The 71639-nt window shown below is 43.1% G+C and overlaps 5 protein-coding genes and 1 non-coding gene across 7 annotated transcripts in view; 3 read left to right on the forward strand and 3 right to left on the reverse strand.

Annotated features, from left to right (window-relative positions):
• The window catches only part of LOC115197652 (ETS domain-containing protein Elk-3), a 13524-nt gene extending 1787 nt beyond the window's left edge, over positions 1 to 11737 (reverse strand). Inside the window, exons 1-4 of the mRNA XM_029759387.1 lie at positions 11484 to 11737; positions 4420 to 4628; positions 2771 to 3667; positions 95 to 217 (exon numbers count right to left, since the gene is read on the reverse strand). Of these exons, the coding sequence (XP_029615247.1) occupies positions 95 to 217; positions 2771 to 3667; positions 4420 to 4626 (1227 nt within the window). The 5' untranslated portion in view covers positions 4627 to 4628; positions 11484 to 11737. The remainder of the gene's footprint in view (positions 1 to 94; positions 218 to 2770; positions 3668 to 4419; positions 4629 to 11483) is intronic.
• Positions 11738 to 14933: 3196 nt separating this feature from the next.
• On the forward strand, positions 14934 to 42645 carry hal (histidine ammonia-lyase). The gene is made up of 20 exons (XM_029759390.1): positions 14934 to 15180; positions 15384 to 15444; positions 15753 to 15780; positions 15871 to 15945; positions 16247 to 16319; positions 17168 to 17234; positions 17326 to 17363; positions 17997 to 18122; positions 26702 to 26841; positions 27148 to 27195; positions 27562 to 27709; positions 28174 to 28269; positions 28426 to 28484; positions 28592 to 28672; positions 28800 to 28865; positions 31587 to 31752; positions 36864 to 36998; positions 40451 to 40559; positions 42032 to 42101; positions 42240 to 42645. The coding sequence occupies exons 1-20, from the start codon at positions 14934 to 14936 to the stop codon at positions 42369 to 42371; spliced, it is 1965 nt and encodes a 654-aa protein (XP_029615250.1). The 3' UTR covers positions 42372 to 42645.
• A 287-nt stretch (positions 42646 to 42932) lies between these two features.
• Positions 42933 to 51033, forward strand: LOC115197653 (coiled-coil domain-containing protein 38-like). 2 transcript variants are annotated; one of them, XM_029759389.1, is made up of 16 exons: positions 42933 to 44310; positions 44397 to 44465; positions 44567 to 44632; positions 45025 to 45116; positions 45377 to 45539; positions 45813 to 45880; positions 46095 to 46258; positions 46759 to 46839; positions 47333 to 47511; positions 47715 to 47796; positions 47922 to 48015; positions 48328 to 48479; positions 48855 to 48990; positions 49775 to 49977; positions 50417 to 50510; positions 50788 to 51033. In XM_029759389.1, the coding sequence occupies exons 1-16, from the start codon at positions 44268 to 44270 to the stop codon at positions 50893 to 50895; spliced, it is 1794 nt and encodes a 597-aa protein (XP_029615249.1). In that variant the 5' UTR covers positions 42933 to 44267; the 3' UTR covers positions 50896 to 51033. The 2 variants fall into 2 exon arrangements, with proteins under 2 accessions (XP_029615249.1, XP_029615248.1); XM_029759388.1 differs by having other exon boundaries at positions 42933 to 43262.
• Positions 46890 to 46978, reverse strand: trnay-gua (transfer RNA tyrosine (anticodon GUA)). Its single transcript is given in 2 exon segments — positions 46890 to 46925; positions 46942 to 46978. It is a non-coding gene; the product is annotated as a tRNA-Tyr (tRNA).
• A 1644-nt stretch (positions 51034 to 52677) lies between the features above and the next one.
• Positions 52678 to 58337, reverse strand: LOC115197655 (small nuclear ribonucleoprotein F). The gene is made up of 4 exons (XM_029759391.1): positions 58230 to 58337; positions 55102 to 55227; positions 54776 to 54840; positions 52678 to 52948 (listed from the first exon to the last, which is right to left on the reverse strand). The coding sequence occupies exons 1-4, from the start codon at positions 58230 to 58232 to the stop codon at positions 52879 to 52881; spliced, it is 264 nt and encodes an 87-aa protein (XP_029615251.1). The 5' UTR covers positions 58233 to 58337; the 3' UTR covers positions 52678 to 52878.
• Positions 58338 to 68769: 10432 nt separating this feature from the next.
• Positions 68770 to 71639, forward strand: part of LOC115196628 (netrin-4-like) — a 58199-nt gene continuing 55329 nt past the window's right edge. Inside the window, exons 1-2 of the mRNA XM_029757474.1 lie at positions 68770 to 68799; positions 68993 to 69017. The gene's annotated coding sequence lies outside the window, so the exon portion shown is untranslated. The remainder of the gene's footprint in view (positions 68800 to 68992; positions 69018 to 71639) is intronic.

The raw sequence follows: 71639 nt of genomic DNA on the forward strand, positions 1-71639 counted from the left end.
GAACTCCCTCCTCAACTACCCATCTTGGGGAGTAAACAAAAAAACACAGTCCATTCAGCACTTCTGTCTTTCACTCCCTCCCTCCAGGTTTTACCTGAAACAGTGATCCGTGTCCTTGTAGTCGGGCCGGGCTCAGAGGGGCTGCGGGACTTAGGCTGCTCCAAAAGTGAACGCCTGATAACAGAGAGCTGTGGCCCAGCAGCAGACCAGATGGAGTCTAGGGAGGGAAAATGAAAAGGGTAGAGAGAGAGAGTGGGGGGGGGGGGGGGCAGAGAGAGAAAGAGGGGGGTCAGAGAGAAAGATGGAGAGAGAGGGGGAGGGCAGAGAGAGTAAAGAGTATTTGAGTTTTGTATCTCAACTTGGTGTTCTTATGAACAACTCAAACAAAGTCTGGTTCCTCCTTTCCATACAAGGGTGAGGTAGGTTGGAGAGGTAGGGTGGTGAGGTAGGGTGGTTAGGTAGGGTGGTGAGGTAGGGTGGAGAGGTAGGTTGGAGAGGTAGGGTGGTTAGGTAGGTTGGAGAGGTAGGGTGGAGAGGTAGGTTGGAGAGGTAGGGTGGAGAGGTAGGGTGGTGAGGTAGGGTGGAGAGGTAGGTTGGAGAGGGTAGGGTGGAGAGGTAGGGTGGTGAGGTAGGGTGGAGAGGTAGGTTGGAGAGGTAGGGTGGTTAGGTAGGGTGGTGAGGTAGGGTGGAGAGGTAGGGTGGAGAGGTAGGGTGGTGAGGTAGGGTGGAGAGGTAGGTTGGAGAGGTAGGTTGGAGAGGTAGGGTGGAGAGGTAGGTTGGAGAGGTAGGGTGGTGAGGTAGGGTGGAGAGGTAGAGTGGAGAGGTAGGGTGGTGAGGTAGGTTGGAGAGGTAGGGTGGAGAGGTAGGGTGGAGAGGTAGGGTGGTGAGGTAGGGTGGAGAGGTAGGGTGGTGAGGTAGGGTGGAGAGGTAGGGTGGTGAGGTAGGGTGGAGAGGTAGGTTGGAGAGGTAGGGTGGTGAGGTAGGGTGGTGAGGTAGGGTGGAGAGGTAGGGTGGTGAGGTAGAGTGGTGAGGTAGGGTGGTGAGGTAGGGTGGAGAGGTAGAGTGGAGAGGTAGAGTGGAGAGGTAGAGTGGAGAGGTAGGGTGGTGAGGTAGGGTGGTGAAGTAGGGTGAATGTTGTTAAGGTTTCACTCCTAGGTAATCATATCCCGTTGAACACCTGTAGGGGCTAGAGAGCAACATGTGAAATGAATTTATCTCCCCCTCTGTCTCTCCCTTATCAACTCCAGATGGAGATGTAAGCCAGTGTTGTGGAGGGACCCAGCCCTGCATGACTGGTCTGCCTGCCTTTTCCTTCATATTAATGGAATGATTGGAGCATATGGTATCACTTAGCCTCCCCACCTCATACCATCTCTCCCTCTCTCCCTCTCCCTCTCTCATACCATCTCTCTCTCTCCTCTCCCTCTCTCTCCTCTCTCTCTCTCTCCCTCTCATACCACCTCTCTCTCTCCTCTCCCTCTCCCTCTCTCTCCTCTCTCCCTCTCCCTCTCTCATACCATCTCTCTCTCTCTCCTCTCTCTCTCCTCTCTCTCTCTCTCTCTCTCATACCATCTCTCTTTCGCTCTCTCTCTCATACCATCTCTCTCTCTCTCTCATACCATCTCTCTCTCTCTCATACCCTCTCTCTCTCTCTCTCTCTCTCTCTCTCTCTCTCTCTCTCTCTCTCTCTCTCTCTCATACCATCTCTCTTTCTCTCTCTCTCTCATACCATCTCTCTCTCTCATACCATCTCTCTCTCTCTCATACCATCTCTCTCTCTCTCTCATACCATCTCTCTCTCTCTCTCTCTCTCTCATACCCTCTCTCTCTCTCTCTCTCTCTCTCTCTCTCTCATACCATCTCTCTCTCTCTCTCATGCCATCTCTCTCTCTCATACCCTCTCTCTCTCTCTCATACCATCTCTCTCTCATACCCTCTCTCTCTCTCTCTCTCTCTCTCTCTCATACCATCTTTCTCTCTCTCTCTCTCATGCCATCTCTCTCTCATACCCTCTCTCTCTCTCTCATACCATCTCTCTCTCTCATACCCTCTCTCTCTCTCATACCATCTCTCTCTCTCATACCCCCCCCTCTCTCTCTCTCTCTCTCTGACTAGGACAGGATATGTGTAAATCTCTTGTTTTTCCTCTGGTCTTCCTTTGCACCGCTATAAACAGTGTTTCAGTTGTTGTTTCTGTATAATCTGTACCACTGTCCGTGGAGAAGTCTTCTTTCTGATGATGAAAATGTGGTTCAGCGAAGCCTCATGATTTTTTTACATGACAAAAAAACACACAAACTAAAATACACACTGGAAAATCTGTATTTGGATGTGAATTTTTGAATACTGCTTGAGTTTGGATCGTGTGCTCCGTAACATAGTATTGTAAAAAGACCCATATCATCTAGAAGACTGGGTCCGATGTGGCTGAGCGGTCTGGGCCTGCTGTAGCTGGGCTTTGGGGACACAGAAGTAATGGCCTGGAACTCTAGATAGACTCCAGCCTCCATCTCCCCCCGTAACCAGGCAGGCCTCAGTACAGATGGGAAGGAAAGAAAAATCACTCCAACACTATTCTCTATCTTAGAGAAGATTAACTAGCATCACTCACGAGTGAGATGTGAGTGGGCAAGTCTTCAACAGCAACCTAATATGGAGTGGAATCAGTTTACCTGACTTTATAATGTTGGAAATAGGGTTTATTAATGATGCTAGTGTTAAGTATTCCCTGGTGCTGTATCATGTCAAATAGCAGTATAGTTCACCATACCTGTGCAGTGAAGAAGGTGTGGGTGAGGGATCCAGACGGTAGAGCGGGGCTATTGAGGGCTATCGAGCCGATATCACTTCCTGTCAAGAGCAGGGAGGGGGCGGAGATCTCTAGGGCTTTGGGCTTATTGGTTTTGGGTGGGAGTCCATGACAACTGTCTCCATGACTACTACCACTAACCCTACTACCACCACTGGTCCTCTTCTCCGGAGGCTTCAGGGCCTGCTCTCTCTCTCTATGCCCAGAAGAGAGATTCAAAGGCTGGGCTCCCTGGTCAGAGTCCTCCCCCTCCTCCTCCTCTTCAGCCTCTGGGCTCCAGCATCCTCGGCCTGGCCCTGGCTGGGGGTTAGGGCTGTGGTGGGAGGAGGAGGGCGGAGAGTGGCGCTGGTGTTGGTGTTGGGTGTAATGGTGGAGAGGGGAGGGTTTGGATGGCCTGTGGGTGCTGAAGGATTGTGATGAAGGCTCAGGCTTGATGAGGGACAGTGAGGGGGGAGTCCTCTCGGTGGTACCCGTCCCAAATCGGATGACTCCGGAGCGGGCCTCGTCCTGCTGTCTCTCCCTCAGGGCCCGGAGCAACTCCTCTGAAGGAGAATGGAGGGCGTTGATGCTGAAGGAAGAGTAGAGGCCAGAGCAGAAGTACTTGTTATGACACGCAGCCTGCTGGGCCGCCGCAGCCGCCCCTAACACTGCCCCCAGGGCCCTCCTCTGCTGCTGCGCCTCCTCCTCCTCTTCCTCCTCCTCCTCTACATCCAGGTCCTGGATGTCCTGGTCCTCGTGGAGCGTAACCCGACCAGAAGCCAAGCCCATCTCTACTGCTGCTGGGTCCATCTTTAAGATTTCCGGGAATGAGACAAACTTGTAGACAAACTTCTGTCCGATCACCTTCTTGATAATGTTCTGGGGCACATACAACATCATATTGAGATTAGTGTGCAGGTTGAACCGAATTTTTTTTTTGTGAATTCCCTAATATTTTATTCATATATATAATTACAGACAAAAGATTGAATACACATTTATGAGCTGATAAGAAGACCACATACATTTTTATTTTCTATTGTCAATAAATAACAGAACTCTAAATTATCAGTGTTGACGCAACCATTTTGATTTCAACATTTCATTCATAGAAAAATGAATTGCTACCAAAGCCATCTAAAATGATAACAAAATGTCTGAAATTCTACAGTGTGTGGGTATGTGATGCATCATCGTCTCTGGGCTATGCTGTTTGTTAGGTGAAACAAGAGGAAGTGGAACTATCTGCCAGTGGGGATCTTCGGGTTGAAAAAGAAGAACAATAAACAGCATGAAGTTACCATGAAATGTCACATCGACCGAAATGTCAAATAAACAGTGCAGAAATAATTGTGGTTGGGAGTATTCTAATACAAGAGGGCTGTACCTTGAATGAAGTAACATCAAAACCAAATGTCAAACAAACAAGAGAGCTGTACCTTGAGTGAAGTGACATCAAAACCAAATGTCAAACAAACAAGAGGGCTGTACCTTGTCATAGTAGTATCTCAGAGCTCAGCTTGTCGTAGTTCATATTAGTCTCATTTATTTGTAGTAGCATGTCTGGGTGAGTAATTGTATGTTGTGGTAGTAGTGTTTAGTTTACTGTTTGTGTAGTGTAAATGTAGTACCTTGTCATAGTAGTATCTCAGAGCTCTGCTCAGCTTGTCATAGTTCATGTTGGTCTTGTTCTTGCGGAGCCCCCACAGCTTGGCCACCTCCTCTGACTTGAGCAGTTTAAACTCCCCTTCAGTGGACGTCCAGCAGATCAGGTGCTTGTGACTCTGGTCCAATAACAGCTGTAACAGGAACTGCCACAGCGTAATAGCACTGTCCATACCTAGAGGGTCATAGACCATTGATGGCATCAACATGGAACCAGTGCAGTGGTGTAAAGTACAGAAGTAAAAACAATTTAAAGTACTACTTAACTAGTTTATTTTTGTGTCTATACTTTACTATTTATATTTTTGAAAACTTTTACTTCACTAGATTCCTAAAGAAATTATCGTACTTTTTACTCCATATATTTTCCCCTGACACCCAGAAGTACTCGTTACATTTTGAATACTTAGTAGGACAGGAAAATGGTCTAATTCACACACTTATCAAGAGAACATCCCTGGTCATCCCTACTGCCTCTGATCTGGTGGTCTCACTAAACAGAGAACATCCCTGGTCATCCCTACTGCCTCTGATCTGATGGTCTCACTAAACAGAGAACATCCCTGGTCATCTCTACTGCCTCTGATCTGGAAGACTCACTAAACAGAGAACATCCCTGGTCATCCCTACTGCCTCTGATCTGGTGGTCTCACTAAACAGAGAACATCCCTGGTCATCTCTACTGCCTCTGATCTGGAGGACTCACTAAACAGAGAACATCCCTGGTCATCCCTACTGCCTCTGATCTGGCGGACTCACTAAACAGAGAACATCCCTGGTCGTCCCTACTGCCTCTGATCTGGAGGACTCACTAAACAGAGAACATCCCTGGTCGTCCCTACTGCCTCTGATCTGGAGGACTCACTAAACAGAGAACATCCCTGGTCGTCCCTACTGCCTCTGATCTGGAGGACTCACTAAACAGAGAACATCCCTGGTCGTCCCTACTGCCTCTGATCTGGAGGACTCACTAAACAGAGAACATCCCTGGTCGTCCCTACTGCCTCTGATTTGGAGGACTCACTAAACAGAGAACATCCCTGGTCGTCCCTACTGCCTCTGATCTGGTGGACTCACTAAACAGAGAACATCCCTGGTCGTCCCTACTGCCTCTGATCTGGTGGACTCACTAAACAGAGAACATCCCTGGCCATCCCTACTGCCTCTGATCTGGAGGACTCACTAAACAGAGAACATCCCTGGTCGTCCCTACTGCCTCTGATCTGGAGGACTCACTAAACAGAGAACATCCCTGGTCGTCCCTACTGCCTCTGATCTGGAGGACTCACTAAACAGAGAACATCCCTGGTCATCCCTACTGCCTTTGATCTGGAGGACTCACTAAACAGAGAACATCCCTGGTCATCCCTACTGCCTCTGATCTGGAGGACTCACTAAACAGAGAACATCCCTGGTCATCCCTACTGCCTCTGATCTGGCGGACTCACTAAACAGAGAACATCCCTGGTCATCCCTACTGCCTCTGATCTGGCGGACTCACTAAACAGAGAACATCCCTGGTCATCCCTACTGCCTCTGATCTGGAGGACTCACTAAACAGAGAACATCCCTGGTCATCCCTACTGCCTCTGATCTGGAGGACTCACTAAACAGAGAACATCCCTGGTCATCCCTACTGCCTCTGATCTGGAGGACTCACTAAACAGAGAACATCCCTGGTCATCCCTACTGCCTCTGATCTGGCGGACTCACTAAACAGAGAACATCCCTGGTCATCCCTACTGCCTCTGATCTGGAGGACTCACTAAACAGAGAACATCCCTGGTCATCCCTACTGCCTCTGATCTGGAGGACTCACTAACAGAGAACATCCCTGGTCATCCCTACTGCCTCTGATCTGGAGGACTCACTAAACAGAGAACATCCCTGGTCATCCCTACTGCCTCTGATCTGGAGGACTCACTAAACAGAGAACATCCCTGGTCATCCCTACTGCCTCTGATCTGGAGGACTCACTAAACAGAGAACATCCCTGGTCATCCCTACTGCCTCTGATCTGGAGGACTCACTAAACAGAGAAATCCCTGGTCATCTCTACTGCCTCTGATCTGGAGGACTCACTAAACAGAGAACATCCCTGGTCATCCCTACTGCCTCTGATCTGGAGGACTCACTAAACAGAGAACATCCCTGGTCATCCCTACTGCCTCTGATCTGGAGGACTCACTAAACAGAGAAATCCCTGGTCATCTCTACTGCCTCTGATCTGGAGGACTCACTAAACAGAGAACATCCCTGGTCATCCCTACTGCCTCTGATCTGGCGGACTCAGTAAACAGAGAACATCCCTGGTCATCCCTACTGCCTCTGATCTGGCGGACTCACTAAACAGAGAACATCCCTGGTCATCCCTACTGCCTCTGATCTGTCAGACTCACTGAACACAAATATTTTGTTTATAAATGATACCTGGGTGTGCCGCTGGCTATCCATAAATAAAATTAAAAAACAAGAAAATCGTGCCATCTGGTTTGCTTAATATAAGGAATTTGAAATGATTTATACTTTAATATTTGAGCAATTACATTTACTTTTAATAATTAAGTATATTTAAAACCAAATACCTTTGAACTTTTACTCAAGTAGTATTTTACTGGGTGACTTTCACTTTTACTTGAGTTATTTTCTATTACGGTATCTTCACTTTTACTCTAGTGTGAAAATTGGGCACTTTTTCCACCACTGAACCAGGGTTGTTGTACTGTCCAGGAGCAGGCTGGAGGATGGACAACAGGCCAGCCGCCGGAGGGTGGCCCTGGGCTGTTCCTAGCCTGTTGCTGTAGTAGCTGTAGTAGCCTCCACTGTGATGTGTGAAGACGAGTCACAGTGTGAAATAGAACAGTGCAGACTAGTATGTGTAATGTAAAGTAACAGAGGAGATGGGGGGGGGGGGGGGGGGGTAAAGTAGGAACAACAGCTCAAGCCAGAAGTATGCTGCGGTCCAACCTGGCTGAGGCTACAGGAAGTATGACGAGCCGAGAGAGAGAGCGAGAGAGGGGAAGACGGGGAGGAGCGACCAGGGTGGGTTTTGTCCTTTAATGGAGGAATGTGCAGTCCTATGAGTTCCTGTCTGCCTGGTTAATCACAGTCTACACGCTAGCACACAGGCTGACTAGTCTTGTCTAAAGTAGTACACTTCATAGGGAATAGTCTTGTCTAAAGTAGTGCACTTCATAGGGAATAACCTGGGAAACTGTTCTCTGGTTCTGGTTTAATATGAGACACTCGGACAAACTCAATGATCGGTGTTCTGATGAGGAAAGTGAAATATTATTGACCCTGATCAATGAATGCATTATCAAACCTACACAAACCACGTACACACACACACACACACACACACACACACACACACACACACACACACACACACACACACACGGACACACGCTTACGTAGTACACACACACACACACGTACACACCTAGACACATACACACAAACATACACACACATCGTCAGAACACATTTCCGGCACAAAGTATCCCTAGAGTTTTCTATCTGCTAATGTCAAACCACAAAACTGTCAAAGTCAGGACTTCCTCCTATTCTCCTGTCAAGGACACATTGGTAGGGAGAGGGGGGATCCAACACTATGGGGCGCATTTCCCCAATCCTGTCCCACTTCCGACTCGCTGCCTGCCTGGGTCATGGGATCAAGTGAAACTGTCCCTCTCACACTCCACCCCTTGGACATATACTGGGACAAATGACTGCTTTGAGAGGGCATTCTATGTTTAGGGTTCCTAGTGGCCGGGGGACTTTAATGCAGGGAAACTTAAATCAGCTTTACGTAATTTCTATCAGCATGTTAAATGTGCAACCAGAAGGAAAACAAATTCTACAACACCTTTACTCCACACACAGAGACGCGTACAAAGCTCCCCCTCACCCTCCATTTGGCAAATCTGACCACAATTCTATCCTCCTGATTCCTGCTTACAAGCAAAAATTAAAGCAGGAAGCACCAGTGACTCGGTCTATAAAAAAAAGTGGTCAGAAGAAGCAGATGCAAAACTACAGGACTGTTTTGCTAGCACAGACTGGAATATGTTCCGGGATTCTTCCTGGAAGAATCAAGGACGTCGTCCCCACAGTGACTGTACGTACATAACCCAACCAGAAACCATGGGTTACAGGCAACATTCGCACTGAGCTAAACCCGGAAGCTGCGCTCCGACAAACCATCAAACAGGCAAGCATCAATACAGGACTAAGATTGAATCATACTACACCAGCTCCGACGCTCGTCAGATGTGGCAGGGCATGCAAACTATTACAGACTACAAAGGGAAGCACAGCCAAGAGCTGCCCAATGACATGAGCCAACCAGACGAGTTAAATGACTTCTATGCTCTCTTCGAGGCAAGTAACACTGAAACATGCATGAGAGCATCAGCTGTTCCGAACGACTGTGTGATCACGCTCTCCGCAGCCGATGTAAGACCTTCAAACAGGTCAACATTCACAAGGCCGCAGGGCCAGATGGATTACCAGGATGTGTACTCTGAGCATGTGCTGACCAACTGGCAAGTGTCTTCACTAACATTTTCAACCTCTCCCTGTCTGAGTCTATAATACCAACATGTTTCAAGCAGACCACCATAGTCTCTGTGCCCAAGAACACTAAGGTAACTTGCCTAAATGACTACCGACCCGTAGCACTCACTTCTGTAGCCATGAAATACTTTCAAAAGCTCGTCATGGCTCACATCAACACAATTATCCCAGAAACCCTACACCCACTCCAATTTGCATACCGCACCAACAGATCCACAGATGACGCAATCTCTATTGCACTCCACACTGCCCTTTCACACCTGGACAAAAGGAACACCTATGTGAGAATGCTATTCATTGACTACTCCTCAGCATTCAACACCATAGTGCCCTCAAAGCTCATCACTAAGCTAAGGACCCTGGGACCAAACACCTCCCTCTGCAACTGGATCCTGGACATCCTGATGGGCCACCCCTAGGTGGTAAGAGTAGGTAACAACACATCCGCCACACTGATCCTCAACACAGGGGCCCCTCAGGGGCTCAGTCCCTTCCTGTACTCCCTGTTCACTCATGACTGCACGACCAGGCATGACTCCAACACCATCATCAAGTTTGCAGACGACACAACAGTGGTAGGCCTGATCACAGACAACAATGAGACAGCCTATAGGGAGGAGGTCAGAGACCTGACAGTGTGGTGGAAGGACAACAACTTCTCCCTCAACGTGATCAAGACAAAGGAGATGATTGTGGACTACAGAGAAACGACGGGGCTGTAGTGGATCAGGCTGAGAGCTTCAAGTTCCTTGGCATCCACATCACCAACAAACTAACATGGTGCAAGCACACCAAGACAGTTGTGAAGAGGGCACGACAAAGCCTATTCCCCCTCAGGAGACTGAAAAGATTTGGCATGGGTCCCCAGATCCTCAAAAGGTTTTACAGATGCACCATCGAGAGCATCCTGACGGGTTGCATCCCTGCCTGGTATGGCAACTGCTCGGCCTCCGACCGCAAGGCACTACAGAGGGTAGTGCGTACGGCCCAGTACATCACTGGGGCCTAGCTTCCTGACATCCAGGTCCTTTATACCAGGCGGTGTCAGAGGAAGACCCTAAAAATTGTCAAAGACTCCAGCCACCCTAGTCATAGAGTGTTCTCTCTGCTACCGCATGGAAAGCGGTACCGGAGCGCCAAGTCTAGGACCAAGAGGCTTCTAAATAGCTTCTACTCCCAAGCCATAAGACTCTTGAACAGCTAATCAAATGACTACCCAGATTATTTGCATTGCCCCCCCCTCCCCTTCTACGCTGCTGGCACTCTCTGTTATTATCTATGCATAGCCACTTTAATAACTACCTACATGTACATAATTACCTCGACACCGGTGCCCCCGCACATTGACTCTGTACTGGTACCCCCTGTATATAACCCCACTATTGTTATTTACTGCTGCTCTTTAATTTCTTGTTATTCTTATCTCGTTATTTTTTTTGTTTTTTTCTTAAAACTGCATTGTTGGTTAAGGGCTTGTAAGTAAGCATTTCACTGTAAGGTCTACACCTGTTGTATTCGACGCATGTGACAAATAAAATTTGATTTGATTTGATTTAATTAAGTTCAACTTTCCACGTCACCTCAGCAATCATTTAAACACAGTTTTGTGCGAAAACATTTGTCACCTTTGTAATATGAACCATGATCTTCCTGGTTATTCAGAGTTCACACAAAGCCATCCAGTGTTTTGGGGAACTGAAACTCCTAATGTGATTAGGTGCTGTGTGTGGAGACAACTTAACCATGACTAAATCTGCTCTCTTCCTGTTCACATTCACAGTCCGTCGCTCGCTGGAAAATCCAACCACCGATTGCGAGTGAACCCCATAGTCGTTACATACGGCCAGCTTCAGAAAGCCCAAGCGGTGTTTTGAGTTGAATCTAGGTAGCTCTGTATAATACCCATCTTCTTTTTTATGATATATTTATGTAACTGTCTGTCTCATTCTCTTACTTTTGAATAGAATAGTATGACTAAAACATAATTCACACGGGAGATTAGACAGAGTTGAAATAGACACACTCCAATACTGTCTATTTATTTTTCTGTCTCACTGACAAAGTTTGAAGATGTTTTTACTACCAGACAGATGCAAACCGGAAGCTCGTAGAAATGTTGTGTAGTCTACTCCAGACCAGACAAACTAGAAACTCTCTTGCTGAAAGATCCTATTCTATTCCTCTGTTACACTGAGTTTACAGTAAAACATGTGAATAAACAGCAACAATACATCTAGCTTTATGAATTTATGAATTTTGGTATAGACTAGAAACAAAACTACCTGTCCACCTGTGGTCTACTCACACATATAATCTACCATAATTGAGATCAGTTTACCTAATTCATCAACCTACCTTTCAAAATCCATGTTGACTTTTCACTATCAAAGAAACAATGAAAAACCATAATAACATAACATAAAAACACATTCACTTGTTTTTACATTACCTGCGATCTCTTGTTTGCCTTTCCTTCCACTCCTTGAAAACGTTTATGATGAAATTTGTATGACCCCTTGTTTTTCCATTCTGACTGACTGCCGTCTAGCTTGGCTACATGGCTCTGCTGGACTGAAATAGGATCCTGGCTTCTTTTTCTCTTTCTGAGCAGGAAGTTGGAGCAGGCAGACAGAGAGCCGGCTGGCTTCCTCTTCCCTACGATTCCCCAGGCGTTTTGCCTGTCTATGTAAACACGCCTTTCCTCCTCCCTCTCTCTCTCTCTCTCTCTCTCTCTCTCCTCCTCTCTCTCCCTCTCTCTCTCTCTCTCTCTCTCTCTCTCTCTCTCTCTCTCTCTCCTCTCTCCTCTCTCTCTCTCTCTCTCTCTCTCTCTCTCTCTCTCTCTCTCTCTCTCTCTCTCTCTCTCTCTCTCTCTCTCTCTCTCTCTCTCTCTCTCTACGTGCCGATGGCCAACGTTGCTCTCGATTATAACACACATGGTAATATTGTAACTCTCCAACATACTCAACAGTTAAGCTGACATCAAATAGAATACAATTGTATTTGTCTCATGTTTCGTAAACAACAAGTGTAGACTAACAGTAGCTATGTTTCCACTAAGTTCAGTTGTTTTTCTGTGGACATTTAGAAAGTTTGGATAGAAAAATGTGTTTCCATTAAACTGTGTTGTGTCGATTAAAAACAGCTGTAAAAACTGAAAGTGTCCAATAAAAATGCAGTGGTTGAAGTGTTTCCATTACCCATTTAGACAAATGACACATTAATAATTTGGCCAACCCGTATGCCCTCCCATCTATCTATTTCATGTCTCAGGAAGTATGGGTGCTGAGGGTGCTGCAGCACGCCCTGAAAAATCTGAATAAAAAAATGTATTGAAAAAAAAAATTAGCACAAAAGTGGTGCACAGAGCCTTTAATAGTTCTGCATTAGTGGATGATATAGCAGTCTGCAGCACCAGCACAGACAATACGATTTGTACGTGGTGACATATGCCCTGCGTACCTTCAAAAATGATTCTGCAATCATCATTCATTTAACAACAAAAAAAACACCATTTACCAAATAATTTCTCGCATTAAATAAAGTTCAACAAAATAAAAATTCACTCCTATCAAACAGATAAAAAATGTTGTCGATTTTTAGAAAGTTTCTCCTATAGCTGCTGTTTCCATTACACATGTCGCAAGGATTTTTGTTGTTGTTGCAACATTGCTTTTGTCTATTAAACCTTGTTCAATGGAAATCTAGTGAAATGCTTACGGGCCCTTCCAACAATACAGAGAGGAAAAAAGAGAAATAATAGAAAAAGAATAACACGAGGAATAAATAAGTAACACAATGAGTAACGATAACTTGGCTATATGGCTATATTAGTACCAAGTCGATGTGCAGCGCTAAGTGGTGATTGAGATAGATATGTATATATAGGTAGGGATAGAGTGACTAGGCAACAGGATAGATAAACAGTCGCTGCAGCGTGTGTGACGAGTCAAAAGAGTTAGTGCAAAAAGGGTCAATGCAGATAGTCCGGGTGAGCTTAACTATTTAACTAACTATTTCGCAATCTTATGGCTTTGGGGGCAGAAGCTGTTCAGAGTCCTGGTGGTTCCAGATTTGGTGCATCTGTACCGCTTGCCAAGTCAATGACTTGGGTGACTGGAGTGTTTTTAGAGCCTTCCTTTGACACCGCCTGGTATTGAGGTCCTGGATGGCAGGGAGCTCGGCCTCAGTGATGTACTGGGCCGTACGCACTACCCTCTGTAGCGGTACATAATCATAGAACATAGAACATATAGTATAGAACATAGAACATGCAGTATAGAACATACTGTATAGAACATAGAACATACAGTATAGAACATACAGTATAGAACATAGAACACAGAACATACAGTATAGAGCATAGAACATACAGTATAGAACATAGAACATATAGTATAGAACATAGAACATACAGTATAGAACATACAGTATAGAACATAGAACATAGAACACAGAGAGAGCCAGAGAGAGAAAGAGAGAGTTATTTAGCCAAAATAGGATAGTATCTAGTATCTGCTCGTCGCACATCTCATTCCAAAATCATGGGCATTAATATGGAGTTGGTCCCCCCTTTGCTGCTAGAACAGCCTTCAGTCTTCTGGGAAGGCTTTCCGCTAGATGTTGGAACATTGCTGCGGGAACTTGCTTCCATTCAGCCACAAGAGCATTAGTGAAGTCGGGTACTGATGTTGGGCGATTAGGCTTGGCTCGGCGTTCCAATTTATCGCAAAGGTGTTCGATGGGGTTGAGGTCAGGGCTCTGTGCAGGCCAGTCAAGTTCTTCAATACCGATCTCGACAAACTATTTCTGTATGGACCTTGCCTTGTGCACGAGGGCATTGTCATGCTGAAACAGGAAAGGGCCTTCCCAACCTGTTACCACAAAGTTGGAAGCACAGAATCGTCTAGAATGTCATTGTAGTGTAGCGTTAATATTTCCCTTCACTGGAACTAAGGGGCCTAACCCAAACCATGAAAAACAGCCCCAGACCATTATTCCTCCTCCACCAGTTGGCACTATGCATTCGGACAGGTAGCGTTCTCCTGGCATCCGCCAAACCCAGATTTGTCTGTCAGACTGCCAGATGGTGAAGGGTGATTCATCACTCCAGAGAACGCATTTCCACTGCTCCGGAATCCAATGTCGGCGATCTTTACACCACTCCAGCCGACGCTTGGCATTGCGCATGGTATTGCGCATGTTGATCTTAGGCTTGCGTGGTGCTGTTCGGCCATGGAAACCCATTTCATGAAGCTCCCGACAAACAGTTCTTGTGCTGACTTTTCTTCCAGAGGCAGTTTGGAACTCAGTAGTGAGTGTTGCAACTGAGGACAGACGGTTTTTCCACGCTTCAGCACTCGGAGGTCCCGTTCTGTGAGCTTGTGTGGCCTACCACTTTGCGGCTGAGACGTTATTGCTCCTAGACATTTCCACTTCACAATAACAGCACTTACAGTTGACCGGGGCAGCTCTAGCAGGGCAGAAATTTGACAAACTGACTTGTTGGAAAGGTGGCATCCTATGACTGTGCCATATTGAAAGCAACTGAGCTCTTCAGTAAGGCCGTTCTACTGCCAATGTTTGTCCATGGAGAATGCATGGCTGTGTGCTCGATTTTATACACCTGTCAGGGTGTGGCTGAAATAGCCAAATCCATTCATTTTAAGGGGTGTCCACATACTCTTGTATATGGACTGTAGGACCTACACGCACCAAGGTTTCCATGAATCCAGTAAATTCCACTGCACCTTGGAACAAGCTAAACAATGAGGCGTGGTTCCCGTGCGCACCCCTGATTGGCTGTTGCCTGTTTGGCCCCTGAACTTGGTACCTTGGATAGCGAAAGACGCTCGAGAGTCATTTTAGTACACTACACTAACCTAATCCTAACTGACGCGCCATGCCTCGCTATACGGTTCACATTCGGGACGAGTGGCTGGCTGTTCCCTGCCGCGACCCGACCTACACCATCCAGTGGCTGGGCTACGAGGCGCTCAAACGCTACACCAAGAACAAGCCCGACAACGGAGGCATCAACGCGGTGAAAGACATTCGGTTTGTCGCGAGGAGGTGCCAGGGGCAGGGGCTGTTGGACGGTGATGACACCATAGAGGATGTCCTCGAGGACAATGACTTCGTCGAAATTGGTAATTAGTCTATATTCAATTGATTTTATTTTGTACCACTTAGAAGGTAGACAGAATAACTTATTTTCTCCCTTGGAAAACTTAAGGAAACATGGCAACGTCGACAATAGAATAGGATTTGAGTGCGCAATACAATAGAAAGCCTATGTGTTTTTTTTGGTAGAATGTCTATTAATATATTGATTTATATTATCTATTTGTAGCCATCGAAGGGGATACCATGTCTCCAGACTTCATTCCATACCAGCCTGGAGTTTCACACCTGTATCCTTCTTGTGTCACATTGAACTGCTCATGTCAATGTTGGAATGGAATGTATTAATTAACCAGATACGCATTTGGATTATGAGTATAATTTCACTACAAATGTGTGTCATAAAATTGTTCTAAATCTCATATTAGCTAGCCATAAATGGAAGATAGGTAGTCATTATACCCATATCAGAATATGTCTTAGTAACCTGCTCATGCCAGGTGAGTACTTAAGTTATTGATTGAGACATTATGCTGTAGTCATTTGAGGGTTAATATAGCGTAATTTCTGGTCCATATCCCTAACCATTATCAAACAGGACAGCTGCATACAGAGAATCCGACGATGTGAGTATTACTGGCGTATAACACTGCCTTACACGCTGTTTAATTCATATCTAATCAGTTCATAAGCAACACGTGCTTTCTTCTCTTCAGAACCTTTTCCTAGATGGCAACAGTCTGACTTCGACAGACCTGGTGAATTTAGGACGGGGTCTGTACAAGATTAAGGTCATTATTTATTTCATATTTTTCCCTGGTTATTATATATATATATATATATATATATATATGTATAAATTCATTTTGGGGCATTTCTTGGAAAAAGTAAGTTGTCTGTATTTGCCCTTTTGTAACTGTTTAAAAACAACAACAACAACATATAAACAGTTGATCACCAAAAACAGATTTAAGGTAATGATCAACAAGCTTGTAGTCTAGTTATGGTATCATGTCCATGATGTGCTGATCATATCATTACCCAATCCTTCTCTTCCTGTCCTCTCCTTTCCTCCTGTACCTAACCTTTCAGCTGACCTCAGAAGCAGAGAACGGAGTAGTGAAATCCAGAGAGCTTCTGGACACCATCGTCAAGGAGAACAAAGGTTAGAAAAGTTAGAATCCTTAGACTCCCAAGTTAGAATCCAAGTTAGAATCCTTAGAATCTGAGTTAGAATCCAAGTTAGAATCCTTAGAATCCGAGTTAGAATCCTTAGACTCCAAGTTAGAATCCAAGTTAGAATCCTTAGAATCTGAGTTAGAATCCTTAGAATCCGAGTTAGAATCCAAGTTAGAATCCTTAGAATCCAAGTTAGAATCCAAGTTAGAATCCAAGTTAGAATCCAAGTTAGAATCATTAGAATCCGAGTTAGAATCCAAGTTAGAATCTTTAGAATCCGAGTTAGAATCCAAGTTAGAATCCTTAGAATCCGAATTAGAATCCAAGTTAGAATCCTAGTTAGAATCCAAGTTAGAATCCTAGTTAGAATCCAAGTTAGAATCCTTAGAATCCGAGTTAGAATCCTTAGAATCCGAGTTAGAATCCTAGTTAGAATCCAAGTTAGAATCCTTACAATCCGAGTTAGAATCCAAGTTAGAATCCTAGTTAGAATCCAATTTAGAATCCTTAGAATCCAAGTTAGAATCCTGTCATGATGATTATAGAACTATTCATGTACCCATAACAGAAGGTCAATCGAAAAAGAAACAATAACACTGAATAACAGTATAACACACATATGTAAAATTGGTTATAGAATAGCAAATATTATCTGTGAACCATACTGTTGACAATCCACCCCTATATAATGAAATTTGCACTAATTTTAACATAATATGCAATAGACTGTGATGGTAAACACCTGAGTAAAGTTATCCTGGGTGCGAGAGTGCAACAAATTGTTCACTGTCATCAGAGAATTGACCTACATGCAACCGTCTTTCGTCTCTCTAGTTGTCTATGGAATCACTACAGGGTTTGGTAAATTTGCCCGGACTGTCATTCCTGTCCACAAGCTCAAGTACAGTACTTTATCTTTTTTCTCTGAATATTGTCTGATAAGATTGATGCATTGTTTGCTTACAGTGTGTCCATGTGTTGTATTCCCTTAGGGAGCTACAGGAAAATCTGGTGAGATCACACTCTGCAGGTTAGTGACCTAACGTATAACCAAGCTACAGGTACTAATATCTAACTGGCCCATGTGTTCCACTACCTAAAGCATATACCTAAAAAAACGGATTTTAATTCATGCAAGTCTGTCTTTTTGTAATACTTGTATATTCGCTATGAATATATCCATTATTTTATATTCACTGGTCTTGTTTTGTGGCTCATTGTGACGATCGTCAAAAGGAGTAGACCATGGTGCAGCATGTTGAGTGCTCATGATAAATATTTATTTTAACTCCGAACACTAAAGCAAAATAACAAACAAACGGAAAACAAACGTCACGTTCTGCGGGCTTTACAGAGCTGTGCAAAAACAAGATCCCACATCCCAGGTGGAAAAAAAAACCTACTTAAGTATGATCTCCAATTAGAGACAACGAGGACCAGCTGCCTCTAATTGGAGATCATCCCAAACAAACCAACATAGAAATACAAAAACTACAACCTAACAACATAGAAATAGAAAACATAGAATAAACCCCCCTGTCACGCCCTGACCTACTCTACCATAGAAAATAACAGCTTACCACGGTCAGGACGTGACACTCATATTATACCATAGATAGGACCGCATTCATTTGAAACTTTCCCATTACGCTCTGGTGTTTAGGTGTGGGCAACCCACTGAGCCCAGAAAGGACCAGGATGTTGTTGGCTCTGAGGATCAATGTCCTGGCTAAAGGATACAGTGGAATCTCCCTGGAAACCCTGCACAGAATGATCCAAGCCTTCAACGGTAAACTCTTTAACCCTGAATTTCACCTCAGCTTCACCTCAGGTATAGCCTACATTCCATTGATTCCATTGGTACTATTGGTTCTGTTGGTTCCATTAGTTATTTTGATTCCATTGGTACAGCTGGTTCCATTAGTTATTTTGGTTCCATTGGTTCTGTTGGTTCCATTAGTTATTTTGATTCCATTGGTACAGCTGGTTCCATTAGTTATTTTGGTTCCATTGGTTCTGTTGGTTCCATTAGTTATTTTGATTCCATTGGTACAGCTGGTTGCATTAGTTATTTTGGTTCCATTGGTTCCGTTGATTCCATTAGTTATTTTGGTTCCATTGGTTCCATTGATTCCATTAGTTATTTTGGTTCCATTGGTTCCGTTGATTCCATTAGTTATTTTGGTTCCATTTAGTTTAGTTTATTAGGATCCCCTTTAGCTACTACACATGTAGCAGCTACGCTTCCTGGGGTCCACTTAAAACGTGTAAATACATAACAAAGTACATAACAGTAATAGACAAGAACAACATAAGATAACATTACATTTAAAATAAAATGTTTTAATAAAATACGAGTTAAACTGTATATAGGAAAGACACCAAGAAACAACACAAATACTATTTACACATGATTCATATTCTTATATACAGTACAGTTAAATTAGATCTTTAGAAAAAGGAGAGACGCTGTGATACATTGTTTTTTTTAAATCTGTTTTTAAAGCTAAGCTTTCTTTTTGGCTTTGTAACCTCTAGTGGCAGAGCATTCCACGATGCGTTCCATTCTCTATAAATGTAACGAGTGCACTGAGAGCTGAGAGCAAGTCCCGGGAGTGAGTGTTTTAAAACCTGTTGTGGATAGGGGGCAGTATTTTCACTGCCGGATGAAAAAAACGTACCCGATTTAAACTGGTTACTACTCTTGCCCAGAAATGAGAATATGCATATTATTAGTAGATTTGGATAGAAAACACTCTGAAGTTTCTAAAACTGTTTGAATGGTGTCTGTGAGTATAACAGAACTCATATGGCAGGCAAAAACCTGAGAAGATTCCAAGCAGGAAGTGGCCTGTCTGTAAATTTGTAGTTCTTCTTTTGGTTCTCTATCGAAACTACAGTATCTGAGCTGTTACGAAGCACTTTCTAAGGCTTCCATTGGCTCTCTAAAGCCTTCAGAAAGCGGATTGAGGCGTCTCCTGTCTCTGGGCAGAGTATACTAGCACAGTTTGTCAGTGGTCTGCCTGGTGACAAAGAGATTTGATATGCGCGGTCCCGCGACCATGCTGTTTTTTCTTTTCATCTTTGAATGAATACACTATTGTCCCAATCCCCACACAAACATCCCCTTGGAAACCAGGGTCAGCCCGAACAACTGTGGTCCAGAGAGCTGAACTGAAGAAGAGTTGATCCAACACAGCCCAGTGACATGCCAAATATATATATATATGGAATATTATCGCTATTTTATGAGAAAAATACCATACAAATTGATTTTAAACAGCGTTTGACATGCTTCTAAGTACGGTAAAGGAACATTTTGAATTTTTTTGTCTCGAAATGCGCTCGCGTGTTACCCTTTGGATAGTGACCTAAACGCATGAACAAAATGGAGGTATTTGGACATAACTATGGATTATTTGGAACAAAAACAACATTTGTTGTTGAAGTAGCAGTCCTGGGAGTGCGTTCTGACGAAGATCAGCAAAGGTAATACCATTTTTCTAATAGTAATTCTGAGTTTAGTGAGCCCCGAACTTGGCGGGTGTCAAAATAGCTAGCCGTGATGGCTGAGCTATGTACTCAGAATATTGCAAAATGTGCTTTCGCCGAAAAGCTATTTTAAAATCTGACATAGCGATTGCATAAAGGAGTTCTGTATCTATAATTCTTAAAATAATTGTTATGTATTTTGTCAACGTTTATGATGAGTAATTTAGTAAATTCACCGGAAGTTTTGGGTGGGAATGCATGTTCTGAACATCACATGCTAATGTAAAAAGCTGTTTTTGGATATAAATATGAACTTGATTGAACAAAACATGCATGTATTGTATAACATAATGTCCTAGGAGTGTCATCTAATGAAGATCATCAAAGGTTAGTGCTTCATTTAGCTGTGTTTTGGGTTTATGTGACATATATGCTTGCTTGGAAAATGGCTGTGTGATTATTTTTGGCTGTGTCTAATGTTTTGCTTTCGCTGTAAAGCCTTTTTGAAATCGGACAATGTGGTTAGATTAACGAGAGTCTTGTCTTTAAAATGGTGTAAAATAGTCGTATGTTTGAAAAATTGAAATTATAGCATTTTTGAGGTTTTTGTATTTCTCGCCACGCTCTACCATTGGATATTGACGAGGCATTCCGCTAGCGGAACGTCTGTCCTCAGCAGGTTTTAATAAATAAACGAAACACAAACAACGCATCGACATGAAAACTGAATCAATAACACCTGAGGAAAGAACCAAGGGGAGGGACAGATATAGGGAAGATAATCAAGGAGGTGATGGAGTCCAGGTGAGTGTCATGAGGCGCTGGCGCGCGAGACGATGGTGACAGGTGTGCAGGATAATCAACAGCCTGATGACCTAGAGGCCGGAGATGGAGTATGACACTAGATAACTGAGCGAAGCATTAAATCTGTTTTTGGTTTGGGTACCGTGAAGAAACCCATAGTGGCGTGTCTGGTACACAGGAGGTTGGTGGCTCCTTAATTTGTGAAGACGGACTCGTGGTAATGGCTGGAGCGGAATCAGTGGAATGGTATGAAATACATCAAACACATGGTTTCTAGGTATTTGATGCCATTCGTCACGTTCCATCCATTATTATGAGCCGTCCTCTCCCCTCAGCAGCCTCCACTGGTCTGATGGGGTATGTTTGTCGTAAGTTAATGCAAATAGATTATGCAAGTGGTTTGGCATTTTCAGCACACAAATGTTTCTTCAAAAGACTAGAAGAGAAGTAGTCAATTTCTCGTCAACCCTCAACCATGGAAGACTATCATGCATATTGTTGATGTTAGTTATGTGTGTGCAGTTCAGGGCAAGGTGTGCTGCTTTGTTTGGAACCAGCTGCAGCTTTGCTAGGTCTTTGTTGGCTGCAACTGACCATGTTACCGGACAGTAATCAAGATGGGACAAGATCAAAGCCTGAACAAGTAGTACAGATGATATTTCTGTCAAAAATGGCTGAACATATTTTTGTAACAGACATACTGTCACGAATCCCATCGAAGGTGGCTCCCCTGCCTGCTCGGGCGGCGCTCGGCGGTCGTCGTCACCGACCTACTAGCCGCCGCTGATCCTTTTTTCCTTTTCGTTTGGTATGTCTTATTGTTTGCACCTGTCCCTCATTTGGTTTATTGATTTTGGTTATTTAAGCCTGGTTAGCCCGCCCAGTGTTGTGCGGGATTATTTTAGCGTCAGGTTGTAATTTCTCGTTGGATGTGCTGGCGTTTATTTACGTGTTATTTAATTGCAGGCTGTGCTCCTGTTTTGGGCACTTGGCAATTTACCCACGCCGTTTGTGTTGGTGTTTATCGTGTTGGCCTTTGTTCTAAATAAACACGAAGTTCTGTACCTCTGCTCTCTGCGCCTGACTCCTACCACCACTCCTAGCAACCGTCTGACACATACAGTGCATTCGGGAATGTATTCAGACCCCTTGACTTTTTCCACATTTTGTTACATTACAGTCTTATTCTAAAATGGATGAAATATTTTTTTTCTTCTCATCAATCTTCAAACAATACCCCATAATGACATCACAATACCCCATAATGACAAAGCTCAAACAGGTTTTTAGAAATGTTTACAAATGTATTTTAAAAAACAACAGAAATATCACATTTACATAAGTATTCAGACCTTTTCCTATGAGACTCGAAATTGAGCTCAGGTGCATCCTGTTTCCATTGATAATCCTTGATATGTTTCTATAACTTGATTGGAGTCCAACTGTAGTAATTTCAATTGATTGGACATGATTTGGAAAGGCACACACCTGTCTATATAAGGTCTCACAGTTGACAGTGCATGTCAGAGCAAAAACCAAGCCATGATGTCGAAGGAATTGTCCGTAGAGCTCCGAGACAGGATTGTGTCGAGGGACAGATCTGGGGAAGGGTACCAAAAAATGTCTGCAGCATTGAAGTTCCTCAAGAACACAGTGGCCTCCATCATTCTTAAATGGAAGAAGTTTGGAACCACCAAGACTCTTCCTATAGCTGGCCGCCCAGCCAAACTGAGCAATCGGGGGAGAAGGGCCTTGGTCAGGGAGGTGACCAATGGTCACTGACAGAGCTCCAGAGTTCCTTTGTGGAGATGGGACCATCTCTGTAGCACTCCACCAATCATGCCTTTATGGTAGTGGCCAGACGGAAGCCACTCCTCAGTAAAAGGCATATGACAGCCTGCTTAGAGTTTGCCAAAATGTACCTAAAGGACTCTCAGACAATAAGAAACAAGATTCTCTGGTCTGATGAAACCAAGATTGTACTTGAATGCCAAGCGTCGTGTCTGGAGGAAACCTGGCACCATCCCTAAGGTGAAGCATGGTGGTGGCAGCATCATGCTGTGGGGAGGTTCTTCAGTGGCAGGGAATGGGAAACTAGTCAGGTTCTAGGGAAAGATGAACAGAGCAAAGTACAGAGAGATCCTTGATGAAAACCTACTTCAGAGCGCTCAGGACCTCAGGCTGGGGTGAAGGTTCACCTTCCAACTGGACAACGACCCAAAGCACACAGCCACGACAACGCATGAATGGCTTCGGGCCTGATCACCAACAATGACGAGACAGCCTATAGGGAGGAAGTCAGAAACCTGGCCGGGTGGTGCCAGAATAACAACCTCTCCCTCAACGTAACCAAGACTAAGGAGATTATTGTGGACTACAGGAAAAGGAGGACCGAGCACACCCCCATTCTCATTGACGGGGCTGTAGTGGAGCAGGTTGAGAGCTTCAACTTTTTAGGGAAGTTAGAAACCAATACACACAGGCAGTTAGAAACGCCAAGGCTAGCTTTTTCAAACAGAAATTTGCTTCGTGCAACTCCAACTCTAAAAAGTTCTGGGACATTGTAAAGTCCATGGAGAATAAGAACACCTCCTCCCAACTGCCCACTGCACTGAGGATAGGAAACTCTGTCACCACCGATAAGCCCACTATAATTGAGAATTTCAATAAGCATTTTTCTACGGCTGGCCATGCTTTCCACCTAACTACCCCTACTGCATTCAACAGCACTGCACCCCCCACAGCTACTCGCCCAAGCCTCCCCCATTTCTCCTTCTCCCAAATCCATTCAGCTGATGTTCTGAAAGAGCTGCAAAATCTGGACCCCTACAAATCAGCTGGGCTTGACAATCTGGACCCTTTCTTTCTAAAATTATCTGCCGAAATTATTGCAACCCCTATTACTAGCCTGTTCAACCTCTCTTTCGTGTCGTCTGAGATTCCCATAGATTGGAAAGCAGCTGCTGTCATCCCCCTCTTCAAAGGAGGTGACACTCTTGACCCAAATTGCTACAGACCTATATCCATCCTACCCTGCCTTTCTAAGGTCTTCGAAAGCCAAGTCAACAAACAGATTACCGACTATTTTGAATCCCACCGCACCCTCTCCGCTATGCAATCTGGTTTCAGAGCTGGTCATGGGTGCACCTCAGCCACGCTCAAGGTCCTAAACGACATCGTAACCGCCATCGATAAGAAACATTACTGTGCTGCCGTATTCATTGACCTGGCCAAAGCTTTTGACTCTGTTAATCACCACATCCTCATCGGCAGACTTAGTAGCCTTGGTTTCTCAAACGATTGCGTCGCCTGGTTCACCAACTACTTCTCTGACAGAGTTCAGTGTGTCAAATCGGAGGGCCTACTGTCTGGACCTCTGGCAGTCTCTATGGGGGTACCACAGGGTTCAATTCTTGGGCCAACTCTTTTCTCTGTATACATAAATGATGTCGCTCTTGCTGCTGGTGAATCTCTGATCCACCTCTACGCAGACGACACCATTCTGTATACTTCTGGCCCTTCTTTGGACACTGTGTTAACAACCCTCCAGACGAGCTTCAATGCCATTCAACTCTCCTTCCGTGGTCTCCAACTGCTCCTAAACACAAGTAAAACTAAATGCATGCTCTTCAACCGATCGCTGCCTGCACCTGCCCGCCCATCCAGCATAACTTCTCTGGACGGTTCTAACTTAGAATTTGTGGACAACTACAAATACCTAGGTGTCTGGTTAGACTGTAAACTCTCCTTCCAGACTCACATCAATCATCTCCAATCCAAAGTTAAATCTAGAATTGGCTTCCTATTTCGCAACAAAGCATCCTTCACTCATGCTGCCAAACATACCCTCGTAAAACTGACCATCCTACCAATCCTCGACTTCGGCGATGTCATTTACAAAATAGCCTCCAATACCCTACTCAACAAGCTGGATGCAGTCTATCACAGTGCCATCCGTTTTGTCACCAAAGCCCCATATACAACCCACCACTGCGACCTGTATGCTCTCGTTGGCTGGCCTTCACTTCATAATCGTCGCCAAACACATTGGCTCCAGGTCATCTACAAGACCCTGCTAGGTAAAGTCCCCCCTTATCTCCGCTCACTGGTCACCATAGCAGCACCCACCTGTAGCACGCGCTCCAGCAGGTATATCTCTCTGGTCACCCCTAAAGCCAACTCCTCCTTTGGTCGTCTCTCCTTCCAGTTCTCAGCTGCCAATGACTGGAACGAACTACAAAAATCTCTAAAACTGGAAACACTTATCTCCCTCAATAGCTTTAAGCACCAGCTGTCAGAGCAGCTTACAGATCTCTGCACCTGTACATAGCCCATCTTTAATTGAGCCCAAACTACTACCTTTTCCCCTACTGTATTTATTTATTTTATTTATTTTGCTTCTTTGCACCATACTATTTATATTTTAACTTTTAACTTTCTTCAAACTACAAATCTACCATTCCAGTGTTTTTCTTGCCATACTTTATTTACTTTGCCACCATGGCATTTTTTTGCCTTTACCTCCATTATCTCACATCATTTGCTCACATTGTATATAGTCTTATTTTTTTCTACTGCATCATTGATTGTATGTTGTTTTACTCCATGTGTAACTCTGTGTTTTTGTATGTTGTCGAACTGCTTTGCTTTATCTTGGCCAGGTCGCAATTGTAAATGAGAACTTGTTCTCAACTTGCCTACCTGGTTAAATAAAGGTGAAAAAAAAAAAAAAAAAAAAAAAGTTCCTTGGTGTCCACATCAACAACAAACTAGAATGGTCCAAACACACCAACACAGTCGTGAAGAGCGCACGACAAAGCCTATTCCCCCTCAGGAAACTAAAAAGATTTGGCATGGGTCCTGAGATCCTCAAAAGGTTCTACAGCTGCACCATCGAGAGCATCCTGACTGGTTGCATCACTGCCTGGTACGGTGTCAGACGAAGGCCCTAAAAATTGTCAAAGACCCCAGCCACCCCAGTCATAGACTGTTCTCTCTACTACCGCATGGCAAGCTGTACCGGAGTGCCAAGTCTAGGACAAAAAGGCTTCTCAACAGTTTTTACCCCCAAGTCATAAGACTCCTGAACAGGTAATCAAATGGCTACCCGGACTATTTGCATTGTGTGCCCCCCCAACCCCTCTTTTACGCTGCTGCTACTTTCTGTTTATCATATATACATTCATGTACATACTACCTCAATTGTCCCGACCAACCAGTGCTCCCGCACATTGGCTAACCGGGCTATCTGCATTGTGTCACGCCACCCACCAACCCCTCTTTTACGCTACTGCTACTCTCTGTTCATCATATATGCATAGTCACTTTAACCATATCTACATGTACATACTACCTCAATCAGCCTGACTAACTGGTGTCTGTATGTAGCCTCGCTACTGTTATAGCCTCGCTACTGTATATAGCCTGTCTTTTTACTGTTGTTTTTATTCTTTACCTACCTATTGTTCACCTAATACCTTTTTTTGCACTATTGGTTAGAGCCTGTAAGTAAGCATTTCACTTTAAGGTCTACACCTGTTCTATTCAGCGCACGTGACAAATAAACTTTGATTTGACAAGTCTCTGAATGTCCTTGAGTGGTCCGGGCTCAGAGACAATGTTTGTCTATTGAGATTGCATGGCTAGAGATTGCATGGATATGTGCTCGATTTTATAGACCTGTCAGCAACAAGTGTGGCTGAAATAGCCGAATCCACTAATTTGAAGGGTTGTCCACATACTTTTGTATATATAGTGTACTTCTCCCCATCGTCACAGCAACTTTGTCAATATGACTTGACCATGATAACTGACCATCCAGTGTTACTCCTAGGAGTAACCATTGGTTCCATATGTTCTTTTGGTTCCGTAAGTTATTTTCTTCTATTTTCTTCCATTGCTTCCATTGGTTCTTTTGGTTCTATTGCTTATTTTGCTTCCATTACTTCCATTGAAGGGGCCACTTCAGAGAGTCTTTCATTGAAAAAAACAACAACAACGTTAAACAAACAGAACCAGGGAAACGTTGACTGGGGTCTATCTCTCACATCTCTGATTGTCTTCCCCTCATAGCCTCCTGCCTGTCCTTCGTCCCTGAGAAGGGGACAGTAGGTGCCAGCGGAGACCTGGCCCCTCTCTCCCACCTGGCTCTGGGGCTGATGGGAGAAGGCAAGATGTGGTCGCCCAAGAGTGGATGGGCCGACGCCAAATACGTAAGCCATATCACTGCATTTATTTAATGTTCTATTTTACCTTTATGTAACCAGGCGATTCAGGACAAATTGTTATTTATAACGACAGCGTGTAACTGTATAACTAACAAACTGATGTCACTGGAACTTCTCAATGAGCCTGGATGATTGGGACATTGCACAATATCCCCAGTGAAAATGTTGACATTGGGATCAACACAGTGGTAGACTGACTACTGAGAGGTCAGATGAGAAAACATGTTTGTTTTTCTTCAACCCTTGAACTTTTCCTTTCCCCCTGTTTTCCCCTTTCATCCCTCTGCCCAGGTACTAGAGGCTCATGGACTCAAGCCAATATCACTGAAGCCCAAGGAGGTAAAGCGAACACACTCATCTACTCTTTTGTTGTTCTTTGTCCCTCTATGGAGCGGTTGATTTGAGTTCACACTGTGTATTTGTGTACCGTTTACAACAAACCAATTTCAATCAGTTTGCATATGGCTGCTGATAAAACAGAATGTTCTCTGATTTTCCACAACAAAGGTGTTTAACTCCAGTCCTTGAGATAGGTGTTTTGATAGGATGAGACTCCTATATTTGGCATGTCACTGGGTTGTGTTGGATGAAGAACTCTTCTTCAGTTCAGCTCTCTGGACCACAGTTGTTCGGGCTGACCCTGGTTTCCAAGGGGATGTTTGTGTGGGGATTGGGTTAAAAGCCATCTCTCTCCCCTGCCCATAGGGCCTGGCGTTAATTAATGGTACCCAGATGATCACGTCTCTGGGGGCAGAGGCGGTGGAGAGAGCCCAGGCCATCGCCAGGCAGGCGGACATCATCGCTGCTATCACCCTGGAGGTGCTTAAGGGGACCTCCAAGGCCTTCGACAGTGGTGAGACGAGACGGAGGGATGCGTGTGTATGTGTGTGCTTTCACCCAATCACCCTGGAGGTTTTCAAGGGGACTTTCCAAGCCTTTGAGTCATGGAGGGTTAGTGTTCACTCTAAAGTTAGCGTTAGTTAACCCTGCTGAGGCGCTCAAGGGGATGCATATAAGGACTCCCGAGTGGCGCAGCGGTCTAAGGCACTGCATCTCAGTGCTTCAGGCGTCACTACAGACCCTGGTTTAAATCCAGGCTGTATCACAACCGGCCGTGATTGGGAGTCCCATAGGGCAGCGCACATAAAAAATGATATATATACTTTTAGTGTGTGTAGGTGATCACTGCGGGACATACAACCACAACTTTGTCATTTTCTAGCACTTTTACCAACTGCCGACCACAACGACCGATCTAAAACATCATGATTGAGACTGATTTAGCTACGCTATGCTAACTGTCCTCCATCATTCTAGATATCCATGCTCTGCGGCCCCATCCAGGACAGATAGAAGTGGCCATGAGGTTCCGCGCCTTACTGGACTCAGACCACCACCCCTCAGAGATCGCAGGTGAGTGACTGGATCAGGGTGCTGTTCTATGGCTGACCCTCTGCTCCAACCTCTCCAATCTGTGTGTGTGTGTGTGTGTGTGTGTGCCTGTCTTTTGGAGGAGTTGGGATAAAGTATTAATTGGACAATAAAAGTAATGTTGTTGTTCCTGTACAGAGAGCCATCGGTTCTGTGACAGAGTCCAGGATGCCTACACCATGCGTTGCTGTCCTCAGGTGACTTAACTTAGGGGTGAGAGGTCACAGAGTTTCATATTTAGTTCACAGAGAATCCCCTCCAGGTCAGGACTCGACTCAGCCTGGTCTTTTCTTTTCATCCACAGGTCCACGGTATTGTGAACGACACAATAGATTTTACCCAGAAAATCATCAACACCGAGATCAACAGCGCCACCGACAACCCTGTATCCTTCACTGTGTGGGGTGTGTGTGTGTGTGTGTGTGACCAAACTATTCACCAACTATTCCCCCTGACCAAATTTGACGATTTCTACCTTCTGTGCCGGTTTTATCCTTAAATGTCTGAAACAGATGGTGTTTGCAGAGAGAGGAGAGACCATCTCAGGAGGAAACTTCCATGGAGAATACCCAGCCAAGGTATCAAAAGCTTCTGGTGGACTGAGTATTCCTGAGTTTTAGAACTATGTGACACGATGAAAGACAGTATAACAAGATTCAGCCGCGGGCTGATGTGTTTTCTGGAGCAGATGTTTGGGGGGCCGGAACATAATTACAAATCATTTATAGACTGCAAATTTATGTAATGTTTATAGACTGCAAATTTATATAATGTTTTGACTAAAACATAATCATTTCAAACCTTGCTTACAGTTGTATACAATCATGTATCTCTCTATTATGGGTGGGAATACTTGGTAAAGTTTGTGGTCATACGCACATCCTTAAAAACATACAGGAGGTGCTGGGCTAATAAAGAATATTAATAAAGAACAAGAAGTGTTAAAGCTCACAATTCACCGATTTATTTACAACGTTTCCATCCCAAAACGGATCTTCGTCAGGTCAAACAAACAAACTGAGTGCTCACATCTCAAAATATACACATTTCACCTCACATGACCGTTACGCACATGATGCATGGTGGGTGTGGAAACAATTTAATTCACTTTTATGCACAATCAATCAGAATGAATCACAGAGGTACATATGGTCATTAAGGATGGGCCAAATGGGGCCAAGTTAAAACCTAGGCAACAGTAAAAAAGATTATGTTGGAAACTGTTGGAATACCATATGACCATTACGCCCAGGTGGCGTGGTGAATGTAAATATAATTCCAGTGACCCAAATACTATTTGTGTATGTCTATCAATGACATGGGCACATGTAGTAGTTACAGAATCTAATATACATGTACAAAATGACCAAGTTGAGACCTGGATGGCAGGACAAATCAGCATGACATATTAATATAAGAAATGGTCTGACATCAAACTCTTGGTTCAGAACTTTAGGAGACATGGGACACAAACAGTGAATCCAATACAATTCTCTTCTCAATAATAGATTATCAGTATCTCCTCCCTCCTAGGAGTCTTAACATGTTCGATACCAATGTATTTTAGAGAGCTGATGTTGTGACGAGCCTCTACTTGGGAACAGATTTCTAAAGTTAAGCTGAACACAAATATAAATGCAATATGCAAAAATTATTTATTTCAATTGATGTATATATATATATATATATACATACAGTTGAAGTCTGAAGTTTACATACACTTAGGTTAGAGTCATTAAAACTAGTTTTTCAACCACTCCACAAATTTCTTGTTAACAAACTATAGTTTTGGCAAGTCAGATAGGACATCTACTTCGTGCATGACACAAATAATTTTTCCAACAATTATTTACAGACAGATTATTTCACTTATAATTCACTGTATCACAATTCCAGTGGGTCAGAAGTTTACATACACTAAGTTGACTGTGCCTTTAAACAACGTGGAAATTCCAGACAATGATGTCATGGCTTTAGAAGCTTCTGATAGGCTAATTGACATAATTTGAGTCAATTGGAGGTGTACCTGTGGATGTATTTGAAGGCCTACCTTCAAACTCAGTGCCTCTATGCTTGACATCATGGGAAAATCTAAAGAAATCAGCCAAGACCTCAGAAAAAAAATTGTAGACCTCCACAAGTCTGGCTCATCCTTGGGAGCAATTTCCAAACGCCTGAAGGTACCACATTCATCTGTACAAACAATAGTACGCAAGTATAAACACCATGGGACCACGCAGCCGTCATACCGCTCAGAAAGGAGACGCGTTCTGTCTCCTAGAGATGAACGTACTTTGGTGCGAAAAGTGCAAATCAATCCCAGAACAACAGCAAAGGACCTTGTGAAGATGCTGGAGGAAACAGGTAGAAAAGTATCTATATCCACAGTAAAATGAGTCCTATATCGACATAACCTGAAAGGCCGCTCAGCAAGGAAGAAGCCACCACTACAAAACCGCCATTAAAAAGCCAGACTATGGTTTGCAACTGCACATGGCGACAAAGATCGTACTTTTTGGAGAAATGTTCTCTGGTCTGATGAAACAAAAATAAAACTGTTTGGCCATAATGACCATCGTTATGGGAAAATGATGTGGATATATTGAAGCAACATCTCAAGACATCAGTCAGGAGGTTCAAGCTTGGTCGCAAATGGGTCTTCCAAATGGACAATAACCCCAAGCATACTTCCAAAGTTGTGGCAAAATGGCTTAAGGACAACAAAGTCAAGGTATTGGAGTGGCCATCACAAGGCCCTGACCTCAATCCTTTAGAAAATTTGTGGGCAGAACTGAAAAAGTGTGTGCGAGCAAGGAGGCCTACAAACCTGACTCAGTTACACCAGCTCTGTCAGGAGGAATGGGCCACAATTCACCCAACTTATTGTGGGAAGCTGGTGGAAGGATACCCGAAACATTTGACCCAAGTTAAACAATTTAAAGGCAATACTAGCAAATGCTAATTGAGTGTATGTAAACTTCTGACCCACTGGGAATGTGATGAAAGAAATAAAAGCTGAAATAAATCATTCTCTCTACTATTATTCTGACATTTCACATTCTTAAAATAAAGTGGTGATCCTAACTGACCTAAGACAGGGAATTTTTACTAGGATTTCAGGAATTGTCAGGAATTGTGAAAAACTGAGTTTAAATGTATTTGGCTAAGGTGTATGTAAACTTCCGACTTCAACCGTGTGTGTGTATATATATATATATCTGTATGAACCTGTGTACACGACCAATAAACTTTGATTTGATATGACTCCTATACCTCTACTGCTCTCTGTCTGTCTCTAGGCCCTGGACTTCTTGGCTATAGGTGTCCATGAGCTGGCAGCCATCAGCGAGAGGAGGATTGAGCGTCTGTGTAACCCGTCTCTCAGTGAGCTGCCAGCCTTCCTGGTCAACGAGGGAGGGCTCAACTCTGGATTCATGATCGCACACTGTACAGCTGCTTCCCTGGGTTAGTAAAGGATCAGCTCTTACTAACGTATGTAATTATATCTTTGGGTGCCCAGGAGTAAAGCCCATTGTGTGATAAAGAAGGCTGTCACTGAGAAATAAAGTATTCCTTAGATTTAAACACACCCATCAACATGTATTGATCACATCTTTACTAATGCTGCAGAAGTTAGCTTGAAGGCAGTATCCAGATCCATCAACATGTATTGATCACATCTTTACTAATGCTGCAGAAGTTAGCTTGAAGGCAGTATCCAGATCCATCAACATGTATTGATCACATCTTTACTAATGCTGCAGAAGTTAGCTTGAAGGCAGTATCCAGATCCATCAACATGTATTGATCACATCTTTACTAATGCTGCAGAAGTTAGCTTGAAGGCAGTATCCAGATCCATCAACATGTATTGATCACATCTTTACTAATGCTGCAGAAGTTAGCTTGAAGGCAGTATCCAGACCCATCAACATGTATTGATCACATCTTTACTAATGCTGCAGAAGTTAGCTTGAAGGCAGTATCCAGATCCATCAACATGTATTGATCACATCTTTACTAATGCTGCAGAAGTTAGCTTGAAGGCAGTATCCAGACCCATCAACATGTATTGATCACATCTTTACTAATGCTGCAGAAGTTAGCTTGAAGGCAGTATCCAGATCCATCAACATGTATTGATCACATCTTTACTAATGCTGCAGAAGTTAGCTTGAAGGCAGTATCCAGATCCATCAACATGTATTGATCACATCTTTACTAATGCTGCAGAAGTTAGCTTGAAGGCAGTATCCAGATCCATCAACATGTATTGATCACATCTTTACTAATGCTGCAGAAGTTAGCTTGAAGGCAGTATCCAGACCCATCAACATGTATTGATCACATCTTTACTAATGCTGCAGAAGTTAGCTTGAAGGCAGTATCCAGATCCATCAACATGTATTGATCACATCTTTACTAATGCTGCAGAAGTTAGCTTGAAGGCAGTATCCAGATCCATCAACATGTATTGATCACATCTTTACTAATGCTGCAGAAGTTAGCTTGAAGGCAGTATCCAGATCCATCAACATGTATTGATCACATCTTTACTAATGCTGCAGAAGTTAGCTTGAAGGCAGTATCCAGACCCATCAACATGTATTGATCACATCTTTACTAATGCTGCAGAAGTTAGCTTGAAGGCAGTATCCAGACCCATCAACATGTATTGATCACATCTTTACTAATGCTGCAGAAGTTAGCTTGAAGGCAGTATCCAGACCCATCAACATGTATTGATCACATCTTTACTAATGCTGCAGAAGTTAGCTTGAAGGCAGTATCCAGATCCATCAACATGTATTGATCACATCTTTACTAATGCTGCAGAAGTTAGCTTGAAGGCAGTATCCAGATCCATCAACATGTATTGATCACATCTTTACTAATGCTGCAGAAGTTAGCTTGAAGGCAGTATCCAGATCCATCAACATGTATTGATCACATCTTTACTAATGCTGCAGAAGTTAGCTTGAAGGCAGTATCCAGATCCATCAACATGTATTGATCACATCTTTACTAATGCTGCAGAAGTTAGCTTGAAGGCAGTATCCAGATCCATCAGATGTAGTGATCACAATATATACAGTAGCCATATCTAAGCCAAAGTTCCAAAGGCTGGGTCTAATAGAGTGTATAAGAGGTCATACAATAAGTTTTGTAGTGATATTGTTGAATATTTGTTGGTCCGTGGTGTGTAATGAGGAGCAATCAGACACTACACTTGACAGTTATGAAATTGCTTATTCCAGTTACTAATCAAATCAAATTTTATTGGTCACATACACATGGTTAGCAGATGTTAATGCAAGTGTAGTGAAATGCTTGTGCTTCTAGTTCCGACCGTGCAGTAACATCTAACAAGTAATCTAACAATTTCACAACAACTACCTAATACACACAAGTGTAAAGGAATGTTTTATTTATTTTATTTTATTTCACCTTTATTTAACAAGGTAGGCTAGTTGAGAACAAGTTCTCAGTTACAACTGCGACCTGGCCAAGATAAAGCAAAGCAGTGCAACACAAACAACAACACAGAGTTACACATGGAATAAACAAACATACAGTCAATAACACAATAGAAAAAGTATATATACAGTGTGTGCAAATGAGGTAGGATAATGGAGGTAAGGCAATAAATAGGCCATAGTGGCAAAACAATTACAATATAGCAATTGTTAGGGTTTGACCAACTATTTGTTTGCATAACCTATATAATATAACACAGCAGTATGCTCTTATCATATAGAGTATAAACTTAATATTATATTGTTAGGGTTTGACCAACTCTAACTCAATTAAACACTGTAGCGATAGATGTGCAGAAGATGAGTGTACAAGTAGAGATACTGGGGTGCAAAGGAGCAAAATAAATGAAATAGATCACAGTATGGGGATGGGGTAGTTGGATGGGCTAATTACAGATGGGCAATGTACAGGTACAGTGATCTATGAGCTGCTCTGACAGCTGGTGCTTAAAGCTAGTGAGGGAGATATGAGTCTCCAGCTTCAGATATTTTTGCAGTTCGTTCCAGTCATTGGCAGCAGAGAACTGGAAGGAAAGGCGGCCGAAGGAGGAATTGGCTTTGGGGTTGACTAGTGAGATATATCTGCTGGAGCACGTGCTACAGGTGGGTGCTGCTATGGTGACCAGTGAGCTGAGATAAGGTGGGGCTTTACCTAGCAAAGACTTATAGATGACCTGGAGCCAGTGGGTTTGGCGACGAATATGAAGCGAGGGCCAGCCAACGAGAGCATACAGGTCGCAGTGGTGGGTAGTATATGAGGCTTTGGTGACAAAACAGATGGCACTGTGATAGACTGCATCCAATTTGCTGAGTAGAGTGTTGGAGGCTATTTTGTAAATGACATTGCCGAAGTCAAGGATCGGTAGGATAGTCAGTTTTACGAGGGTATGTTTGGCAGCATGAGTGAAGGATGCTTTGTTGCGAAATAGGAAGCTGATTCTAGATTTCATTTTGGATTGGAGATGCTTAATGTGAGTCTAGAAGGAGAGTTTACAGTCTAACCAGACACCTAGGTAGTTGTAGTTGTCCACATATTCTAAGTCAGAACCGTCCAGAGTAGTGATGAATTAATAAGAATATGTACATATAAATATATGGATGAGCGATGGCCGTGCGGCATAGGTGAGATGCAGTAGATGGTATAGAGTACTGTATATACATATGAGATGAGTAATGTAGAGTATGTAAACATTATATAAAGTGGCATTGTTTAAAGTGACTAGTGATACATTTATTACATCGAATTTTTTATTATTAAAGTGACTAGAGATTTGAGTCAGTATGTTGGCAGCAGCCACTCAATGTTAGTGATGGTTGTTTAACAGTCTGATGGCCTTGAGATAGAAGCTGTTTTTCAGTCTCTCGGTCCCAGCTTTGATGTACCTGTACTGACCTCGCCTTCTGGATGATAGCGGGGTGAACAGGCCGTGGCTCGGGTGGTTGTTGTCCTTGATGATCTTTTTGGCCTTCCTGTGACATCGGGTGGTGTAGGTGTCCTGGAGGGCAGGTAGTTTGGCCCCGGTGATGCGTTGTGCAGACCGCACTACCCTCTGGAGAGCCCTGCGGTTGAGGGCGGAGCAGCTGCCGTATCAAGCGGTGATACAGCCCGACAGGATGCTCTTGATTGTGCATCTGTAAAGGTTTGTGAGTGTTTTAGGTGACAAGCCAAATTTCTTCAGCCTCCTGAGTTTGAAGTTGCGCCTTCACCACACTGTCTGTGTGGTTGGACCATTTCAGTTTGTCCGTGATGTGTACACCGAGGAACATCTTTCCACCCTCTCCGCTACTGTCCTGTCGATGTGGATAGGGGGGTGCTCCCTCTGCTGTTTCCTGAAGTCCACGATCATCTCCTTTGTTTTGTTGACGTTAAGTGAGAGGTTATTTTCCTGACACCAGACTCCGAGGGCCCTCACCTCCTCCCTGTAGGCTGTCTCGTCATTGTTGGTAATCAAGCCTACCACTGTTGTGTCGTCTGCAAACTTGATGATTGAGTTGGAGGCGTGTATGTCCACGCAGTCATGGGTGAACAGGGTGTACAGGAGAGGGCTGAGAACGCACCCTTGTGGGGCCCCAGTGTTGAGGATCAGCGGGGTGGAGATGTTGTTTCCTACCCTCACCACCTGGGGGCGGCCCGTCAGAAAGTCCAGGACCCAGTTGCACAGGGCGGGGTCGAGACCCAGGGTCTCGAGCTTAATGACGAGTTTTGAGGGGTACTATGGTGTTAAGCATGCACCCATTAAGAAAATGACTGTAAAAACGGTTAAATCCACATCAATTGATGAGGAATTGAAAAATGGTATGGTTGAGAGGGATGAGGTAAAAGGAATGGTAAACAAGTCTGGCTACACAACCGGATTGGCAAATGTATTGCAAATTGAGAAATCATGTGACTAAACTGCCTAAAAAGAGAGCTAATATTAATAATATTTATGTCAATCTCTCCTGGCTCAAAGTGGAGGAGAGATTGACTTCATCACTACTTGTATTTATGAGAGGTATTGACATGTTGAATGCACCAAGCTGTCTGTCTAAACTACTGGCACACAGCTCGGACACCCATGCATACCCCACAAGACATGCCACCAGAGGTCTCTTCACAGTCCCCAAGTCCAGAACAGACTATTGGAGGCACACAGTACTACATAGAGCCATGACTACATGGAACTCTATTTCACATTAAGTAAATGACGCAAGCAGTAAAATTAGATTTAAAAAACGGATAAAAATACACATTAAGGAACAGCGGGGACTGTGAAGCAACACAAACATTGGCACAGACACACACACACACACACACACACACACACACACACACAAACACACGATAACATACGCGCTATACACACAGATACACATGGATTTTGTACTGTAGATATGTGGTAGTGGTGGAGTAGGGGCCTGAGGGCACACAGTGTGTTGTGAATGTATTGTAATGTTTTTAAAGTTGTCCTTGTACAAAGGCTTGATGGCTGAAACGTGTCCGAAACGTTACTCCTAAATTCATCAAATCAATCATTATATCCTGTATCACTTGTGTAGTATCAGAGAACAAGGTGCTGTGCCACCCGTCTTCAGTGGACTCCCTGTCCACCAGCGCAGCCACAGAGGACCACGTATCCATGGGAGGCTGGGCTGCCAGGAAGGCCCTGAGGGTGGTGGAACATGTGGAACAAGGTGGGAAACTAACCATTGATTTGGACTTGATACAGTAGATATTCAATTTTTGATTATTTGTTACTGTTGAAAAGAAGCAATATTTTGATACTAGATATTAATTAGTTACCTGTCAGATTTTTTTCTGTGAAATTCACACAAATATTTTTGGGGCTGGGTTCACACACAAAGGGGCAAAAACAACAACATCATTTAATTGGTTCTAACCTGGGGTGGGAATTGTCTGCGCAAGGTCGCAATTCATTGGTGAATAGTTTTTCTGACACGAGCTGTGTACTATATCGGTCACTAAACCTCAAAGTTATCTGCTTTTGAGCATTTAATGTAAATAGTGAGTAGCAAACAAACAGAAGTAAATGATGTATACTGATGTACAGTGCATTCGGAAAGTATTCAAACCCCTTGACATTTTCCACATTTAGTATGTTACAGCCTGATTCTAAAAAAAAAATTCCCCCCTCATCAATCTATACACAATACCCCATAACGACAAAGCAAAAATATAGTTAAAAAATAACAATAATTTTAAAAATCCTGAAATATCACCTCTGTTGAACTTTGTTGAAGCACCTTCGGCAGCGATTACATCCTGGAGTCTTCTTGGGTATGACTCTACAAGCTTGGCACAAGCTGCCCAGTGACACGAGCTATATATCTTCTATGCTCGCTTCGAGGGAAGTAAAACTGAAACATGCATGAGAGCATCAGCTGTTCCGGATGACTGTGTGATCACGCTCTCCGCAGCTGATGTGAGTAAGACCTTCAAACAGGTCAACATTCACAAGGCCGCAGGGCCAGACGGATTACCAGGACGTGTACTCAGAGCATGCGCTGACCAACTGGCACGTGTCTTCACTGACATTTTCAACCTCTCCCTGACCGAGTCTGTAATACCAACATGTTTTAAGCAGACCACCATAGTGCCAGTGCCCAAGAACACTAAGGTAACCTGCCTAAATGACTACCGACCCGTAGCACTCACGTCTGTAACCATGAAGTGCTTTGAAAGGCTGGTTATGGCTCACATCAACACCATTATTCCAGAAACCTTAGACCCACTCCAATGTGCATACCGCACAAACAGATCCACAGACGATGCAATCTCTATTGCACTCCACACTGCCCTTTCCCACCTGGACAAAAGGAACACCTATGTGAGAATGCTATTCATTGACTACAGCTCAGCGTTCAACACCATAGTGCCCACAAAGCTCATCACTAAGCTCAGGACCCTGGGACTAAACACCTCCCTCTGCAACTGGATCCTGGACCTTCTGATGGGCCGCCCCCAGGTGGTAAGGGTAGGTAACAACACATCCGCCACGCTGATGCTCAACACAGGGGCCCCTCAGGGGTGCGTGCGCAGCCCCCTCCTGTACTCCCTGTTCACTCATGAGGTACAACTCCAACACCATCATCAAGTTTGCTGATGACACAACAGTGGAAGGCTTGATCACTGACAACGATGATACAGCCTATATGGAGAAGGTCAGAGACCTGGCCGTGTGGTGCCAGGACAACAACCTCTCCCTCAACGTGATCAAGACAAAGGAGATGATTGTGGACTACAGGGAAAGGAGGACCGAGCACGCCCCCATTTTCATTGACGGGGCTGTAGTGGAGCAGGTTGAGAGCTTCAAGTTCCTTGGTGTCCACATTACCAACAAACTAACATGGTCCAAGCACACCAAGACAGTCGTGAAGAGGGCACGACAAAACCTATTCCCCCTCAGGAGACTGAAAAGATTTGGCATGGGTCCTCAGATCCTCAAAAGGTTTTACAAATGCGCCATCGAGAGCATCCTGACGGTTTGCATCCCTGCCTGGTATGGCAACTGCTCAGCCTCCAACCGCAAGGCTCTACAGAGGGTAGTGCATACGGCCCAGTACATCACCGGGGCCAAGCTTCCTGCCATCCATGACCTCTATACCAGGCGGTGTCAGAGGAAGGCCCTAAAAATTGTCAAAGACTCCAGCCACCCTAGTCATAGACTGTTCTCTCTGCTACCGCACAGCAAGCGGTGCCGGAGCGCCAAGTCTAGGTCCAAGAGGCTTCTAAATAGCTTCTACACCCAAGCCATAAGACTCCTGAACAGCTAATCAAATGGCTACCCAGACTATTTTCATTGCCCCCCCCCCGCTCTGGAACGCTGCTGCTACTCTCTGTTACTATCTATGCATAGTCACTTTAATAACTCTACCTACATGTACATATTACCCCAATTACCTCGACACAGGTGCCCCCTCACATTGACATTGACTCTGTACCGGTATCCCTGTATATAGCCCCGCTATTGTTATTTACTGATGCTCTTTAATTATTTGTTATTCTTATCTCTTACTTTTGGGGCGGGGTGTATGTTCTTAAAACTGCATTGCTGGTTAAGGGCTTGTAAGTAAGCATTTCACTAAGGTCTACACCTGTTGTAATCAGGGTTGTTCTTCTTAATCTGAATTGGGAAACATTTACCCAGTTACTGTGAAAATGTCCTACTTCTACTGACTGTGGGCATTCTGGGTAATATGTAACTTCACGGTGATACTAACAACTGCAGTAGTGGAGTTCAAGCAAACACAGAAAAACAACAAGTCAGCGATATTTAAAAGACACCCCAGAGGAAGTTGCCGCCACTATTTCAACGTATTGTCTTGTCCTAGAGATGAAATGCACGTTGACTTAAATCATTGTGCAACATCATGTGTAAACTCTGGCCATCGTCTTTCAGCTAAAAAAAAGTTGATTTCTACCGGTGTGGCTGTTTAAAAAACTAGCCCACATTTAGAGAGCTCAACCAGTGTTAAAAGTATAATGTAATATCAGATCATTTCTGGGTAACAATTAACTACCTTACTGTGATTGCTTTCAATTAAAATTGTCAAAAAGAAACAAAAATAGCTTCTTAGAGATATTTTATGAGATATTTCCCATGCAAGAATGCTGCTAGGATTTTCTGGGAGTGGTCTGAATGGGGAGGGGTCCAGGCCGGTCAAAACTCCATCCCACCAAAACAGGCTGAAATTTCAGGCTTTTTAAAAAATATATATATTTGTATTATTATTATTATAATTTTTTTTTACAAACAGCTCTTACACTAAAAGGACATTATCATCCTTTTCACAATTTCACAGTATTATTCCAACCTCATACTGTGGAAATATATATAAAATACAGGAAAATCATGTTTTTTTTGACTGCACTGGACATTTAAAATACTTTTTACCTCTATGTCAAAAAGGACATTTTAGATTTTTTGGTCTCTATTTTGATATATTTCTATGCATTGAACATTAATAAGAAATACAACAAAAATTGTATTAGATTTTATCCTATATAATAACTTGTATAATACTGTTGTTGATGATACTTATCCAATCAGAAAAATGTGTTTTATTTATGTGAATAACGTGTTATTCTGAGGGTCCACAATCTCATTTCCTCTCCCCCTCGTCAGTCCTAGCAATCGAGCTGCTAGCTGCCTGCCAGGGAATTGAGTTCCTCCGCCCCCTGCGTACTACAACACCATTGGAGAAGGTCTATGACCTTGTACGCAGCGTAGTCAAGTAAGCCAAACCGATCTGCACAGTGTGTACACACTAACGCACACAACACATGTCTCAGTCCCCTGAAATAATTGAGAAAGTTGGTTAATATTTATCCAATGTCCCTCTTCTTTCTGTGCCTCCTCTTCCCCTCATTATGTGGCTCCCACCGATTCGCTTCCCTTCTCTGCCTCCCCCTCTTCTCCTCACCTTCTCTGCCTCACCCTCTTCTCCTCACCCTCTCTGCCTCCCCCTCTTCTCCTCCCCTTCTCTGCCTACCCCTCTTCTCCTCACCCTCTCTGCCTCCCCCTCTTCTCCTCCCCTTCTCTGCGTCCCCCTCTTCTCCTCCCCTTCTCTGCCTCCCCCTCTTCTCCTCCCCTTCTCTGCCTACCCCTCTTCTCCTCACCCTCTCTGCCTTACCCTCTTCTCCTCACCCTCTCTGCCTCCCCCTCTTCTCCTCACCCTCTCTGCCTCCCCCTCTTCTCCTCACCCTCTCTGCCTCCCCCTCTTCTCCTCACCTTCTCTGCGTCCCCCTCTTCTCCTCCCCTTCTCTGCCTCCCCCTCTTCTCCTCCCCTTCTCTGCCTCCCCCTTTTCTCCTCACCCTCTCTACCTACCCCTCTTCTCCTCACCCTCTCTGCCTTACCCTCTCTGCCTACCCCTCTTCTCCTCACCTTCTCTGCCTCCCCCTCTTCTCCTCACCCTCTCTGCCTACCCCTCTTCTCCTCACCTTCTCTGCCTCCCCCTCTTCTCCTCACCCTCTCTGCCTACCCCTCTTCTCCTCACCCTCTCTGCCTTACCCTCTTCTCCTCACCCTCTTCTCCTCACCCTCTCTGCCTCCCCCTCTCTGCCTCCCCCTCTTCTCCTCACCTTCTCTGCCTCCCCCACTTCTCCTCACCCTCTCTGCCTACCCCTCTTCTCCTCCACTTCTCTGCCTCCCCCTCGTCTCCTCACCCTCTCTGCCTACCCCTCTTCTCCTCCCCTTCTCTGCCTCCCCCTCGTCTCCTCACCCTCTCTGCCTACCCCTCTTCTCCTCACCCTCTTCTCCTCCCCTTCTCTGCCTCCCCCTCTTCTCCTCACCCTCTGCCTCCCCCTCTTCTACTCACCCTCTCTGCCTACCCCTCTTCTCCTCCCCTTCTCTGCCTCCCCCTCTTCTCCTCCCCTTCTCTTCCTCCCCCTCTTCTCCTCCCCCTCTTCTCCTCACCCTCTCTGCCTCACCCTCTCTGCCTCCCCCTCTTCTCCTCACCCTCTCTGCCTCCCCCTCTTCTCCTCACCCTCTTCTCCTCACCCTCTCTGCCTCACCCTCTCTGCCTCCCCCTCTTCTCCTCACCCTCTCTGCCTCTCCCTCTTCTCCTCACCCTCTCTGCCTCCCCCTCTTCTCCTCCCCTTCTCTGCCTCCCCCTCTTCACCTCACCCTCTCTGCCTACCCCTCTTCTCTTCCCCTTATCTGCCTCCCCCTCTTCACCTCACCCTCTCTGCCTACCCCTCTTCTCAGGCCCTGGATCAAGGATAGGTTCATGTCTCCAGACATTGAGGCGGTCCATCGTCTTCTTCTAGACCAGAAGGCAAGTGTGGGGTCATAATAGTGTGGGGTCATAATAGTGTGGGGTCATAACTCTCAGCCTATATTCATTTAAATAAATGAAAATGTTAATTTAGCACATGCTTTTGTCCAAGTTTGTGTATTTTGTGTGGTTATTCAGGTGTGGAACGTGGCTCAGCCATACATTGAGAAGTACAACATGGAGCTTCTTCCTGAGTCCCGCCCCATCTCTCCTACTGCCTTCTCATTGGATCCCCCAGCATCACCACGGAAACGCATCCGACTTGAGTGAAATCATCATCTGTCTAAATGTATACTTTTTGTCTTCCTGTTTTTCAGACAAATGTTTTCTTCCTTCCACAACCACAGCCGCTTCAATAATGATCATGTATTCCATGCTAGTTTTGAACAAAGAGTTGTCGGATAACATTGATTGAGGCTAGACAGTAGATTTGTAATCTTATTCGTCACAGAAACTAGATAGAGCTTGATTTAATGTATTAAACTTTATTCACAAAAGCAATGTGAATTTATTTTTCAATAAACTACAATAATTTTATGCCTTATTACCTTAGTTATGTCATATATTCATACTTTGTTTAATAGTAATTTGGGGAACTTATTGTACACAGAAATGACTATGTACGTAGAGTGAATATTGATTTAAAACTACAATGTCCACCTGAATCATCTAAACAGTAAATACAGTCAATCTAAGGCAGTGGTTTTGTGTTTTTACTGGAATTGACCAACACCTGAAGATTTTTCTAAACAAATGTAATTTTTACAACATAAGGCCTACATGTGCACACTGTATTCTGCATGTTTGTGCAAAATAGGTTGCACCCTTTACATTTTAGCACTGAATAAAGTGCTAATAACATGCTCATAATTATAGTGGAATATGCATTCAACTGTTTCCGTTGAAATTCTACAATGAATTTCCAACAACTGAATTTTTATCACGCACTCGCTCAAGTGGATTTGGGAGTTGGTGGTAGAACAAGCTGGCCTGGGCACCAGTCTCTTTACTTAATCCATTCCCTGTACCCACATGATGTGCCAGGGGACTGGTCTTTGGTTTCTGCCATCTTCAAATATAAACGTTATATCATTAATGAGCTCGATGAGAACAGAGGATTTGATCCTGATCACACATCTATCGTCCCATCACAACGATTATGTAAATATTGAAACTCACTTTTTCTCCACAGAACATGTTGCTAAAACCAGTCTGTCAAAATTTGCTAATTCACTTCTAAATTCTCAAACTAAATACATACTGCAATTCCAACCACAAAACATCTTTAGTCTCAAAATACAACAACGTGCCTAGCTAACAGCTAAATGTTTGTTTTTGACTTTGTTATAAATTGCAATGATATGTTCGAGGCTCCAAAATGTTGTCACGGAAAATATTCACGGTATTTACAACAATCAATGAGCAACTCCGCCGTAAATCCAGCGCAAGGACGTTGAGATTGCTGAAAGTCCAGTCTCTTTGGCAATGGCAAGGAAGCGGCAAGGAGTGAAACGTTCACTAAAGACACTGGCAGACTAAGAACATATAGGCCTACTTCAAAAGAAACGCTAGGGGCCAACTGTCAAACACAGAGGCTGTGTAATGTATTTTCTGAGATATGCAAAGGAACAAATGGATAAGTTCCTGTATGCTGCTACTGTACAAGAAAATGCGGTGCCATTTCATTGGGGCATGGAGAGAACCCCCCCCCCCCATATTTCCCTGCCATTATTTTGTAATGAACTACATAGCTACAGTGCGCAATATTGCGTGAGTTGTTTACATTTGAAACGCGCACGACTCATTTTAGCCTCGTGTGCCCAGAGATTGGAACAAATCAGACATTAGACATTTCACCACAGAAAGCTATTGGAGAAAACATTTCAAGGCAAGTGGACAGAGATAAAACCAGGAATTCAGGCATTAGACCGATTCTGTAAACAACAATAACCTGCACTGAACGTTTGTTTCTTAACACTGGGATCTGAATAGCAACATCAGATTCACATTCTAACCAATGCAAAACTATAAGATGTAGGCTATTGATTATTTAGACTATAGAGGTAGTCACTATTTTTGACTGCAAACTCAAAAGTATTTGTTATTGCATTCCCTCAGATATTAATTATTGTAAGTTATAGTACCTATTCTGAACACAAACTGAGAATGGACATTCGCTCCCCTTTGAGCATGCCTGATATAAAGAAAGGTAAGCCAACATTTAAACAGATGCTAGTTTTTCTATATATAAGATTTATTTGTTGACATGTTATGATACCATTTATGTTCTTTCAGTGAAGATAAGTTCTCCCAAACACACTCCTGATGCTGAATACCTCTCAAGGAGAAGGTGTGCGATGGCAGGTATTTCATTTGAGGACAAATATACAATTTATGGGTGATTTTTACTGTGACTAAAACATTTATTATGAATAAGAAACAAATAAACATCTAATTTCTTACAGAAAGTCTTGAGGAGACTGCAAAGCCAACATTGGATACAGTTTGGCTGAAATCAAGAAATAGTACAGGTAACGCTTAACATATGCATGCAAATAATTGAACAATGGCAAATGTCATTGTTCTTACTTTCATGATAATGTTATTATTTTTTATTTATTTGTATCTTGTTAAAAGCACTTTGATAGGATATTTGTTGAACTGTTGAATGCAGTGTTTCTCAAAACTCTCCTTGGGGACCCTGAGACATTTAACCATTTTGTTGTGGCCCTGAACTAGCTCACCTGATTGCCCTAGTCAACAGGCATGATGATTAGTTGACAAATTGAATCAGGTGTGCTAGCTCTGGAATAGATCCAATACATGGAATGGTTGGGTATCCCCGAGGAGAGGTTTGAGAACCACTGGTTTAATGGATACACACCAGCCATGGAGACATGTTTTTCTTTTCTCTGATATGCAGATAACGACAGAAAAGCTAACAACCCGTTTGTGCTTCCAATGGATCGTAACCTCTTCAAAAAGAGAGAGATCGACTCTGTAATCAAACAACAAGTACGTAGGCTACTGTAATACCCTCAGGGACTTTTATGCATCCATCTCTAGACTATAATAGAAAATAATACAAATAGAATCTGAGCCATGATTACCACAGTATGCCGGGTCTTCAGATCGAGGCCTGTGGGCCTATCAAGTGATTACAGGAATACCATTTTGCAATTCTCTCTCTCTCTCGCTCGCTCTCTCTCTCTCTCTCTCTCTCTCTCTCTCTCTCTCTCTCTTGCTCTCTCTCTCTCTCTCTCTCTCTCTCTCAGGAGAAGAAGTTCTTCAGCAGCCTGCCGACCCAGATGAAGAGTACCTACCTGTCCCGACTCAGGTGCCGCTCTGCCCCCATGAGGAGCGCTGTGGAAGACACAATCCCCGAACCAGAGAAATGCAGACGGGAAAAAACAACATGTGCCACCGTGGTCACTAAAAGTACTGTATATGACAGACAACAGTCTAGAATCAAAATGTACATTTTAATTATCTAAATATGAATGTATTTGCATTGCTGTCTGGGTCCTATAATTAAGATGATTGTATAATAGGTACACCTATGATAAAAGTATAGTCTACTATAGATTTTATTATAGGAGTATCTATCATTATTTTATTTAAATTATTGGACTTCGACAGCAGTCACAATAAAGGAACATACATCAATGTATTATCAGAGTGTTGACCAGATTATCTCTTGTCGTTTTGCAGGTTGCAGTCAAGAGAGGGAGAGCATTAGGGACTACTTGTCTAAACAGCGAGAAAAGTTTATGCAGCAGGTAAAACAATTATGGTCTAAAATGTAACATAAGCTGTGGCTAGGTGTAATGAATTCAATCACACCTGCAGTGCCGTAGTTATGAAAAGCCAATTTCATTTCAATTCAATATACATTTTTAATAAAGCCATCATTTCTGATGTAGAAGAGACATAATCTCTACAGTAGGTGTTTAAGGAATTCCAGGCTCTCTCTCTCTATCCGTGTCTCTATAGTACTCTCTGTCAGTGAAGCAAGACACCATCAAGAAGCTGGAGAAGGACACGGTGATAGAGCTTCAGTTGATCAGACACGCAGAGAAACATCTGGAACAGGACTCAGTCGCCTTTGAAAAGTTCATCAAGGAAAACGACCAAAGATCAGTGGAAGCTGTCAAGTTGTTAGTAGGCCTATCATTATTATTACCAATAAATAGTAGCCTACACATTATTTTCTATTAGCTTTTAGAATATCTCTAGCTACCTGATTGACAAATAACCGGTAGGTTACAGTAATAATTACAGCAGTTCATTTATTCATGATAGGTCCACCACAGGTAGATCATGGTAAATGCACAATGTTACAATAAGTTAATCATTACCCATCTCATGAATTTACTGTATTATATACTATTCTACTGTATCTTAGTCTATGCCGCTCGGACATTGCTTGTCCATATATTTATATATTCTTAATTACATTCCTTTACTTAGATTTGTGTGTATTGGATATATGGTGTGAAATTGTTAGATATTACTGCACTGTCAAGGGCTAGAAACACAAGCATTACGCTACATCCGCAAATAACGTCTTCTAAACACGTGTATGTGAACAATACATTTATTTTTATTTTATTTAAATAAAAACATCACATGTATATTCTGTTATACTTCTTTCCAGGGCAGAGAAAGAGACTATGATGAAAATGGAGAAAACAGCAGAAATTAAAAAAGTAACAGTACAAATGATGGCGATGAAAAGGTACTGTATCATGTACGCTATACTTAGAAAGGAAAATATCAAAATGTGTCTCCTTCGAGCCGGATTTGAACCAGCGACCTAAGGATTTCAGCTTGATTCCAACTACAGTCCTCCGCTCTACCAACTGAGCTATCGAAGGGACGCTGAATGATGCTGAAAAAATAGTATATTTAAAGATGACATCAGAGGAAATCGACAGTTGTGAAATGTTTAATATTTTCAGTATTTTTTCCCCCCCAGTAACGCTGCTCGGTTTTAACATATTTGACTAGTGTAGCTAATGTAGTAGTGAAAGCTACCTAACCACGTTAGGTTTCTTCAGAATGGATGAGCTAGCATGCGCGTTAGCTACGCTACGTTTAGAGAACACGCCGCCGCCGTCGCGCTGAACTCATTCATTTCCATTGGGGAGTGGAAGTGAGTCGACATGTGTTTTTTTTTTCAGTGCTAGTAAATGTCATCCCCACATAAATGCAAGCATATCCCCCTTTAGCGACATCTCAAAGTATCAAGAAATCCTGAAGGAGTACCAGACCTACAAAACGTTTCTCATGGCCGTCGGACCCATGGAGTGGCGTGAGGAACAGAAGCGCAAGAGGGAGGATAGGAGAGCAACCAAGCAGAGGGAGAGAGAGAATACAAACATTTTCTGTCTTCCTTCATCGGTCAAAGGTATTGGAGTTTAAATAATTTCCTTGGATTTATTTGAGAATGATAAAATGAGTGCAATAGGAAATATGCAATAGTAGGCTAAGGGTGTGTTGCAGCAAAATGGTTTAAATTAATCTAGGATTAGAGTTAATCCACGTTGGTGCAACGCACCCTAAATCTATTGACAGAAGTCTGAGATTATGTATTATTTTCCTGACTCCAAGACAGAAATAAAAAAGGTCCGGCGTATGCCAGACGCAATTCAAGAGTCACAACAAATTCTCAGATAAAACATCAAAGCAAAAGGTAAGAGGATGGGGAATATATATTTTTGTGTGTGGATTATATCATAAAATCAATCAATGTAATTGACAAGTAAAATTGAAAATAGTTCAGTGCTAGTGTGTGTGCATTTGATTGTACCCTGTCAGCGGCAAAGTCAGCATCATCCTTCACCACCAGGAGAGACAGGGGTCCACCATCCCTGAGGTGCCAGAGACAGCAGAGACCTCAGACAGTGACGAGGTATGGATTAAACGTTCCTGTTTTCATTAATGGACCATCTTGAGTATTGGTGTGTTTGATGACATAATGTATGTAACCAACCAGGGTAGTGGTTAAAAAATGTGGGTAAACCGGAGGTAAATTTAGCAAAACCTCTAATGCAAAAAAATTTAAAAAACGACATAAATAACGTATCTAACTACCGTAATAAGTGGGTTAACCCTATTTCACAAATGAAGACGAGGTTGACCCCCTAAAACAAACTGATCCGAATGGGACCAGACATCATTAGCGCTTCCATTTTGTTCTCTGCTGTGGCTCCTCTCCTCCAAGGAGCCAGAGTTGTGTTACTCCAACCCCAGGGACATGCTGAATTTGCTGACTGATCTGGAGGAGCAGAACCTGTCCTACATCCAGAACTTCCAGGAGACAGAGGAGGTCATGGATGAGATCCGCAAAACCATCCAGTTGACACAGGAAAGAATGTAAGGAAGAGCACATAATCTATGCTGTTATACTCCCTATTTGAATCAAGTCCTCTCCGGAATACAACATAATCTATGCTGTTATACTCCCTATTTGAATCAAGTCCTCTCCGGAATACAACATAATCTATGCTGTTATACTCCCTATTTGATTCAAGTCCTCTCCGGAATACAACAGCGCTGTGTTCCTCAGAGCGTGCAACGGAAACGAAAATGAGTGTTTTTCTTATCGACGAGTCCAGGTTCTCCTTGGGCAACTTCACCTTTTTTTATTCAGTTAATTTCATGCCTAATAAACACGAGCCAGGTGTCCATCCCTAGCAGATGTGTGTGCTAACAGCATGTGGTGTGTGTTTATTTGTGTGTAATGTACAGGAACAGTGAGGCCCGGATCCTGCTGCAGCAGGTAGACATCTTGAAGAACACCATCCAGAGGGAGGAAGAGAAGACCTCTGAGCTGGAGCTCAAGTCCAGGATCTTCTCCTACGGAGAGTACAGAGCTGACAAACAGGTTAGTACTATTGTCCACGTCGTTGCTGCAGGCCCCAATGGATGAGCTCATTTGATGATTGGCATCACTCTCAGTGACGAAATTGCAACAGCAGGTTACATGGACGCCTTTGATTGGCTGATTTGATTCATTGGTCTACTTCCTAAATTGCATCAGAGAAGAAGATCCAAAGGTACCTCAATCTCCCCAGACCTTTTCCTCCCACTGCATTTTGAGAGGGAGACTAGGAAAAAGGATGCAAGGATTCAAAGGAAATACATGGTGTGTTTGTAAATTCAATCTGGAGTGCCAGAGTGTGCTCAGAATGCACTCTGGGCGTTCGTAAACTCTGAGCGTTGTCAGATTGTCTATTAGTAAATTCAGAGTGTTTAGCTCTCGGAGCGTTCAGAGCGCACACTGGATGCTCTGGTGGAGGAGTAGGGCTGATCCGAGCGTTCTGACCTCAACGGCTGTCAATCACCCAAGCTAACTGGCTAACATTGGCTAGCTTGCTAGCTACTTCCAGACACAAATGAGAGAACCTCACTCTGACCATTGGCTGGTTAGGCTGTTTTCATGTTATCCAGAGCGTTGGTGACTGTACCTGTGCTGCTGGCAACAATTTCATTGTGCCTTTTTACTGACAACTGCCATATTCAATGGGTGTTGAGCGTTCGTAAATGAATCTGTTATTCTGTGCTCTGGCACACTCAGACGAGTGCTCTGAAATCGGTGTAGAGTGGATTTACGAACGCACCCAAAATTGAGATGAAACCATTTCGTAGTCAATTTCACCTCATCACAGGATGTGATGCTCAATGTGCTGCACAAGAAGGTGAAGGAAGTGTACAGGGTGTGTATGGGAGAGGTGGACTCCAATATCAGCACTCTTCACATGCTGGCCAACATCGAGAGCAGAATGCAGGACGTTATGGACCGACTGGAGACGCTGCCCCCGGACAACATTGACACCGTCCGCACCCAGAGGGAGAAGGAGAAGAGGCTCAAGTACGTGTCCTTCCTCACAGCTCTTTGCGGTCATACACCGACGAGTAATCGTAAAGCTCTTTGGCTGCGTTTACACAGGAAGCCCAATTCTGGTATTTTTCCCACACTAATTGTTCTTTTGACCAATCAGATCAGCTATTTTGCCAATAATTGGGTAAAACATCAGAATTGGTCTGCCTGAGTAAACGCAACCTTTGTGACAACTTCTGGTGTAAAAACGTCTTTATAAAATAAATGTGATTGATGAATTAATAGTTGCCAACAACATACCACACTGTAATGCACATTCAGGATGAATGCTCTCAATTGTGCGGTCAGCGGTAGAAGTTGACCAGAGTATTCATTATCCCAAACTTCCTCAGCAATCTCAGGGAGAAGGCTATAAAAGGCTGTTGTGCCGTCTTGACAATAATGCTCCCTCCCTCTAATCTCCTTTCAGGATGCGTGAGGAGAAGCTGTTGATGAAGAAACACCACCAAGAGGAGAGACTCCGAATGGCTCTGGAGAGAGCCACCTCTGTCAGCAAGAAGAGGGTTAGTGTAGTCACTGTATCAAACTGTGCACAAACAGGTCACATATCGATTGCTATAATACAGTTTGAGTAAATATAGACTGTTTATAGACTGGTGGGCATAGAGAATCAACCTAGAATACAGTATCTACCTTTGCAACACTGTGTATTGATGAAACATGCTTTTCCAGGACCAAATGCCTTTGCAATGACACCTAATATTACAGAACTGTAACAGACAGTTTGATACCCAGCATAGTGAGCCAGTCTCCATTTATCCTGTTTTCTCTGGCTTGTAGACGGGCAGAAGGCTGATGCCACGATCGAAGCCATCAGAGATCAAGAAGGACAAGACACACGCATTGACCACTAGAGAGCAAGAAGACGCCTTGTACTTCTTTGCCTGATTCTTTTTAAACCATCAGTATTCACAGACAATATAAGACAGTGACTGATTTTTAAATTAGCTTTTGTATACAGTACCAATCAAAGGTTTGGACACACCTACTCATTCAAGGGTTTTTCTTATTTTAAAAAATTTACCTATTTTCTGAAGACATCAAAACGATGAAATAACATCTGGAATCATGTAGTAACCCAAAAAGTGTTAAACAAATCTATATTTTAGATTCTTCAAAGTAGCCACCCTTTGCCTTGATGACAGCTTTGCACACTCTTGGCATTCTCTCAACCAGCTTCACCTGGAATGTTTTTCCAACAATCTTGGCGTTTCCACATATGCTGAGCATTTGTTGGCTGCTTTTCCTTCACTCTGCGGTCCAAATCATCCGAAACCATCTCAATTGGGTTGAGGTCGGGTGATTGTGGAGGCCAAGTCATCTGATGCAGCACTCCATCACTCTCCTTCTTGGTCAAATAGCCCTTACACAGCCTGGAGGTGTGTTGGGTCATTGTCCTGTTGAAAAACAAATTATAGCGCAAATCAGATGGGATGGTGTATCGCTGCAGAATGCTGTGGTAGCCATGCTGGTTAAGTGTGCCTTGAATTCTAAATAAATCACTGACAGTTGCACCAGCAAAGCAACATCACACCTCCTCCATGCTTCACGGTGGGAACCACACGTGGAGATCATCCGTTCACCTACTCTGCTTCTCACAAAGACACAGCTGTTGGAACCAAAAATCTCACCAAAGGAGATTTCCACCGGTCTAATGTCCATTGCTTGTGTTTCTTGGCCCAAGCAAGTCTCTTCTTATTACTGGTGTCCTTTAGTAGTGGTTTCTTTGCAGCAATTCGACCATGAAGGCCTGATTCACACAGTCTCATCTGAACAGTTGATGTTGAAATGTGTCTGTTACTTGAACTCTGAAGCATTTATTTGGGCTGCAATTTCTGAGGCTGGTAACTCTAATGAGCTTATCCTCTGCAGCAGAGGTAACTCTGGGTCTTCCATTCCTGTGGCGGTCCGTTTTTTTCATAGCGCTTGATGGTTTTTGCAACTGCACTTGAAGAAACTTTCAAAGTTCTTTAAATTTTCCGTATTGACTGACCTTCATGTCTTAAAGTAATGGACTGCCGTTTCTCTTTGTTTATTTGAGCTGTTCTTGCCATAATATGGACTTGGTCTTTTACCAAATAGGGCTATCTTCTGTCTACCACCCCTACCTTGTCACAACACAACTGAATTAAGGAAAGACATTTCACAAGTTAACAAGGCACACCTGTTAATTGAAATGCATTCCAGGTGACTACCTCATGAAACTGGTTGAGAGAATGCCAAGAGTGTGCAAAGCTGTCAAGGCAAAGGGTGGCTACTTTGAAGAATCTAAAATATATTTTGATTTGTTTAACACTTTTTTGGTTACAACATGATTCCATATGTGCTATTTCATAGTTGGATGTCTTCACTATTATTCTACAATGTAGAAAACATTAAAAATAAAAACCCTGGAAGGAGTAGGTGTCCAAACTTTTGACTGGTACTGTACATTAGGTCTATATTTCAGTTAGCCCAGGTCACCAAGGAGCATTTAGATTCACTCACTGATTTGGCCTATACAAGATTATCTAATGCTATACAACAGTTAGATTGTTCATTAAATGTACTGTATACTTTGATTATAAATAAAAATCTATTTTTACCTTAGTATATTCTGTTATTGTTTCCTAAATATGATAATTTACAGATAGAAAGTAGGTAAATTACACAATAATGCCATACAAGATATTACTGAAAAGTGCAATATGCACAATTTTATTATCCTTGTGCTCAAAAGGGGCACAACAGCTTGCTTCATCATCATATAAAAAAAGACCACTGCTTCTCAGATGTTTTCAAAACAAGACATTTTCATAAAAAATGGCAACAAATCAGCAAACAAGATTAGCAACCAGACATCAAAAAGAAGCTTGCAGTAGCATGCATCTTTCAAACGTCTTTCATTTCACCATCCTCCTCCTCCTCTTCTACCCCTCTAATGAACAAGACATTGTTGCATCTGTGTGGAGGGAAAAAAATAGTGTACTGTTAGCTCACCGTGGGCTAGTATGTCAGAAAGGAAATTAAACATTGTGCTAATTCTGCAATTACAATGGAGATACAGTGCTATTAGAAAGTATTCATAACCTTTGACTTATTCCACATTTGTTACAGCCTGAATTCAAAATATATTTTTTCCCCTTCACCCATCTACACACACTACCCCATGATAAACATGTTTGAAAACATGTTTAGAGAATTTTTTTTGCTAATTTATTGAAAATGAAATCTCTAATTTACATAAGTATTCACACCAAGGAGTCATTGCATGTTAGAATCACCTTTGGCAGCAATTACAGCTGTGAGTCTAAGAGCTTTGCACACCAGGATTGTACAATATTTACATATTATTTAATTCTTCAAGCTCTGTCAAGTTGGTTGTTGATCATTGCTCGACAGCCATTTAAGTCTTACCGACGATTTAAGTCAAAACTGTAACTAGGCCACCCAGGAACATTCAATGTTGTCTTGGTAAGCAACTCCAGTGTATATTTTGATCTTGTGTTTTAGGTTATTGTCCTGCTGAAAGGTGAATTGGTCTCCCAGTGTCTGTTGGAAAGCGGACTGAACCAGGTTTTCCTCTAGGATTTTTCATGTGCTTAGCTCTATTCCGTATATTTTATCCTAAAAAAAAAACTCCCTAGTCCTTGTCAATGACGAGCATACCCATAACATGATGCAGCTACCACCATGCTTGAAAATTTGAAGAGTGGTACTCAGTAATGTGTTGTATTGGATTAGCCCCAAACATAAGGCTTTGTATTCAGAACATAAAGTACACTTCTTTGTCACATTTTTAGCAGTTTTATTTTAGTTCCTTATTGCAAACAGGATGCATGTTTTGGAATAGTTTTATTATGTACAGGCTTCCTTCTTTTCACTGTCATTTAGGTTATTATTGTGGAGCAACTTCAATGTTTTCTCCTATTACAGCATTTAAACTTGGCAACCGTTTTAGTCACCATTGGCCTCATGGTGAAATCCCTGAGCAGTTTCCTTCCTCTCCAGCAACTGAGTTAGGAAGGACGCCTGTATCTTTGTAATGACTGGGTGTATTGATATACCACCCAAAGTGTAATTAATAACTTCACCATGCTCAAAAATACCTTCAATGTCTGCTTTTATAGTTTATACCCATATACCAAGAGGTACCCTTCTTTGCAAGGCATTGGAAAACCTCTGTGGTCTTTGTGGTTGAGTCGTTGTTTAAAATTCACTAATCGACTGAGGGACCTTACAATTATTTGTATGTGTGGGGTACAGAGATGAGGTAGTCTTTCAAAGTCATGTTTAACACTTATTTACACACAGAGTGAGTCCATGCAACTTTTTATGTGACTTGTTAAGCACATGTTTATCCCTGAACTAATTTAGGCTTGCCATAACAAAGAAGTTGAATACTTATTGACTCAAGACATTTCAGCTTTTCATATTTATTTTTTTTACATTTTTTTTTACATTTGTAAACATAATTCCACTTTGACATTATGGGGTATTGTGTGCAAGCCAGTGACACAATCTCAATGTAATACATTTTAAATTCAGGCTGTAACACAACAAAATGGGGGAAAAAGTCAAGGGCTGTGAATACTTTCTAAAAGCCTTTGTGTGTAGCCTGGTCACAGATCTGTTTGTGCGGTCTTGCAACTCCTATGGTCATCGTTACTCCAATCCATGACCATAGGAGTTGGCAAGACAGCACAAACAGATCTGAGACCAGGCTAATGTGTTTAATCATGAACTCTGCGAAGTACAAGTAAACAAAAAAGTATTCCACTGAACTTACCTGACGAGCACTTCTCCTAGGTGACCAGCCAATGCTCCATCAACATACTCTTCAGTGTTGGCCAACTATAAAATCAGAGACAATATATTGTTAGATGTTATAAATTGATATGAATGCTGTACAAAATGTACACCTGTTTTAATCAAACTAAATGAATGGCCCACAGTGATGCAACCAGAGCCATATAGCTTAGCTAGAGATTCGGATGGGCAAGCTCTCTCTAGATGCATCTGTGTGCACATGAGGGACTCCAGCTGTAGGGAATTATGCATTTCAGTGATGTTTTCACATTTTACTGTATGCATCTTTCTGGTCCACACACAAACCTGCATATTCATGTAGCTGTCCACGGACACCAGGTATCCTTTGTATTCCATGCCCCACTTCAGCTTCACCATCACGGGCTTGCCAGTCAGACCGTTCAGGAACGGTTTGGGATTCAGTGGTAAACTCTGAAATGACATTATTCACATGTGCCATTATCAAATAAAATGTTATTGGTCACATACATATATTTAGCAGATATTATTGGACAAAAGGAACACCTATATGATAATGTTGTTCATTGACTACAGCTCAGCGTTCAACACCATAGTGCCCACAAAGCTCATCACTAAGCTAAGGACCCTGGGACTAAACACTTCCCTCTGCAACTGGATCCTGGACTTACTGATGGGCCACCCCTAGGTGGTAAGGGTAGGCAAAAACACGTCTGCCATGCTGATCCTCAACACTGGTGCCCCTCAGGGGTGTGTGCTTAGAAGGCGGCAGCGTAGCCTAGTGGTTAGAGCGTTGGACTATTAACCGAAAGGTTACAAGATCGAATCCCCGAGCTGACAAGGTACAAAATCTGTCGTTCTGCCCCTGAACAAGGTTAAACCCATTGTTCCTAGGTTGTCATTGAAAATAAGAATTTGTTCTTAACTGACTTACCTAGTTAAATAATAAATTAGTCCCCTCCTGTATTCCTTGTTCAGCCACGACTGCGTGGCCAAACACGACTCCAACACCATCATTAAGTTTGCTGACGACACAACAGTGTCTGATCACCGACAACGATGAGACAGCATATAGGGAGGAGGTCAGATACCTGGCAGTGTGGTACCAGGACAACAACCACTCCCTCACATCACCAATGAATTATCATGGTCCAAACACACCAAGACAGTTGTGAATAGTGTACGACAACAGGAGACTGAAAAAATTTGGCATGGGTCCCCAGATCCTCAAAAAGTTCTACAGCTGCACCATCGAGAGCATCCTGACCGGTTGCATCACCAACTGGTATGGCAAGCGGTACCGTAGCGCCAAGTCTAGGACTAAAAGGCTCCTTAACAGCTTCTACCGCCAAGCCATAAGACTGCTGAACAATTAATCAAATGGCCACCCGAACTATTTACATTGACCCCCCCCTTTGTTTTTACACTGCTGCTACTTGCTGTTATTATGTATGCATCATGGACATTTTTACTGACAGTTGTGGCTGCAAATTACCTCGACTAACCTGTACATCGCACATTGACTCTGTACTGGTACCCGCTGTATATAGCCTTTTTCAAAAAAATTTACTTTACCGTAAATTCCGGACTATAAGCCGCAACTTTTTTTCCCCAGTTTTGAACCTCGCGGCTTAAACTATGACGCGGCTAATATATGGATTTTTCCCGCTTTCAATTTTTTTTTCCTAAAAAACAAACATTCTGTGACGCTCAGTTTTTTGGCGGCATGAAGCTTTCATTAGACCAATGTAATTGCCGAACGGGTTAAGGTCAAACAACTTTTTTGTTTACTGTTTTGATTAAATCGAGCGCTCTCAAACTTCCCATCATTCTGATTACGGTAGTCATTTTGTCACCCTCATCATGGCAAAGACACGGAGAAATGCATATGATGCAGCTTTCAAGTTGAAGGCGATTGATCTGGCTGTTGGAAAAGGAAATAGAGCTGCTGTACGGGAGCTTGGTCTTAATGAGTCGATGATAAGACGTTGGAAACAGCAGCGTGAGGAATTGACTCAGTGCAAAAAGACAACTAAAGCTTACTGCTAATTTTTTATTTTTTGTTACAAGCCGTGTTTCGTTAAAGCCTATTTATTTTTGTTACAAGCCGTGTTTCATTAAAGCCTGTGTAAAGTTCATTTGTTTCAATGTACCGGTAGGCACCTGCGGCTTATAGACATGTGCGGCTTATTTATGTTCCAAATAATATATTTTTTTAAATTCAGTGGGTGCGGCTTATATTCAGGTGCGCTTAATAGTCTGGAAATTACGGTAGTTTATTTGGTAAATATTTTCTTAACTCTTTTGTGAACTGCACTGTTGGTTAAAGACTTGTAAGTAAGCATTTCTACACCTGTTGTATTCGGCGCATGTGACAAAGTTCTTTGATGTGGTATATTGGCCATATATCACACCTCCTCTGGCCTTATTGCTTAATTATATTATAGTCATAATATTAACGATAATTAACTGGTTATATTTAAGCAATAAGGCACGAGGGGGTGTGGTATATGGCCAATATACCACGGCTAAGGACTGTTCTCGGCACGACACAACGAGGAGTGCCTGGATACAGCCCTTAGCCGTGGTATATTGGTAATATATCACAAACCCCCGAGGTGCCTTATTGCTTTTATAAACTGGTTACCAATGTAATTAGAGCATTAAATACACATTTGTCATACCCACGGTATATGGTCTGTTATAAACTGGGTGGTTTGCGACCCGAATGCTGATTGGCTGACAGCCATTGTATATCAGACTGTATACCATGGGTATGACAAAACGTTTATTTTTACTTCTCTAATTACATTGGGAACCAGTTTATAATAGCAATAAGGCACCTCTGGGGTTTGTGTATATGGCTAATATATCACGACTAAGGGCTGTGTCCAGGCACTCCGAGGTGCGTCGTGCGTAAGAACAGCCCTTAGCGGTGGTATATTGATCATATACCACACCTCCTCGGGCCTTATTGCTTAAATATACCACGGCTGTCAGCCAATCAGTAATCAGGGCCCGAACCACTCAGTTTATAACAGGTATGACAAAACATTTATTTTTACAGTTCTAATTACGTTGGTAGCCAGTTTATAATAGAAATAAGGCCGTGGCATATCGGCTATATGCCACACCTCCTTGGGCCTTATTGCTTAAATATCCCACGTCTGTCAGACAACCAGCATCCAGGACCCAAACACATTACAGCTGCATCTCACAGCTAGCTACCTAGATAATCAAACTAGCCTTTCACATGCAGTGCAAAGCACAACAAAGTACATCTTACCACCCTAACTAGCTACCGTAGCTAGCTAGTTGGATAATCACAACAAAGGCGCATAATGCGAATTTATGATAACTTTAATTTGAGTAGTTAGCTATGATATGCCTGGACGTTCACTACATATATTACCAATCCTCATCAAACACCTCATAATATAGTCTATAATATTTACCATTTTGATTCTGTATGAGCTTCAACGACGATTGCACACCGTTATTGGATACAGGAAGTAGTGGTGAACTCTGAACTCTGATCCGTACAAAACAGCACTGTGATTGGTTCAGTTTTTGTAATTGTTCATCCTGATTGGCCACAGAACCGGAGAGAAGAACAGACGGGAATTGTATAATATAGTCTCTCTTGCTCGCCGGGCTAGACAACAGCAGGTGCAGTTTGAGTTGTGACCACTAGGAGGTAATGTTCTCAAATGGATTGAAGTAGCCAACACTCCCAACCATTGTGAATGATTTGCATAACATAAGATAAACTTTTATGGAAACTTGTATCTCCTTTTAAAGATGTAAATTATATTATGATAATCGATATTGGCAGCCACATAGTAGTCTTATTTTATTTTATTTATTTCACCTTTATTTAACCAGGTAGGCAAGTTGAGAACAAGTTCTCATTTACAATTGCGACCTGGCCAAGATAAAGTCTAAAGAATGTTGGTTATTTTGGAATGTTTATTTAAATGTAAATTGAAATTCACTGCAGATTGTTGCTTGTGCTATTGCTGTACTGTAGTTCATTGTGAATGTCATGGAATTTTTGGCACAAGATAGGTCAAATTCTCTCTCTATGTCTCTGGCCGTTTTCGAGCGGATCACTTTTGTCAATCTCCAGCTTTCAAAGTGTGTTGCATTATGTGGATAGAAATTGTCCGACTTGATGATTAAGGTGTTTTTGTTTGTCCCATGCAAACGTGTCTACCTGCATGAACTTGATAAAAATCAAGAGATCAAAGGTAATGAAGTTTTGACTGCAGTCGACGGCAAGTTTCTGCAGTTGCTCTTCACCAACCTCCTCCGGCAGCCATGGCCTGCATTGTGGAAGGCTCTATTGTATTTATTTAACCTTTATACTAGGCAAATCAGTTCAGAACAAATTCTTATTTACAATGACGGCCTACCAAAAGGCAAAAGGCCTCCTGACGGGGCTGGGATTCAAAATAAAAAATATAGCACAAAACACACATCATGAGAAAGAGAGACCTAAGACAACAGCATAACATGGCAGCAACACATGACAACACAGCATGGTAGCAACACCACATGACAACAACATGGTAGCAACACAACATGGCAGCAGCACAAAACACGGTACAAACATTATTGGGCACAGACAAGAGCACAAAGGCAAGAAGGTAGAGACAACAATACATCACGCGAAGCAGCCAAAATTGTCAGTAAAAGTGTCCATGATTGAGTCTTTGAATGAAGAGATGGAGATAAAACTGTCCAGTTTGAGTGTTTGTTGCAGCTCGTTCCAGTCGCTAGTTGCAGCGAACTGAAAAGAGGAGCGACCCAGGGATGTGTGTGCTTTGGGGATCTTTAACAGAATGTGACTGGCAAAACGGGTGTTGTTATGTGGAGGAAGAGGGCTGCAGTAGGTATCTCAGATAGGGCGGGAATGAGGCCTTAGAGGGTTTTATAAATAAGCATCAACCAGTGGGTCTTGCGACGGGGTTACAGAGAAGTATAGAGTGCAGTGATGTATCCTATAAGGAGCATTGGTTGCCAATCTGATGGCCGAATTGTAAAGAACATCTAGCTGCTTGAGAGCACCCTTGATGATTAAGGTGTTTTTGTTTGTCCCATGCAAACGTGACCAAAGACGTGACTGAAACAGGAACCAACTTTGCCGCAATTCATGTATACAGTGGATATGTACAAATTAATGTGATATTTGAGGCTCTCTCTCACCAGGGGCGAACTGGGACAAAAATTCAGCCCTGGCATTTTATCCACACCAGCCCCCTCTGAATCAGAGAGGCGTCTCGTGGAGCAGTTGTTGGGGGTTAACTGTCTTGATCTATGGCAGAATAGCAGTAAGTCTCTCTCTCTCTCTCTCTCTCCCTCTTTCTCTGTTTTCTCTCCATGTCCACTACACTTGACTCCTGCAGCAGCAGCCGATATGTCTGTGCTGCTAAGCCTAGCATCACTGGGACCAGAAGACCAGGGGGACCACACTGCCTGTACAGGGCCCAGCAACATCCTAAGGTAACACTTTATTTTAAGGGTCAATAATAAACCATTTCTAAAGTATAAATAGCACTCACTTTAGATTAGGGACTGCAAAAATACTTTACTAATAATTAGTAAATGGTTTGTTAATGTGGGAGTAATGATTCATAAATGGTGAACGCACTATTTATAAATGCCTTATAAATGGTTTATTATGGACCCATAAAATAAAGTGTTACCTGTCCTAGTTGTGAATGAATTAACACATATATTAGACAAATAAGAAAATCTGTGAATTAATGCCTTATACAGGACCATTGGCTTATAACAGGGCTACTCCAGTACTATTTGAGAAGGTCCATGGAATGAACACGAGGGGAGATAGAGAGCTGCACAGCAGGTGTTTATTAGTAAAGGACCACAGGAGGAGGCAGGTAGCTGGGTCCAGGGGCAGGCAGAAGGTCATACACAGGAGGAGGCAGGTAGCTGGGTCCAGGGGCAGGCAGAAGGTCATACACAGGAGGAGGCAGGTAGCTGGGTCCAGGGGCAGGCAGAAGGTCATACACAGGAGGAGGCAGGTAGCTGGGTCCAGGGGCAGGCAGAAGGTCATACACAGGAGGAGGCAGGTAGCTGGGTCCAGGGGCAGGCAGAAGGTCATACACAGGAGGAGGCAGGTAGCTGGGTCCAGGGGCAGGCAGAAGGTCATACACAGGAGGAGGCAGGTAGCTGGGTCCAGGGGCAGGCAGAAGGTCATACACAGGAGGAGGCAGGTAGCTGGGTCCAGGGGCAGGCAGAAGGTCATACACAGGAGGAGACAGGTAGCTGGGTCAGGGGCAGACAGAAGGTCATACACAGGAGGAGGCAGGTAGCTGGGTCCAGGGGCAGGCAGAAGGTCATACACAGAGGGTCCAAAACGGCAACAGTACAGGCAGGGAAAAGGCTAGTAACGTTGTCCGGGAGATCAGGAAATAGGCTGATAACAAGAAATCCGATAGGTTTAAAGTACAGGCAGGGAATTGGCAAAAGGCGTTGTTAGTTTTTGCCTGCCTCACTGTCATACACAGGAGGATTAAATTACGGGAAAAACAGCGCTCCGAATAGAAGTGTGTCACAAAACAAACAATACCTCACAATGATGGGGTGCAAAGAACTGAACTAAATAGTGTGTGATAATGACATCCAGGTGTGTGAACAGGTGATCAGAATTCAGGTGAATGGGATCTGGACAGTGAGCTGCGTTCAGGGGATCTACGTGTTTCAGAGTGTGAGCTGGAAAGTGGGCTGGAAAGTGAGCTGCGTTCAGGGGATCTACGTGTTTCAGAGTGTGAGTTGGAAGCAGACATTACGGTCCGGTCACACAAATTTCCTCGGTGGTAAAGGTCCGGATAGATATTGTCATTTGTCGACGTAGTAGCAAACCCCCACCTCACAACCCCTGCGACACCAAACTGTTCACACCCCTCTTGAATGTGGAGTGAAAATGTTGCAGTTTTAAACTAACTTCCCATAATTCTACAAATTTTGCATGGGGCAGAGAATTTGTTTCCTCTTTTAAAGTTAATTTCCTGCAATTCTACACATTTTTCCGTGTCTTATGTGTGTTTATATGGTCGAAGAGCATTTGTTTTTTTGTAGTTGGGACCCGCTGTCCGTATTGACCCTGTTCTGGCCTGTGGACCGCCAGTTGAGTATCGGGACTTAAATAATAACTACATATTTCATGTTTTACCCCAGCCCACTTAGCTGAGTGTTTAAATATTGGGCTACATATAATTCAATAGAATAAAACCGAGAGAGGAGAGCGACTGCCAGTTCCCTGATGTTTTGGCTGTATAAAACAGCCAATGGCTACATTAAGGAACTGGCATTCTCTCCCTCTCTCTGTTTTCTTCTATTTAATTCAATATACAACCTTCTGTGTTTGTCAAAAAACGATGTCGGGACTAGTTTATGTGGATGCGGATAGATTTCCAGCGTTGTGCTTCGTTTGACAGTGCCGCATGCATATGCATATCTTTCTGCCAAGAAGGGACGGTCCTTTCAGTGAATGAAATAAGCTGTAGATAGGCGGGACTTTCCAGCCTTCAGTGGTGGTAGCTATGTAATGTAATAAGATACCAGAGTCACTCCTTAATTCAGCTCATAAACTCATGGGCTGGGCTGAAGAGACTGAGATTCAGAAGCAAATAAACATTGATAAAACAATTAAAATACACAGACAGTCCCTGAATTGACCTTTATTGTAATACATATTGACTTTTGTTTATTAAAAAGCTTAAATGTCTAGTAGATGGCTATTGCCTTACATATGTGTTATAAAAGCCAATCTAATGACTTGTTAGGCTATATTACAAGTAGCCTAGTGTCTAAATGTTTGTGTACTTAATTTTTTTTTAAAATGTTTTATGTAAGTATATTATTTATGTATTTTTTCAACCAGCCCACCCCAATAAAAAAATGGTCGAAGGGCCAGACTGCCAATCCATCCAGGTCTCTCACTAATTGATTGTACAATGCACACACATACAGTACCAGCCAAAAGTTTGGACACACCTACTCATTCAAGTGTTTTTCTTTATATTTACTATTTTCTACATTGTAGAATAATAGTAAAGACATCAAAACTAGGAAATATGTATGTGATATGGGTGTTGGAGACATGTTTATTTCGACATTATAAAGACATTATTTTGTTACCAATGGAAAAACTGTCCTGTTGCACTGAGACTTGCTGTTGGAAAACCACATCAGTGTCCAAATCACCGAAAGTTGAGGAGTAAAGTCAGGAGAGGTGCATCTGCGACAGCTGAAAGTCAGACACTAATGTGGTCTTCCAACAGCATTGCTCACGTCAACATGGCAGTGTTTCCATTGTTTATAAAAGTTTTTCTTTATAATGCCCGAAATAAACATGGCTTCAACCCCCATATCAAACACTCACAGATGCTATAATGACACAGATATAAAGTTGAGTCCTCTATCTATCTCTATGAGTCTCCAACAAGGCAGGCCATGGCTGCAGTCCTCTATCTATCTCTATGATCCTCCCCAGGATGAAGCTGGTAAGAGCAACTGCAGTCAAAACTTCGTCACTTTTGATCACATGATTTTTGTAAAGTCCATGCAGTCGACATGTAGGCGCAAGTCGCACAATTTTTTTTATCCCATAATGTAACAGGCGTTGAAAGGCAGGGACCAATGATGGTCACCGACCAAAGAAAAGAAGAAAAAAAACAGCTTGAACGTGCAATAGCCATCGATCCATGACACCATTCATTCCTATGTGAAGACTCAATAGCGCATTGAAGTCAAATTAAGTCGGTTAAGATGGCATCTTATTGAAAGGTAACATGCGCAGTTTGAGCTACTCCAGGAGTGACGTTGCAAGCTAGACCAGTGCCTACCCCTTTCAATGAGTAACTCAATTTGAAGTCCGCCCGAGGTACTTCTCCTGTGTGCGATTTTTAAATAATCGGTGTAAGGACATGCATCTGGTGCATAAGAAGCAATTATTGGTATCATGATTGTCTTTGAAACACGTTTTTATTTACACAAAGATTGTCATTTTTCCATGAGCTGTTTTCTGCTAACAATGGCTTCAGTGAGAGGGGGTAGTCATTCTCCCCTGGATGTAACCTAGGCTATATATCTTTGGCTGTGACACAAAATCATACCTGTGTTAGGATCCAAGATATGGGTACAGACAATTATTGGATAGTCTCAATGCTCCACTGGGTGGGTTGTTGATGACATTTATTAACCTATCAAAGGATGTGTCTGAGGACCAGGAATCTAACAAATGAACTGCAACTTCAAGCCAAACAAACCACAAACACACTACACAGGCAGGGTGATGAGTGGTGGGATTTACAAGTTGATAAACAGCCAGGGCATGGACATAGAATAGGGTAAAATTCCTGTATAAGGAGTCTAAAAACCCAGTTACAACAATTATAGACCATCTCTGGTGTCTATGCTTTGGACAGAAACCAATCCGTTTTCAGTTACAATGAAGGAAGGTCCATTATAAGAGACATAGCCAAAGGCTTGGGTAGTGGTAGTGGTATTTCATTGCAATGATGTTTTCCTCCAGCTGCGGTTGATGGTATTATTGTCTATTGTTCATCAGATGTGAACCATATGAACTGTGCGAACCATATGAACCGTGTGAACCATATGAACTATATGAAACGTGTGAACCGTATGAACCATATGAACCATGTGAACCATATAAACCGTATGAACCATATGAACCGTGTGAACCGTATGAACCATATGAACTGTGTGAACCGTATGAACCATGTGAACCATATGAACCGTTTGAACCATATGAACCGCGTGAACCATATGAATCGTGTGAACCATATGAACCGTGTGAACCAGAGGAACTGTGTGAACCATATGAACCGTGTGAACCATATGAACCGTGTGAACCATATGAACCTTGTGAACCATATGACCTGTGTGAACCATATGAACCGTGTGAACCATGTGAACCATATGAACCGTGTGAACCATATGAACTGTGTGAACCAGATGAACAGTGTGAACCGTGTGAACCATATGAACCGTGTGAACCATGTGAACCGTATGAACTGTGTGAACCGTATGAACCATGTGAACCATATGAACCATATGAACCGTGTGAACCATATGAACCGTGTGAACCATGTGAACCGTATGAACTGTGTGAACCGTATGAACCATGTGAACCATATGAACCATGTGAACCGTGTGAACCATATGAACTGTGTGAACGATATGAACCATATGAACCGTATGAACCGTGTGAACCATATGAACCGTGTTGCTGATGTGTGCTTATACAGGTTCAGGAGTAATGCTGGGAAAGGTACTGTCTAGTATACAGACGCCTCAGAGTGGAATGAGTTTCTTCTGACCATAAAAACGACATCCACTCTGGGCAGCTTCAAAATGAAAGTAAAAAAACAGTTTGATGTCTGCCGTGCCCATATGAATGACCTCTACGATGTAACTCCAATGATGAGATAGATGTTCTTCTTTTTTTAAATGTTTTATTATCTCGCTGTCGTACTGTGTTCAACCGTGCTGGATCTTGCCCAGCCATCTTGTTTTAAGAGGACCACAATGGAAATAAGTCTCAGGCTGTGTTGTGTGTTATCCTCTATGATTCAACAATGGAAATAAGTCTCAGGCTGTGTTGTGTGTTATCCTCTATGATTCAACAATGGAAATAAGTCTCAGGCTGTGTTGTGTGTTATCCTCTATGATTCAACAATGGAAATAAGTCTCAGGCTGTGTTGTGTGTTATCCTCTATGATTCAACAATGGAAATAAGTCTCAGGCTGTGTTGTGTGTTATCCTCTATGATTCAACAATGGAAATAAGTCTCAGGCTGTGTTGTGTGTTATCCTCCATGATTCAACAATGGAAATAAGTCTCAGGCTGTGTTGTGTGTTATCCTCTATGATTCAACAATGGAAATAAGTCTCAGGCTGTGTTGTGTGTTATCCTCTATGATTCAACAATGGAAATAAGTCTCAGGCTGTGTTGTGTGTTATCCTCTATGATTCAACAATGGAAATAAGTCTCAGGCTGTGTTGTGTGTTATCCTCCATGATTCAACAATGGAAATAAGTCTCAGGCTGTGTTGTGTGTTATCCTCTATGATTCAACAATGGAAATAAGTCTCAGGCTGTGTTGTGTGTTATCCTCTATGATTCAACAATGGAAATAAGTCTCAGGCTGTGTTGTGTGTTATCCTCCATGATTCAACAATGGAAATAAGTCCCAGACTGTATTGTGTGTTTTCCTCCATGATTCAACAATGGAAATAAGTCCCAGACAGTATTGTGTGTTATCCTCTATGATTCAACAATGGAAATAAGTCTCAGGCTGTGTTGTGTGTTATCCTCTATGATTCAACAATGGAAATAAGTCCCAGACTGTGTTGTGTGTTATCCTCTATGATTCAACAATGGAAATAAGTCTCAGACTGTATTGTGTGTTATCCTCTATGATTCTACTGATGGAAATAAGTCTCAGACTGTATTGTGTGTTATTCTCTATGATTCTACTGATGTGCATGGGTTTTGCAAGTTTAATGTGGCTTGTTTTTTTTAAATGGTCGAAATTAATAACCAAACTAAACCATGTGAACCGTGTAAACTGTCACAAACTCCTTGAATACAAGTAACGTTATAGATCCTAGTTTACTTATAAAGACTCAAAAAAACATTTACTGTGTTGAAATTTCCCTAGGCAACAGATTCAGTTACAGTATACGCAATCTCAGCTATGACAAGCTTGGCTGCAGTCCTGCAATACTTGACAATTCCCACCAGACCACCAAGGCTCAAATACTTTTCAAATCTTTACAATTCTTTGAGAGTTTTCTCTAGCCTGCCTGGAGTGACAGAGTGAAAGGGTTTGTACTTCTGGGACTTTTTCTAGTGGTTCAATTAAAGCAGGCAACATGAATAAATCACAGATAACGGCATTTGAATTGATTTAAAATAGCATTTGAAACCAGGTCTGATTCCCACCCAAACACAGGATATGTTTCAGCAGCATTGATCCCAATTGTTAGGACATGTTTCTACTACAGTCAGTAATCCTATTGTACATTCATCATCTACCAGGGGAAAGTACAATCTGAGAAATGAGCTGTATCATTAAAGAGCTATGTAGTATAGATACAGTAACATACTGAAACCCATCCCTGAACTGCACCTGTTGTTGATGGAGAGACCAATCTGTTAAGACAACACTCTGCTCTGCTGGAATAGTCTGGCAGCATCCCAGTAGAACTCTGCCAGAGGCAGCCTGGTGCACACAGACCAGTGAGCAAGATTTACTTTCAGCAATAATTAACACTTAACTTACCTCTGAGCAAGATTTAACTCTTTAAAAAGAACTCCCTAACTGTTTTCATACAGTCTTGATTCTGGACTACTCAGTGGGTGCTGCAGGTGTTGACTTTCCAAGTATAGTGGTTGTACCAATGAATAAGATATAAGGTAGTGAGTGACCTAGTGTCCATTTGCTTCACAGAAGGCCAGCATGTAATTAGTAATCAAAATATGTAATAAAACATGTTTAGTGTCGGAGACATGTCCCCCCCCACACACACAGCACCCAGGTGTTACTCTAATCTACACACTACCTCACACAGACACACACGCAGACAGACAGACAAACACACACGCAGACAGACAGACAGACAGACAGACAGACAGACAGACAGACAGACAGACAGACAGACAGACGTGGAGTGTAAAACAGGATCACTGCGTCGGGGCAGTAGACATTCGGATCATAACACATGCTCCGATCCCAGCTCCTTCCCCATCCTTAACCAAGATTATCCTTCTGTTTGGTCCTTCGTGTCCCCTGTGCAGGGTCCAAGAGAAGCTCTGATTACCCCCTGTCCTGTCTGCCTGAGGGTAGGTGGGGGGGGGGGGGGGTGAGATGGGAAGTGATGGTATGGGGTCTGAGACATCATTCATCAAACAAACAGATGCCCTCAACGTGCTACAGTACAGTTAGTTACTGTCACGTCGACATTACATATCAGCAGTTTTTTGTCGTCGTGTTTCCATCAGTAACTGCCAGCAGCCAATCACTTACAATCTTTTTTTGTTTATTTTATTTTGATACTCCAGCATCCTGGAGTCGCCTCTTCTTTGTTGATGTTGAGACTGGTGTTTTGCGGGTACTACTGCCAGTTGAAGCTGCCAGTTGAGGACTTGTGAGGCGTCTGTTTCTCAAACTAGACACTCTAATGTCCTTGTCCTCTTGCTCAGTTGTGCACCGGGGCCTCCCACTCCTCTTTCTTTTCTGGTTAGAGCCAGTTTGTGCTGTCCTGTGAAGGGAGTAGTACACAGCGTTGTTCGAGATCTTCAGTTTCTTGGCAATTTCTTGTATGGAATAACCTTCATTTCTCAGAACAGGAATAGACTGACGAGTTTCAGAATAAAGGTCTTTGTTTCTGGCCATTTTGAGCCTGTAATGGAACCCACAAATGCTGATGCTCCAGATACTCAACCAGTCTAAAGAAGGATAGTTTTATTGTTTCTTTAATCAGGACAACAGTTTTCAGCTGTGCAAACATAATTGCAAAAGGGTTTTCTAATGATCAATTAGCCTTTTAAAATGATAAACTTGGATTAGCTAACACAACGTGCCATTGGAACACAGGTGTGATGGTTGCTGATAATGGACCTCTGTACGACTATGTAGATATTCCATTAAAAATCTGCTGTTTCCAGCTACAATAGTCATTTACAACATTAACAATGTCTACACTGTATTTCTGATCAATTTGATGTTCTTTTAATGGACAAAAAAAATTGCTTTTCTTTCAAAAACAATGACATTTCTAAGTGACCCCAAACTTAGTGTATATATATTTTTTTGATCACTTACCATCTCTATACCTAAATATTAGCATTATATTTGTTCAGTTACATACCTTGTTTTCTACTCTACAATGTTACTAGCTCCGTCACATCCGCATGCAGTGTGTGGCCTTGGCCCGTCGAAAGAGAGACACACCCTGAAGTACAGTTCTGGGTAAATATCCGTTGTACTGAAAAGTCCACTTTACTTTTTTCTACCTGCCTGCAGACTTCTCTCTCTCTCTCGCTCTCTCACGTGACCCTTTCACCTTGTAATTGGTTCTTAAATCAGTGATACTGTACGTTCATTTATTCACTCTGTTTTCAAGATCCCTCATTAACAATCAATACTCCCCTTTAACCCACAGACTGCCACAGTGCTCCTTCTACGACGTTAGTAATGATTTCTGTCCTCATTAAGAAACGTTACAGACACTGAGGATCAAAGAAAGTGGCTGAAAAAAAGGTGAGTGCAGTAAGAGAAAGACAGAGATGTTCTGCCTGTCTGCTGCCCCTTACAGTCTAGAGGTGAGTGTCTGACAAACTGTGCCCATAAAAAGCCAAGGCCTCTGGGCAGAGGCAAAAGAAAACACTCACATACGTCATGTTACACTGGAAACCAATCTGATTTAACCTTCTCATTCCAACTCCAAAAATACAGTATACTTCTCATATTAAGTCTATCTGATACAAAAGGGAGGAAACTATGAAGATGATTTATACAACAAAGTGTCTATGAAAAGAAGCAGACCATTCTCTCTGTCCCCCATATCATCTCTTTAATAATCCTATATAATATACTATCCTCTCTTTAATAATCCTGTATAATATACTATCCTATCTTTAGTAATCCTGTATAATATACTATCCTATCTTTAATAATCCAAAATATGGGACAGATCTGTGCCGCGGGTCTGGCTTTCTTGAAGGTGAAACTCTTTACTACTATTCCCTTGTCTCTACCTCGCTCGCTTGTTGCTAATTTAGGCCAGCGCTCAGTCATGTGAACGGCCAATCTTTCCTGGGCACCAAGAGAGGAAGTCACAAGGTGAAGAGAAAAAAGAAATGAGTGTAAACATCCAGAACTGTCGGTACTGTTCCATGGAATGCCTGTTTGAAATATTATTCAGAAGAGAAGGTGACTAGGAGCGATTCAGGCTAGAGGGGTAAGAGGAAAGTCAGGAAAATGGAAAAAGAGAGGTGAGGGATGACAGATAGAAGGATACAGCAGGGACATATGGGCAGTGGTGTAAAGTACTTAAGTAAAAATATTTTAAAGTACTACTTAAGTAGTTTTTTGGGGTATCTGTACTTTAAAGTAGAAGTGAAAGTCACCCAGTAAAATACTACTTGAGTAAAAGTCTAAAAGTATTTGGGTTTAAGCTATATAAGTATGACAGTTGGGTTCTTTTTCCACCACTGCATATGGGGGTCATTTCAAGTTTCCTATAGCATTCGTCTTATATCTGTAGCATTATAGAGGGATATACATCTCAGCCTAGCCTCCTAGCATGTCTGTCTGTAGGTCTGGTTTCTACAAGGAGGTAGACAGATTCTCTCCAAGGGTCTCTCTCGTTCAGTAAGCATGAGGTACTAGGTGACATGTACTGCCGGGGGAGGGAGGGGAGGGAAAGGGGAGGGAGGGAGGGAAAGGGGAGGGAGGGGATGGAGGGGAGGGAGGGAGGAAAAGGGGAGGGAGGGAGGGAAAGGGGAGGGAGGGGATGGAGGGGAGGGAGGGAGGAAAAGGGGAGGGAGGGAGGGAAAGGGGAGGGAGGGGATGGAGGGAAGGGAGGGAGGAAAAGGGGGAGCGATATCCTTTTACAGTTTGGAAATAAAGCAAACTAGTGGTGGTGGAGGAACTGTCTGTCTGTCCCGTCTGTCTGTCTGTCTGTCTGTCTGTCTGTCTGTCTGTCTGTCTGTCTGTCTGTCTGTCCCGTCTGTCCCGTCTGTCCCGTCTGTCCCGTCTGTCCCGTCTGTCCCGTCTGTCTGTCTGTCTGTCTGTCTGTCTGTCTCTCTGTCCCGTCTGTCCCGTCTGTCTGTCTGTCTGTCTGTCTGTCTGTCTGTCCAGTCTGTCCAGTCTGTCTGTCTGTCTGTCTGTCTGTCTGTCTGTCTGTCTGTCCCGTCTGTCTGTCTGTCTGTCCAGTCTGTCTGTCTGTCTGTCTGCCAGTTTTACATGCTTTGGGAATTTGCTCTTGGGATTTGTGGATTGAAAACATGTTACTGATGCATAGAATCAAAGGTTAAAGGTGCATCACCCCTGACCTGTCTAATCATTAAAGGTGCATCACCCCTGACCTGACCTGTCTAATCATTAAAGGTGCATCACCCCTGACCTGACCTGTCTAATCATTAAAGGTGCATCACCCCTGACCTGTCCTGTCTAATCATTAAAGGTGCATCACCCCTGACCTGTCTAATCATTAAAGGTGCATCACCCCTGTCCTGTCTAATCATTAAAGGTGCATCACCCCTGTCCTGTCTAATCATTAAAGGTGCATCACCCCTGACCTGTCTAATCATTAGAGGTGCATCGCCCCTGACCTGTCTAATCATTAAAGGTGCATCACCCCTGACCTGTCTAATCATTAAAGGTGCATCACCCCTGACCTGTTCTGTCTAATCATTAAAGGTGCATCACCCCTGACCTGTTCTGTCTAATCATTAAAGGTGCATCACCCCTGACCTGTCTAATCATTAAAGGTGCATCACCCCTGACCTGACCTGTCTAATCATTAAAGGTGCATCACCCCTGACCTGACCTGTCTAATCATTAAAGGTGCATCACCCCTGACCTGACCTGTCTAATCATTAAAGGTGCATCACCCCTGACCTGTCTAATCATTAAAGGTGCATCACCCCTGACCTGTTCTGTCTAATCATTAAAGGTGCATCACCCCTGACCTGTTCTGTCTAATCATTAAAGGTGCATCACCCCTGACCTGTTCTGTCTAATCATTAAAGGTGCATCACCCCTGACCTGTCTAATCATTAAAGGTGCATCACCCCTGACCTGAC

This window comes from Salmo trutta, chromosome 7 (genome assembly GCF_901001165.1).
Source record: "Salmo trutta chromosome 7, fSalTru1.1, whole genome shotgun sequence".
NCBI classification, from domain to species: domain Eukaryota; kingdom Metazoa; phylum Chordata; class Actinopteri; order Salmoniformes; family Salmonidae; genus Salmo; species Salmo trutta.

Excerpts from the sequence above, each read along its gene's own strand:
- hal (XM_029759390.1), top strand. The coding sequence starts at position 14,934 with ATGCCTCGCTATACGGTTCACATTCGGGACGAGTGGCTGGCTGTTCCC. Across the intron at positions 28,270-28,425 it reads CCACCCCTCAGAGATCGCAG|AGAGCCATCGGTTCTGTGAC; the intron begins GTGAGTGACTGG and ends GTTCCTGTACAG. Across the intron at positions 42,102-42,239 it reads GTCTTCTTCTAGACCAGAAG|GTGTGGAACGTGGCTCAGCC; the intron begins GCAAGTGTGGGG and ends GTGGTTATTCAG.
- LOC115197653 (XM_029759388.1), top strand. The coding sequence starts at position 43,016 with ATGAATTTCCAACAACTGAATTTTTATCACGCACTCGCTCAAGTGGAT. Across the intron at positions 46,840-47,332 it reads CAAATGATGGCGATGAAAAG|CGACATCTCAAAGTATCAAG; the intron begins GTACTGTATCAT and ends ATCCCCCTTTAG. Across the intron at positions 48,016-48,327 it reads AGACCTCAGACAGTGACGAG|GAGCCAGAGTTGTGTTACTC; the intron begins GTATGGATTAAA and ends CTCTCCTCCAAG.
- LOC115197655 (XM_029759391.1), bottom strand. Across the intron at positions 54,841-55,101 it reads ACAGCTACATGAATATGCAG|TTGGCCAACACTGAAGAGTA; the intron begins GTTTGTGTGTGG and ends CTGATTTTATAG. Across the intron at positions 52,949-54,775 it reads CTAGGAGAAGTGCTCGTCAG|ATGCAACAATGTCTTGTTCA; the intron begins GTAAGTTCAGTG and ends CCCTCCACACAG.